Consider the following 72,089-nt stretch of genomic DNA (forward strand, 5'->3'; position numbering starts at 1 on the left):
CTGAGATTGGAAAAAATGCACCTAGTGAGTCCCTTCCCCTTTTTCCGTCCAAAGTCGTTCCCGGCGGCAATGATGTGGCAAATTTTTTGCCATGCTGGACTATGGAGAACGGCGTCGTATTAGTATTTGGCGCTAAAAATAAAAACGACGCCGTTTCATTCACGAAGGAGTTACCAAAACTTATACCCCCATATTCAAAGATTTCGTCACTTCATCTTCTTCATCACGTTTGAACTGAAAGCTCCATAGCCTGGGTTCTGGTAGTCCATCGAGGTTTTCTGTGGTGAGACAAATTGGAGAGGATCGAAACGTGCTCATTGGTCGTTCAAAATCGGGGAAAGAAGGAGCAAAGCTTCCTCGTGAATCCTGTGACACAGAGGTAGGCATGCAGTGAATAAACTATTTTTTATTTATCTTTTATAGAGTTTTGGTATCCATTGTTGTGAATTTGAGTTGGAAATTTTGTGTTGGTTGATGAAAAATTATTGAATGCTATAGTATTAGGTAGGGTTTAGGGTACTGGGTGGTGTGGGTTTGGATTTTGTCAATGCTCTGTTTTTACATAGGGAATGAGAGTGTTTTTACAATGGCAATGTGATGAAGTATCTGTTTTTAAACAATATTGGATTATGTTGTACTGTGGTTTGTTGATTATATTATCAGTAGCATACATTAGATAAATTCTTATACTTATTTTTCACTGTAGATGGAAAAATTGTTGGATATCATGTTCCACCATGGTGGGACCTTTAAGAAGAATGATGATGAAAAATTGGTTTACTCACCTGACAATAGAAGTTGTTTAGGAGATTTAGATGAGGATACCCTAGATGTTTTTTTCGTGAGAAACTATTTCAAGGAGATGGGGTATGACAAGGTAGTTGAGTGCTGGTGGCTGGTTCCCGAAAAGAGCTTGGAGGTGGGACTGAGAGCTCTAACAAGTGATGATGAACTAAGGGAGATGTGCTTCCATGCAGAGATGAATGATGGAGTAGTTGATGTGTTTTTTGAACATGGAGTTTCCACACCTGAACTGATGGAGGGGAAAAGGGATGTGATGTTACTTGATTATGAAGTAGAAGAGTTTTCACATGGTGACTTACAGAGTAACAAAGAAACACATGTGGATACCTCAAATCAAACCCTAGTTGACAAATCCACTACAAACCCAATTCCAAACCTCTCAACTGCAAACACAATTCCTTCTACTGCAACTCCCATTCCAAACCATCCTGCTGCTGAACCCCTCACTACAAATCCCAGCAATGAAGAGCCCAATCCCATGGATGAACCTGGAAATCCCAAGCCCAATTATAGACCCAACCCGAAATCTAGCAGAAAATCCAACCCAACTCCCATTGTGAAACATAATCAGAAGCCAACTCCAAAGCCCAAGAACCTTCTGAAGCCCAAGAAAAATCATTCAAATCCCAAGTCTAACTTCACTTCCAAACCCAAACCCAAATTTAACCCACCTAAAAGAATAACAAGATCTCAGGCAAAGGGGAAGAGCACTAACAAAGACAAGGGACCTCTTCATGTGGATTTAACTGTCAATGAATCAGGAAGTAGTGATGGCAGCTCTAGCAATGATGAAGAATTGGTTGCAAGAGTTTCAAAACCAAGTAAGAAAGAGGTCAAAAAGGTTCAAAAGAAGGCAAGCATGGGTAAAGGGAAGGAGAAGATAGTAAAAGATAATATAATGCAAGATGATGATGCAATAGTTGAGGATTTATCAGATGTAGAGGTGGACCTGGGTTTTGTAAGAAGTCCAGGTGAAGGAATTTGGTATGAAGCTCTCGACCCTGGTGCAGAATCTGATGGAGCCAACTCCTGGCACTCGGAGGAGATGAAAACTCCTCCTAACTCTGAGGATGAGATGGAATCCGATGGAGATTCAGATGAATTTCCCATATTCCAAGGGGGCCAGAGGTTTGGTGAGCTGCAACTTCAAGTGGGCATGAAGTTCAATACTAAACAAGAATTTAGGGAGGCTATGAGAGAGTTTACCATTCAGGAGGGAAGGGGGATTAAGTTTGTTAAGAATGATAATATCAGGTGTAGGGCAGTTCGCCAAGTAGAAGAGTGTGCATGGGTTGTGTATGCTTCAAGAGATCATGAGGACTGTTGCTGGCAGATAAAGACATTTTATGATGATCATACATGTCCAAGGGAAAATTCAAATAGGGCTGCAAATAGAGCATGGTAGGCTAGCAAGTTGGTTAAAAAAGTTAGAAAGTATCCTAATTTCAAGTAATGTGAGGCTGCAGTGTACTTTAGGTCGAAATGTGATCTAATTCTGCATAGAAACTCAATAGCTAGAGCCTTGGCCGATGCAAGGAATGTTGTCTATGGCGATGAGAAGGCACAGTATGCCTTGTTAAGGGATTATGCTGAAACACTTCTGAAAACGAATCCCGGATCCACTGTGAAGATTGGGGTGATTCCATTGCCTGATGGACAAGTCATGTTTGAGAGAATGTACGTTTGCTTGAGTGGTTGCAAGAACGGGTTCAGATCAGGGTGCCGCCCACTAATTGGACTCGATGGTGCATTTCTGAAGACACAGATTAGAGGCCAGATATTATCAGCTGTAGCCCAAGATGCAAATCATCACATATATGTGATTGCTTGGGCTATAGTGAATGTTGAAAATAAGGAGAACTGGAAGTGGTTTCTTGAGCTACTCCACGAGGATTTAGGAGACTATAAGGCAAACGGGTGGTGTTTCATATCTGACATGCAGAAGGTATTCAATTCCTAAATTTAACTTGTTGTGTTATTCAATTATGTACACATTTGTTAAATTGTTCATTTTCTGGACTTTATGATACTGGACTATATGTTACGTTGTTCAATTAGCTACACATTTGTTACGTTGTTGGTTGATTCCTGGATATTGCAACCATGGTGTGATACTGATTGATCATATTTGGACTTCATAAACTATATAAATCTGTGTTTATCATAAATTTACTGAAGTTTGCATAAATATGTGGAAGTAGTTGACCCTACTTAAATAGTCTGGATTATATAGTACTGCATGAGACTGGTTCATTCCATGAAAAATAGTTCCATGAGCCATGGATATTGCTTGCCTGTGCGAATAACTCATATTGTTGATTTAGGCTTAAGGAATTTGGTTTCTGATACATGTGTTTGTGCTAAATAGGGATTGATTTCTGCTGTAGAAGAGGTCATGCCACAGGTCCATCATCGTTTCTGTGTATGGCACCTGTGGCAAAATTTCAACAAACAGTGGAAGGATCTTGAGCTGAGGAGACTTCTCTGGGATGCTGCTAGGTCAACCACGTTTCAAGACTTTATTGATAACATGGACAAAATAAAGAGGGTCAGCGAGGAGGCATGGACATACCTGAACAAGTGGCCAAGGCATTCATGGACAAAGTCTCAATTTAGCCACAGGCCAAAGCTGGATAATATTTGCAACAATGCCTGTGAGGTGTTCAATGCACGAATCAAGGAGGCTAGGAGCAAGCCAATCATCACATTGCTTGAAGAGGTAAGAATGTTTGTTATGCGATCGATTGCAAAGAATAAAGTAAAGTTGAACAACCACGTGGGGAAACTACCTCCTGTTATTCAGAGCCGATTGGAAAAGGTTCGCAAGGAATCAAAGAATTGGGTTCCTATATGGACTGGAGATGAAGAATATGAAAAATTTGAGGTCCATGGACACCCAACTAACATGGTTGTTGATTTAGGCAAGAGACTTTGCACCTGTCAGTTCTGGATGTTAACAGGTGATATTATATGCCCTTGCACCAACTTTATTCTATTCTTTATTATGATTCGCTATATGTTATTGATTATATTGGCTGCTGTGGAGTTGATCATTTCTTGGTTTATTCACTATAGGCATTCCCTGTGTTCATGCTTGTGCTGCTCTTGCACGGGTGAACAAGAGACCTGAGGACTTCTGTCATCCCTTAGTCACCATGGACTCATACAGGAAGACATATGAACATCACATCAATCCTTTCCCAGGCCAATCCCTATGGGAAAAAGCAGCCTACAGTCAGCCCCAAGCTCCTAACATTAAACGTAAACTTGGAAAATTGACAACCAAAAGACGAAAGGATGCTGATGAGGGTACTAGTGGAAACAAGAAACCTAAGGGAGCCGTTACTCTAAAGAGACAGCTAAAGCCGTTCACATGCACATACTGTGGAATAAAGGGCCACACCAAGAGGGGATGTAAAAAAAAAAAAAGAGCCAATGAACTAGCTGCTGCGCTTGCTGCTGCAGCAGCTGCTGTGGCGGCAGCCAAGTCCAAAACTGTCCCAGCTGAGAGTACACCTGCAGCTGAAGCTACAAACACCTCTAATGTGGCACCACAAGTAGATGAAGCTCCTCCTGGTGTAGCTGTCCAGAATCATGCTCAAGTGGAGGTTACCGAGATTGACTTATCCCAACCAAATTATGGTGGAACACAAGATGAGGTACATGTATGGTATATATAGTCTTCTGACATTTTTTTAATTGCTCTTATCATCTCACTAGTTTCATAACTTTTCTCATCAGGTCCCCCCACCACCACCACGAACAACAAGGCCAGATAAATTGCCAACAAAAAGGAAGAACTCACCATCACCAGTATCTGCTTCTCTTGATCCCATGCAAGGAGCAAGCGCAACAACGTCTTCAAGGTTGGCAAACTTTTTGAATTTTGTTCCAACTCCAGGGTTTAAACCACCAAGGAAGAAAAACACTAAGTAATTGGATGTTGTGGCTGCTGAAGTCTGACTGATCACATATGGAATTTAGGCACTAGTTGTTTCCTTATTTTGGATATTTTCATTTAGGAGTAGCACATAACCACACTGTAATGGTTAACTTTTACTTTTGGTAGTTATAAACCTTTAAAATTGGAGCTCTTATTCTATTCCTTTTTGGTGCTGTATTTTGGTGTTTATCAGCTGCTACTCCATTGACAATGTTTGACAATATCTTAGTTATAATCAGAATATGATTTTATCAATTTACTTGTTCTGTTCTATTTATTCAGTTTTGTTATTATCTTTGTAAACTATTTACACAGATCACACCAATAATCCAAAGATTGTCCATTCATTCCTAAACAATACACAACTGTTACATTTTAACAATCACAACCACTACAACAACTAACAGGAAAAAAATCAACAACGCTAACATTTGTATTACATATTTCTGTATCCTTAATTCAGCCTCCAAATTGCCAATCCTCACTGCAACACTCACGCTAATTTCTTCATTGTTATATGCTGCAGCTTCTTCAAAATTGCCATTATCATCTTCTACAACGTCTGCCCATCGAAAAAATCCACACCACCGTTTTCCACTACACTATCACCAGAAAATTTAGGGATTCAGGAGTTGGACATTAAAAAACAGAAACAACATCTCTTAGACTCAAACTCACATTGTAATTCGGACATCCGAAGAAGGGTTTGTCTGAGTGGGCATCTGTTCCAGACCATCGGAGCACAGGGCGTTTCCCACACCCACAACGATCTGGAACTCGTGAGGCTCTGCTGCGACTAGGCGTTCTTGTGGTCGATCGAATAGAACTCCCGTCTCCCTCATTTGCACGTCCAACCATGGTTAAACCCAACACAGCAACGACGAACGAATCGAACAAGGGAGAAGAAGAAGAAGAAGAAAAAGATGATGAAGAACAAGAACAAGTCATACGCTGCTCCTTCAGCAGTTAGGGTTAAAAAGGGGCTCAGGGACCACATTGGGTTACAAACTTTTCATGGGCCACGTCAGGTAACCGTTACTTCCTCCAGCATGGCAAAAAAATGCCACATCATTGCCGCCGGGAACGACTTTGGACGGAAAAAGGGGAAGGAACTCACTAGATGCATTTTTTCCAATCTCAGGGACATAAATGGTGCAATTGGGAAGTCAGGGACTAAATCGGTGCATTTTATGAATCTCAGAGATTACTTTGGAGTTTAACTCAGCGATTTACCTGTTTGGGGACATGCGTGTAAACCGCTGGAGCCAGTAGCGATTTTTTTTATGGTATAATGAGGACTGAGAATCTGGCTAAGTGATACAATCTAACCCTTTCTAAATAAAGGATGATCCGGTCATGCATGGGTATATTTTGTTGCCGCCTCACACCGTTTGATCAGTTTCACTTTTATGTTTGGCCAAGAGAAGCTAAAATTTGTAGTTTATGCGTTTCATGTTCATAGTTGCTAATTACTCTTGGAAAATTAGGTGAGAAATTTTTTACCAATCCTACCCTTCATTTTCTTCTATAAAAATGATACCAGTAATTATTACGTAGTTCTTCCTACTTCTTCATAGTTATTCGTTCCAATTTTTTTTATCAAAATCATTCAGATTTGTTTCAATTACTAGCAAATTGAATATTTTAATTTTTTTTATCATTTTTAGTACTCATTTTCATATTTTAATTTTTATGTTTTTTATTGTATTTTTTTATTTATATGATAAGTATTTTTATATTATTTATGTAGTGTTCTGATTTCTCATGTTATATTTTTATTTGAGTTTTTTTTATCATTTATTATACTATTTTTTATATATATGTTTTGTATTAAATCTTTTTTATTTTGATTTGACTTTGTTCATATAATTTTTTATTTATTTTATTGTATTTCTTTTATTCATAGACAAATGTTGTTGACTTTTTGTTTTTATTTTTTATAGTGCTATAATTTTTCAAGTATTTTATTAATTTTTATGATATTTTTATTATTTTTGTTCATATAAATTCTTTTTTTTATCCTTTACTATATTGTATTTATGTTGTGTATGAAATTTTTTTATTTTTTATTTGATTTTATTCATATACATTTTATTTACTTTCTATTGTATTTTTTTTCATATGATATATGTAAGGTCCCACATCGGTTATTGTAAGGTCCCACATCAATTGGGAGGGGAACGAAGCATGTCTTATAAGGGTGTGGATACCTCTCCCTAGTATGACGCGTTTTGAGTTTTGACGAGTGAGTGTGGGGAGTTTCATTTATCATTCTTATCGTCAAAGGCAAAACGGTGAGGTCTTGTGTGCCAAAGCGGACAATATCGTGCTAGCGGACGGATAGATGTGTATGTTGTTGGTTTTATGAAATTTTTATTATTTTTTATCTGTATAATTTTTTTTATTTCTTTGATGTACTCTATAAAAAAAGATAAAATAAATAAAAAATTAATTATAAGTAACAATATAGCTATAAATAATGAAAATTTATAGTTTAAAATAATACTAAATTAAAGAATACTGACAGTGCTAGAAAAATTATAGAATATTTTTTTTATTTGAAATTATAAAATTTATAAAACTCTCTTTCATATTTTTATTTTTTATTGTATTTATTTTATTTATATAATAAATATTTTTTATATTATTTTTGTTAGTGTTCTGATTTTGCATGCATATAAAAAAAATTATTTAAATTGATGTCTCTTTTAGTAATTTTTCATCTAAGAGTGATTTTGAGTAGTATAATCCAAACAATATTTATTTTAATATAATCAATTTTGATATAAACATAAATCACGTTATATAGGCACTCACCCTCAACGTAAACCGCTAATGCCTCCAACAGTTTACGCACAAGTTCCCAAACACATAAACCGCTGCTGCCTATAGCGATTTCTGTGTTGCACCCTGACCACGTAATCCACGGCTACCTATAGCAGATTATGAAAAAATGTATTTGCATCTTCGTATTTCAAAAGTTGTATTTGCGTAAAATTGAAATCCAAACATTTTATCTACGTAAATTGCTCTAAAAAATTAATAATTTAAAAATTAAAAAAATATTTTATATTCCATGCATTACAAAAAAAGTTGAACTCGAACTATATTTATTGGGCATTCATTAGTAATTCGAATGAGACCAATTCGAATTACCTTGGGCTGCTACTTGATGGTAATTCGAATTAGTCCACTTTGAATTAGAGTTGTATTCATTTGCATGTAGTTTGATTCACCTTCATTCAAATTACTAAAACATTTCGTCCATGCATAATTCGAATTGGAAATGGATTCTCTCCAGTTTTTTTGACACTTGAGAAAATAAAGTATAATCTCTCACCATTAACTTTATAAGTGGGACAAAAATAAATATGAGAGAGAAAACAATGAAAGATGAGAGATCACAATTGGCACCATCTAATTTTTTCATTAGTATTAGATTTTATAATTCGAATGAGTAATTACATAAAAATACTTGGTAGATCTTTATAACATTTTTCATTTTGATAGATATATATAATATTAGCTTCCAATTGGTTTATATATGCATTTTGCTCTTTTTTTCAAACAAACAATAATGTTTTTAAGGTAAAATATCTAAATAAAACTGTCTTTAATATCATGTGTCTAACCTAAATTAAATTCAATTACTTATATATTTTATATAAATTATTGCAAACTACAACGATTTAGAATAATTTAATTCTGAATTAGGACGATTTGTGCATTGCTTAGCTTCCTTTGCTTGGTAAATCGTTTTTGCATACAAGGATATATATAAGCAATTTATTTATTACTTAATACCTCTTATTTATTGTTTATTTGGTGTTTGTCTATTAATAATATAATAATAATAATACTAATAATATTCTTAAATACCTCTTTTACCCGTGCTTTTATTATTAGTATTATTATTAATTACTTTATCAAAATATTTCTGTATTGTTATGTTAATATTTACACTTAATTGTTTAGTACCATTATTTGAATAAAAAAAATTTATTTGAAACTTCCTTAACTTTTTGAAATTGAGGTACCAGTGAAATCATGTCCTTTCATAAAAAATTGAAGGAATTAAATAAGATTTACGAAATTTTCAAAAGTTTATATATTCTAGTTTTAATGCGAAATAGCTATTAATCTAACATATATAATGGACTTAATTATATAGAAAAGAATAATATCATTATTAAAAGAAAATAATATGAATACAACTTTACTTTTTTTTTATTTAAAAGATATTATCTATCTACTTTAATTTATTATTTTTTTATCTTATCTTCTTTTTTCTGTTACAACTTACAAGTTCATAAAATTTAAACTTAAAAGAATTTATACAAATGATATAATAAAAGTTTAAAGTTTTATTAGCAGTAAATATTTTAATAAATAAAAATATTAAAGTGTTAAAATTTTTTCATCCACTAAGCAAAAATTAATTATATATTTTGTATAATTTAATTCAATAATATATGATCTATCTTTGAGAAAGGAAAGTAGTTCAAATAATTGACAGAAATATTAGTTAAAAAAATAAAAAAAGAATTATATTTACCCTATATAATTTTTTATCTGTATTATTTCTGGTTTTAAAATTTTTATACCGTATCCAAAATAATTTAAATATATTTTTTTTAATTTTTGCAAACTTTTCTGTAATAAGCAAAATAAATACTTTTGAATAGAATAAATATCTGATTTTTTTCCTTCAATTTTACTGTTTAATTTTATCTTCATTTTCAAATTTTAATTTAAAAAGAAACACAAAATATCCGCTTTAAATCAAATTTTCAATTAAATGAAAATAAAAGAGGATTTTCAGTTGATTCTATGAAGTAATAATTTGTGTATTTTATTTCTAGATGATTTAATAAATCAGTTATAGGATAAAATTAATTTAAATTCTAACTGCTATGCAGATTTTTAGTAAATCTTGATTAGTTCAATGTCTATTTTATGAGAGCAAAATGTGCCATATGTCACTTTTGCATTGTAATTGGAATAAAATCTTTTCCTCCAAAATTAAGGAATTCTCCTCTCCTCCTTACAACCAAAATGTGCCACATGTCACTCTCTCATTGTAATTGAAATTAAATCATTCCCTCTAAAATTAAAAAATTCTTCTCTCCTCCTTTACAACCAAAATGTATTACATGTCACTCCCTCATTACAATTGAAATCAAATATTTCCCTCTAAAATTAAAGAGTTCTCCCCTCCTCCTTCTTCGTTTCTCTATTTCTCTCATTCCTTCATCTACTCTATCTATTTTATATATCATTATCAATGACTACTATCTAATTTAATAATCAAATGTATCATATGACACTCTCTTATTAAAATTGAGAGAAAATATTTTTTTTTCAAAATTAATAAACTCCCTTCCTAAATTCTCTCATCTATCTCTCTCCATTTTTCATTTCTCTCTATCATTTTTACTCTATATATAATTTATATTTTATATTAGTAATTTGACAAATCAAAATATGTCATCCGACTTTTTTTACAATTAAAATTAATTTTTTTCTTCCAAAATTAACAAACTCTCACTTTCGCTCTTACTCTCATTCTTCTTATTTATCTTTCTCTCTTTTTTCTCTCATTTTCTATTTTTTCTATCTTTCTGTTTTACAGAAAACAAAATTAACAAAATAATATAATTCAAATAAAAAATATTATTATTATTATCATTATTATTATATACATATTTTTAGCTTTTTATTTAGTTTTAAATTTTCACCACTTACTTTCTAATCTATATTTTTATTTCTCTTCTTTCAAATATTTATTATATATAATTTAGAGAGAATACTAATGTTATAATTAAAAGTTAGAATCAAGATTCAATTGTTTTAAAAAAAATTAATTTTTAAGTTAATTTTATAACTATCAGTATAATTTTTTATGCTAATATCTAATTATTATTTGATTTTTTATCTACAGATACCTTGGTCTTCTTAGTCAAAAAATTTTGTCAACGTACGACTTTTTTTGTAAAAGTAGTTTGATTTTGTAAATCTTTTGTGCCATGCATAATTTATACTGTTAAAATAAAGTGGACCATAATTTTAAAAATTTATATTCTTGTAATATTATTACAGGTAAAAATACTAGTTTTTCTTTAAATGAGGAACTAAGAAATCAAAATAAAATTAAAATACTTCAAAAATAAATGAACTTGCTTGAAATATAAAATTTGTTGTAAAGTAAATAAAGAGAATGAAAAATAAACTTTAAATAAAAAAGACTGAATTTAAACTTGTTGAAAGAATAAATTGCATAAATAAAAATTATAAAAATGGTAGAAAAAATATAAAAGATGTGGAAGGAACCTTCAAAAAAGAACTCGTGATAGACTCAGAATGTCGCTGAGATACGAGCGTGTGTGAATTTTTTCTGAAATAGAATTCCAACCCTTTAACGCTACCGAATCTTCTTAATTTATAGCTTTTTTATTTTATTTTATTGTTTATTTTATTTTAAAACTCCTCAACTTTTTTTTTCTCACAATGCAAATTTTGTTTTATCAATAATTAAAATGTTCATGTTGATATCAGTTGTTAGAAGAAAAAATGATGAACAGATTGAAAGATATCAAGTTGGCTTAGCAAAATAGAATTATATTCAAGTTTAAATCGAATAATTTCTTGATTTTTGAATTTAAAAATTATTTTTCTATAAATAATAAATATGTTTTTTTTTATTTCTTTCAAACAAGCAATTAAATAAAAGAGAAAAAAGTAATTTAATGCTCGTATATGGTGACATAATTGGGTTTCAATGTTGTATTACTTATTTTTGGTATATGCAATTAAAATTATATTAAAAAGAAAAGTGTTACTTGTAAATCAAAATTGAGATTTGGATTTTAGACATCTTATTTTGTTTGAAATTTTTTTGAAATAAAATAAAAAAATTTTAGTTCTAAAGAAAAATTATTCCATTTTTGTTTTTCAGAATTTAATTGTTTTTGGTTTACAGAATTTCGTTTAAGCTTTGGACGAACTTTAGTATTATGGACCAAGTTCGCCTAATTGCTTGCCATACTCTATTACATCCGTTCAGATAAATACACGCTATAAATAAAAAGATAATACGTTTTATAAATAAAAATGTCATCTACCTCCATCGAATATTTATAGTAATTTTTTTTACTTTTTATGTGAATTATTGATCATTAACATATATTGTAGAATTCTTTATAAGGTATCTTTAACTATTTTTTATTCCTCTTTTTTTATTATGGTCACCCTTATTCTTCCATTATAATATATTTAAATATTTATGACACTATAAAAAATATTAATAAGTTCAATAAATATTTTATAACACACGTAGAAAGTGAAAAAAATTATTATAAATATTTAATAGAAATATCTAACAGGCACAATAGACTTAATCGCGGGGAGATATTATCATTATTGAAAGAAAATAATATAAATAAAACTTGAATTTTTTTAACTATGCACTAATGTGAAATCATTTTATACGAGTCTAAATATATATTGTTGTCTATAAATAGTTATTCAAAAGCAATGTAATAAATCTTGTTTATTCTATGAAGGATTAGCCGTATATTATTCTTTCTCTTGATCAATTTTTCTACATTGTATGCTTATAATAATAATGAGGTTAAGACTAAAAGAGTATGGGAAAAACATCTAATGTTTTTAATATTTAAGAAGCAAAATTTATTTTTGCATGTCATCAACACCGCTAACAAAAAATGAGTTAGCATAAATCACTAGTGTTAGTATGATTAAAGTATTGATTTTCTTTCCCTTTTTCTTTTTCTATTTTTATTTCTATGGCTTAAACAATGTTACAAGAAACTCAAGTATGAATAAAACTGAAAAGAAAAAAATATTTGATCTCCCATGCATTGCTCTTCTTGCATAGAAAAATTTACATGCTCACAACAATTAAAAGTTTAGATACTGGAGTAAAACATCAAGCATGTTGATATGGTTGTTTCAAAATATACATTATTTTGTTTTTTTATTTTTATATTTTTTTTGGGTGAGAACCTAATCCTTGTCTTTGATAACACATATTTGACTTTTAACAATTCGATATATCAAAATCCTAGGTTCTAGTGGGATTAATATCTCCAGATCTGATCTTAAATTAAATTAAATTAATTTTATCTTAAAACTAATTTATTAAATTATCTTTTACTTTACATAGAAATTTATTTATTAGATTTATAATTATAATGAGTTTTATTTATTCATTATTAATAATTATAATAATTAATTTTACAAGTATTTAAAGAAATTAAAAACATAACTTATGTATTTATATAAAACTTATAAATTGTGTATTTATATAAATTGTGGCCTCCTCAATTAAACTCATTGGGATACGACAGAAATTTTTGTAGTTTAAAATTCCTCGACTTTCATCACTCTGCTCAAATGAATGGACAATCTACCTCCAGAGTGGTCTGATGAATACGACACTGAATTCTCGAATCCAATAATCTCCTTCTCAACACCAGTACACTCATTTGTGTCTGGTGGGGGTATGAGGATGTCCTGTTGGTAGGACGATTGTGATTGGCCTAGATCCGAAACCATGAATCCAAGCAGCTGGCCGGCTGTACGAACTTGAGTCCCCTACCTCCAAATGTGGTTCACCCCGCCACTACTATTCATGTAGTTGGTATGATGATGTGAATTGCAGTGTGGAATATGTCTTCATGTAGTTGGTATGATGACGTAAATTGCAGTGTGGAATATGTCTGAGGAATATATGAGGCAGAAAACTGCTGAGGATGATCTTGTAGAGCTAGTGGAGGTAGAGGTGGAGGTGCATGTGGTTCACCAGGTGGATAGTCCCTATAATATTGCCTTTTTCGTTTTCTTGCAACACATGGTCAGACAAGTTTAAGTGGTTACTATATTTTGCACGGTACAAATACATGAAAATATTTAGTGGATGCTGTAAAGGCATGGGAAGCTCAGCAAGAACATGATTTCGTCGATTGGTCCATTGCATTACCCAAAAAGGGTGCTTTGTAGATCAATCAAAATTTTTAGGACTAATAAAGATTTTTCCATGTGCACTGTCCATATCTCTTTCATAATATAGGACACCTTTATAAAGGATAAGGATTAAGAGAGGCTGAGCTTAGTGTAACTAATTTTAGTTAACATTGGTTTGGTGTAACTGTATTCAGTTATGCAGCTAAACTCTGCATACCTTCTTCTCTTATAAATAGTTGTATCAATGTTGTAGAAGAGAGACACAATAATACATATATTCAATTTTTACAACTCTTCTTTTAATTCATCTTTATTCTCTTTCTCTCTGTCTTTCCTTGAGACATCAGCTACTGAAGGTAGCTTCCTTTCATGGTATCTAGAGCAGGATTTATTCTCGATCCATGGCTCAACCCAACAACAATGCACTTATTGCCGCACCAACAATCCCATTCATAGAGAAAGCGTTTCAGAATCCCATCAGCGATCAACTTGGTGAAAACAATTTCAAGACTTGGCAACTATAAGCCTTGACAGCCATTAGAGGCCAAGACCTTGAATCTCACTTGAAGAAAGACTCGATTCCAGTTTATTTTGCATCAGATGAGGATTGTGCAGCATGAATAGAATCTAAAGAATACAAGCAATGCAGACAAAAAAGATTATAATCTCGTCTCTTTTTTGCTTGCCTCTATGGACTAAGAATTCAACAATAAAATGATAGAGTCCAAATTCTGTTATGAGATTTGGCAAAAGATTAAGGATTATTTTGCTAAATCCACAAAATATAAGATAAAACAATTTAAAGCACTTCTCAAGACAATAAAAAAACAAGCTTTAAAGGCTTCATAGTGCATTTCCAAGATCAAGCATATCTATGACTCTTTTGTTGCCTTGGGTAATCCTATTACTGCTGAAGAATAAATTGACATCATTCTTGATGGTTCAATGAGGACTTCCAAATGCTACACACTACAATTTTTTTCAAACCAGAACATTTTTCTTTATCTGAGGTAGAGACTCTTATTGTTCAGCATGAAGACTATTTGGATAAGTATTGAAGACCTGAATCTCTTGTACCACAAGCACACCTATCACAACCTAATCTTGGAGGAAGGAGAGGTTGTGGTGGTCACTTTTCTAAAAGGTGCAAAGGTAATTTTTGAAATTCTCGTCCACAGTGCCAAGTTTGTGGAAAAATTGGCCATCTAGCCTGGTATTGTTATTTTAGATTTGAATAATCTTTTTCTTCTCCATCTCAGTCACAATCCACTCATTCTTTTACAAATTCACAAGCACCAAGATTAGGATCATCATCCACAGCATCTTTTTTACCATCTAGAGCCTCCACTCCACCACCACCCTCATCTTCATTTCACAATCTAACTGCATTCTTGGTTATACCTTCTTCTATTTCTAGTGATTCATGGCATTTTGACACAGGTGCTTCCCATCACCTCAAACCTGATCATCTAATCTTTTATCAAGTATATCTTATCAAGCCCCATATCGGGTTGAAATAGGTAATGGCACAGGTATGCATATCTCTCATATAGGTCACTCTTTACTTCTTGCAAAAGATTCAAATCGTATTTTCAATTTATTCCAATTAATTCATACTCCAGATTTAACAAAGAATTTTATAAGTGTTGCTAAATTTGCTAAGGATAATAAGGTTTTCTTTGAATTCCATGTCAATTCTCGCTATGTAAAGTGCGAACATACTAAGGAACCTCTCTTGCAAGGAATCTAAACCGATAGCATCTATGAATTTCTAAATGTATCTGTACCAAAAATTGTTACGCAACCTGTGAATTCTATGTTATATTCTGCTCTTTACAATTCTTACAATATATGGCGCATGAAACTTGGACATGCTACAACTAAAACAGTTCAGCAAGTTATGAAATAATGTAATATATATCTTAGCAATAAAACTGACTCCTCTTCTTTCTCTTCAATTTATCAATATTGTATGCAAGCAAAAATGCATAAACTATCATTTACAGATTCTTTAACACAATATACTAAATTTTTGCAATTAGTATATTCAGATGTTTGGGGACCTTCTCTATTAGTTTCACATCTTGGTTTTCATTATTATATAACTTTTATTGATGCTTTTTCAAGATATACATGCCTCAATTTGTTAGTCACTAAGTCTCAGGTTTTTGAGGTATTCAAAAGCTATAAAGCAACTATGGAAAACTTGACTGGTCAGATAATTAAAAATTCTCAAATTGATAATAGTAAAGAGTATCTCCCTCACTCTTTTTAAGATTCTCTTGCAGAGTCAGGTATCATTCGTAGAAAAATATGCCCTTATATATCTGAACAAAATGGTAGAGCTGAAAGAAAGCATTGCCACATGACTGAGATGGGTCTAGCAATGCTTTCGTCAGCATCCATGCCTTTACTATATTGGGATAAAACATTCCTCACTTCCACTTATGTTATAAATAGATTACCAACCACTATTTTGAATGCTAAATCACCATATGAGCTTCTTTTTTCAGCCAAACTAGATTATACTTTTCTAAAGGTGTTTGACAGTGCATGTTATCCACACCTTAGACCATACAACCAACACAAGTTTGACTATAAGACATAACAATGTGTTTTTATAGGATATGCTTTCAACCAAAAAGGTTACAAGTGTCTTGCACCTACAGGGAAGGTTTATGTCTCAAGACATGTGGTTTTTAATGAAACCAATTTTTTATACACTATCTTATTCACTTCTAAGTCATCATATTCCTTGACTAATACCCCTAATCATAATAGTATCCCCTCAATCACCAGAGAAATCACTGTTAACCCACCAACTCCAAATAACCCCTTTTCTTCATCGGTTTCTCAGACCCCTACTACTACTCATAATCAAACTACTACACCTATCTCAAATACAAAAGTCTCACTCTCCAAGCCATTGACTGGCCAAACACCTATATTACCCATAGAAATTAACCTTCCTCCTATAGTGCCATCCACAAATAGCCATTCCATGACAACTAGAGCCAAAGCTGGAATATATAAACCCAAATCATATACTGCTAGCATTAATAGAGCATAAAAAAGTGGAAGATCTTTTACCAAAATCTCCACATATTTCTCTAACTGTACTTCACTAGCCTGAGGCTATAAGGGAAGAATACAAGGCTCTAATTCGTGCCAATACATGGGATCTTGTTCCTGCTCCATCATAATAGGATGCAAGTGGGTGTTTGCAGTAAAGAACAATTCAAATGACACTATACAGAGATACAAAGTAAGATTGATTGCTAAGAACTTCCATCAACATGAAGACATTTATTTTCAAGAGGTGTTTAGCCCTGTTATTTGGCTATCTATAATCAGGCTTGTTCTATCTCTAGCTCTTTCTCAAAATTGGACAATAAGACAGTTCGATTTTAATAATACATTTCTAAATTGAGACTTGCAACAAACCATATATATGACTCAACCAATCGGTTTTAATCAACAATCACCCAATTTAGTTTGCAAACTCAACAAAAATTTATATGGTTTGAAGCAAATCCAAGAGAGTGGTTCACTAAGTTAAGTCAGACATTCTTCTCTTTTAGCTTTAACAACACAAAATTAGATACTTCTTTTTTATTAAGTATGACACAAAATCTATAATCTATCTTCAATGCTATATAGATGATATCATCATAACAGGCAATGATTCTGATGAAATCCAGAACATGATTCACTCTTTTAATAATGCTTTTACTCTCAAGGACATAGGAAAACTACACTACTTGGGTATTAAGGTGGACAACAGTGTTGAAGGACAATTGCATCTTTCTCAAACGCAATATGTCGAAAAATTATTATCAAAAGTAGGAATGAATACTGCTGCACCCATGCCAACCCCAATGATTTCCTCTCTTCAACTCCTCTCATCAGGGTCTAAAATTTTTGAAGATCCAACATTGTTTAGATCTGTTGTAGGAGCTTTGCAACATGTTCCTATAACTAGACCTGAATTATTTTTTGCTGTATGTAAAGTCTCTCAATTTATGCATAATTCTCTGCTTTCTCATTGGAAGGCCGTGAAGAGAATTTTGTGTTATCTACAGGGAACTAAACATCATGGATTAGTCATCAACAAGTGTGCAGATTATAGGATCTATGCCTTCTCTAATTTCGATTGGGCTGCTAATCTTGAAGATGGAAAATTCGTTTCTGGTTATTGTGTCATTTCAGGAATTAATTTAATCTCTTGGTCATGCAGGAAACAAGCTACTATAAGTCGGTCCTCCACTGAAGCTGAATTTTGCAACTTGGCTGCGTGCGAGCCTGAAACAGTTTGGATCCAGAATTTGCTTCAAGAACTGAATGTCAAGTTAAGAACTGCTCCAACAATATTTTGTGACAATATGAGTACTGTTTTACTCACGGCTAATCTAATCCTCCATTATAAGACCAAAAATTTCCAACTAGACATCCAAATTGTTAGAGAAAAAGTGAACAAAAAGCTACTGCATGTTGTTAACATACTAGGAACTAAGCAGCTTGCAGACATACAAACCAAACCACTCACTCCAGCAACGTTTGAGAAGTGAAAAACCAAACCCAGAGTAGTTCCTAAACCACTCTTGAGTTTGAAGAGAGGTATAAAGGATAAAGGTTAAGAGAGGCTGAGCTTAGTGTAACCAATTGTAGTTAACATTGGTTTGGTGTAACTGTGTTCAGTTATGCAGCTGAATTCTGCATATCTTCTTCTCTTATAAATAGTTGTATCAGTGCTGTAGAAGAGAGATACAATAATTCACATTCAATTTTTACTTTTTACAACTCTTCTTTCAATTCAACTTTATTCTTTTTCTCTGACTTTCCTTGAGACTTCAGCTACTGAAGATAGCTTCCATTCAACATTTGCTAAAACCATATTGTCTCCTAAATCTATCAGATGCATGCCATTCAACACATTCGAATGAAATTAGAAAAATAGTGGCGCTCTAAATCACAAATATTGACGGATGTCTATGGAATCACTTCAGGCTCAATGTGATCAACACCATATGCCTCCCAAATGGACTGGAGACAATATATAAAATGCAGAGGATTATTCACCAAAGAAACACAACATTCATTGTAAATTCATAAGAAAATCATGATTTAAATTTGTTTATAACGTACTTGCCATTCTAGCATCTCATCTAAAACCTCCTGAAGTGAGCAACAGGGTGAAATCTGCACAGTCGATTAGCATGCTCACAGTTACGCTACCTGACATGATTCTTTTGGTTAGTAAACTTCATGGCTAAACATTTTAATACAATATACAAGAGTAAGAAAAATGATGACTAAATATTACATGTTAGTAAGCGCGAAACGATGGGGACACCAAGAATCGGAGCGAGAAATGGTAGACGCTAAGCCCAGCTTAGCAACGACGTCAGTGGACCATCGATCTCTTTACAGTCAAAACGAGAAGCCTTACATAGCGCTCTGTACAGGTGCACCAAGCATGCAAAACTCCAACTAATAATCTCCTTGATCTTAGCAAAGTTGTGGAGCAACGACAGAAATTTATACTGCACGTTGTCCCAGACGTGTCTCCAAACAAGATTGTCCCAAATAACAACATGATGTGACACCTCACGTACCTCTCTATACTAAGTTGATCATTCAACTGTAGTCGCTCTTTAAGGTCTCGAAGCCACGTCAACTTGATGAAACTTCCTCTACAATCTGCCTTCCTAAGTGCAATTCCAAACTGGTGTATGCATTCAGCCTCTAATGTCTCGTAATTAGTCATGGTTACACCGGTTACCAAGAATGAGTGCCACATCTTCCAAGGTGATGACAAACTCACCAACTGGGAGATAGAAAGTATGTGTCTCTAAGAACTACCTCTCAACCAGAGCTATAACTCAAATTTATGCTACGTGATAAAAGCCAGTATCACGTAAAAAAGGCTCCACAATTAAAAGTTATATGAATTCGGTGGAAGTAGATGGTTGCAGGTCAATACTTATGAACCCTATAAAACATAGACAAATATTAACACTTCAATCAAAGTAAAATAACGAATAATAAATTAAAAAAAATATTAATTATTAACATTAAGATTACACTAAATTTGCTATTCATATTAAATTTACACAAAAATATTAATATTAACATTAGATTTAATTTAAACTTACTTACATACTAATAATAATATTAAATTTCCAACCTAATATTAATATTAACTTTACAAGTTAACGTAATTAATTACCATTAACTCATTTCATTTCATTATTGAAAATATCTTTAAAAAAATATTCTAATATATTTCTAAAACACATATTAACAAATATAATTAACAAATAAATAAATTAAACCAAAAAATACATACATACATACACAAAGTTGTCAAATTCGCAAGTCTGAAAAAACTCATGGGACTGACGTAGATTCGACTCGCGAATTAACTTGTAAACTCATACGAGTTTACCTATTATGAATTTTTTAAAATATATATAATATTTTTTCAAATCAGTCATTTAAAATTAATAATATCAATCTTAAAACACATAAAAATAAAACAGTAGTACACATTATAACAAGTACATTAGAACACAGCTTCAACTCCTTCACAATTATACTTACGCAATTTATACAACATAAAACACACAACTAAAAGTTCTAATAAACTAAAACTGAAATCTTTCAATATTTTTATTTTTCCTGGCATCAATATCATTTTCACCATGTTCATCAGAAATATCATTTCCTTTAAGTTTGACATGACCAACAGGATCATAATAATTCACATGTTCATAATTCTGTAAACTATAAAATCAAAATTATAAATTATAATACATTAAGATTGTAGTCTGTAAAATCTAAGTAACTAAATCCTAATATGTAATAGCTTAAAGCAATAAAATTTTTTAAAATAAAATTACCTGAATGCAGCGACGTCCGACGCAAGTGAGGAGAACGATGTCCAGGAAACCAGCTGTGACTAAGAATGATGGCAGAAATAGCATGAAACAAAGACAACAACAAAGAGCTAGACATCATGCAAAAGCCAGAGCATCATATTCACGATGACGCAAACCAGAGCAGAGGTAGGAGTCTGTAGGAGAAGCAGGCGAACTAGCGACGGCAGCAGCGCGATGGAGTTGCAGATAATTGAGGCACAAAGCAATGCAGACTAGAGAGAAACATAGGCAGAGACCCAGGGACAATGGTGCAAAGCATAACAGACTTAAGAGAAGTAGGTGAACAGCGGTAGCGCGGCAGAACAGTGGCAGTGTAGAACAATGAGAGAGTGAGACTTGAGAGAAACAGCGCAAAATGAGCGGGGGGCGAGTCTGAGTTTCTTTGGTGGTGCAACTGTACCCTAGAGGAAATATGTTTTTTTTTTGTCTAAACGATGCCGTTTTGGACAAAGGAGGAAAAAAATGCAAACTCGTTAACTCGGTTATGGACTCGCGAGTTTGACCGAATCCAGCCGAGTCTAGCCAAATGTATTCAAGATCAATTTACGTCTGAGTCAATTTTATTCCACTATCGAAACTCATACAAATTTATGAATTAATTCGCGAATTAGACAACAATGTACATATATACTAATATTTGTTACTAACAACAACTAGAAAATTGATAATCTATCTATTCTATCATATAAAAATCGGGTTTTTTGCACTTAATGATAAAACTGACGTGGCATGCTTCTGAGAGTGTTTTCTGATTTATTTCTTTTAACTCGTTAAATACAATTCACAACGATGGATTAATTATATGAATTAATTGATTTGATTATATTTTTAAGTATCATACAATTTAATATTATGTATATAAATTAATTAAATATAATTGTTAGAGTATAACTAAGATCAATTAGATCAATTAGCATTATTCAACATATCTGAATATTTAATATAGGATATTACGTCTTTATTATTTCGATTCTCTTATCACCTATAAATACTCTTCTATATTGTATCTTTCTACACAACTTGAATATTCACAGACCTTTTTTCTATTGTTTTCTCTTCCCTTTCTAACATGGTATCAGAGCTATGGTATCCTCTTTGAGGAGGATAAGTTGATTTTCTTTTGGTGAAATCACCGTACTTTTCATATTTTTCTTTCATGCCATTTCTTTTCCTTCTCTTTTGTCAATGCTTTAATGCTTTTCTGATCTCAGTGATTAGCTCATCCACTACTTACTTATTCTCATGGAGAAACCATATGTTTTTCATCACCTTCTGATTGTTTGTCATCTCTTCGCACTTTGTCACTTTTCAGTAGTTTTTCGGCAGTTCGCTATCTTTTCAGTATTTTTTGACAGTTGGCCACTCTTGTGGTAGTTCCATCTACATTCTCTTCCGATAATTCCATCTGCGTTCCCTTTCGACAGTTTTGTCTGCGCTTTCTTCCAACAGTTTCATCTGCGTTTTCTTCTGACAGTTCCATCTGTGCTTCCGACAGTTTCATAATGGGTTGAGGGTCTACATTGCAATAATGGGCTTCAAACTAATTGATCTTAGTGTGAAAGTTGTAGAATGATTGGAAATTGGTCACCATTCTAATTTTTTTTTACTTGGATTAAGAAACATAGACCAACTTACTTTCCAATCTCAATGCTTATTTTTCTCACACAAATCGTAATTCTTTCTAATTGATTATGGGTTCCTTCTTCTCATATCCAATACGAACTACATTCAATTCTATGTTTGGTCTCAACAGCATAACAATATCGATGACTAGATATTCTGCAGATAGTTAAGTACTCTGGGAAAAAGAATTTCCAGTAGCTAGAGTGTGGTTGTGCTTGCTTGCGGAGCTATTACCAGTAGAAAATTTTGCATTATTCAAGTGTGATCTTAATGTTCCTTTAGTTACATTTATGGATTGTAGACAACTTGCCTTTCTAGTCAAAAGAAATGTACATGTTAACAGTCTCAATGATACTTGGTCTATGTAGCCAATCCTACCTAGTTGGATAAGGCTTTGTTGTTGCTGCTAATTTACCATTGCCATTGGTAATGAAACGATGATGCTTTATTTTATATTTATTTATTACATTTATTTATTCATTATACTTGAAGTGTTTGTATATTGTGTTATGTCAAATCTACAGAAAATCATCCTCTTTATAGAAGGATCATAGAAATACGAACAACTAGAAAACATGAAATATTAGCTTAAAATAAAGGAAATATTTCTAATCATAGAACTTCCCAAAAATAAGCTAAACTAACAAGGAAAGCATATCACAAGTAATCCTATTTATCGAAAAGGTTCATGAAAGAAATTAGAGAATCTAATTAGATTTGATGCCCTTCTTGATATCCAGTCAACACTCCCCTCAAGTTGGCTTTAAGATATCTTTCACTGACAGCTTGCTTTTCATGCTATCAAAATTCTTTTTAATAATCCTTTGGTTAGAACATGAACATCTACTGATTGTTCTGTGGTAGGGATGTACGAGATGTAAATTTGTTTGTCGGTGATTTTTAACACCAGCAGCTGAATTCCATTGGCACCCGAATTGAGTAGATTACCCTTTTACAGTTTGATTTGATACTGGAAAGAACGAGTAAAATCGAACAATTGTTTAGCTACATGTTTTATTATATCTTGTCACTCATGTTACCTCTTTTACAATTGGAAGCAAATTTTATTTTAAAATTGAAAACAAATTTCATTTAGAATTGAAGTTCTAAAATCAAATGTTCATTGTATGTTGATTCCAATTTTCTTCCATATAGATTATGCATAGCATAGTTTTAGGAGAAAGTGATGTATGACTAGTCAGAGCATGGAGTTCAGTTAACAGGATAGACATTAGCCTATGGAGCTAGATCCAAAATTTCAAATAACTGGAGCAAAGAAAGGGCGGTGAATATGTTGTGAGTTCTTAGACAAGTGAAGCAATCAAACATATAAGTTGCAGTGCCTTTGTTCAGGTCAAGTATTTTTTTTTTTGAAACAAAGGAGCTCAACACACTAAAGTGGAGCAACAAGAATTAGACAACAAATGTGAGAAAACTAAAAATAAAAACACAAGGCAATCCCCGAGTCATCTCCGGCATCGCCATCAACAACAAAAGGGATCCACGTCTCTCCACTCATTGCAGCTAAACAAGGTCATGTTGATAATTTCTTCTACACCTTTGCTTTGATTCTGAAAGATCCTTCTATTCCTTTCCAACCAAAGGTTCCAGACTATCGCACAGAAGCACCTCAACCACTGTTTGCGATCCTCTTTTCTACGCAGTTCTTCTGTCCAACTAAGGAAATGTTCTTTTAATGAACCTGGAAAAGACCATTGCCGACCAAACACAGCTATCCACGCACACCTTACCTGCCAAGCAAACTCACAGCCAAGAAATAAGTGATGAACCCGTTCCACCTCTTTGTTACAAAAAATGCATCCAGTATCTTCCTGACTAAGTATCCCGAACCGACTCAGTCTTTCCTTAGTATTCACTCTCCCTATCAATACAAACCAAGAAAACAGCTCCACTCTTGGGGGGACTACACCTTTCCAGGTGGTCTTAGTGAAGTGATAACTGGTTATATCCTCTGGCAGTAATTCCTCCTGCAGTACCTGCACAAATGAGTTAGTCAAAAACACACCTTGCCTATCATATTTCCACACAACTATATCCTCTCTGTTATTTACTAGTTTCACAGGTCGCAAAGCCTCATGTAGCTAACCCAGAAGGTCCAACTCCCACTGAAAAAGCTCTCTCCTCCATTGGAAGTTTCAAATCCACTCTAACCCATCCCAAAATCCACAATCCCCTATAACCGATCCACATTGGTTTGAAACAGAGAACAGCCTGGGGAATCGATCTTTCAAAGATCCACACTGCAACCATACATCCTCCCAAAACCGAGTCCGCCTCCCATCACCAACCTCCATGGACAAACCTGTAATCATCTTATCTCTTATAAGTTGCTCTTTGATTTGGAGTTGACAAATGTCCTTCCATGGTCCTCCTCTATTAGGTATCACTTGAGTGGACAGTAGCTCATTCGGATTCAGATTATTGCAGGAGCAAACCACCCTCTTTCACAGCGGGCACTATTCCTTTGCAAACCGCCACAACCACTTGAACAAAAGTGCAGTGTTACGAAACATTGCGTCACCCACTCCCAACCCCCAAGCTTCTTTGGAGCCTGCACCACTTCCCATTTCACTAAAGCTATACCATTCCTCCCATCCTCCTTACTCCAAAAGAATCTTCTCTGCAAAGAGATCAGCTTCTCAGCCACAGCCTTTGGCATCTTATATAAGCTCAAATAATACACAGGCAAGGTATTCAACAATGCTTTTATAAGCACCAATTTTCCAGCCTTATTTAGCACCTTAGCTTTCCATAGGCTGAGTTTCTCCTCCACCTTGTCGATAATGGGCTTCAAGGTCTTGATTAATCTCGGATTCGCTCCTAAGGGGACTCCAAGGTAGTTAAAAGGTAGGGAGCCTTCCTTACAACCCAACAAGCTACACATGCGATCAACCCATTGCCCTTCACAATTGATTAGTATCAAGCTGGACTTGTCAAAATTTATGCTTAGTCCTGACATCAATTCAAAGCAACGCAGAAGCCGCTTGTAATTCTTCACAGTCTCCTCTTCTGGTGGGTAAAACAGAATAGTGTCATCCGCGAACTGAAGATGCAACAACTCTATACTGTCCTTCCCCACCACCAAAGGTGAAATGCGCCCGTTTCTAACTGCCTCTCCAACCATTCTGTGCAGAACATTTACAACCAGCACAAATAAAAAAGGAGACAGCGGGTCACCTTGTCGCAATCCCCTTTCCATCTTGAACGGCTTAGATGGTGATCCATTAATCAAAATTGACATAGATGTGGTGGTCACACACTCCATTACCCACGCCCTCCACCTACTTCCAAACCCCATCTGTTGCAACACAATATCTACAAAACTCCACTTAACCTTATCATAAGCCTTTTGAAAATCCAGCTTGATAATTGCTGCCCCCCTTTTCCTTAGTTTAAGCCAGTGAACAGTTTCACATGCAATGAGAGCCCCGTAATGTATTTTTCTTCCTTTTACAAATGCAATCTGAGTTTCCCCTACTAGCCCTGGCATCACTGATCTCATCCTCCTCACTAGCACCTTCGAGATAACCTTATACACACACCCAACCATACTAATAGGCCTAAAGTCTTTGATCTCCTTCGCACCAATGAACTTAGGTGCCAGAGCCACCCAAGTGATATTGGCATCAGCCGGTAGCCTTGACGTCTGAAAAAATCCCATCACAGCTGCCGTGAACTCAGACCCAATCTCATCCCAGCACCTCTTGGTGAAGTTCATGTTATACCCATCACACCCTGGCGCCTTGGATGACTCACAATCCCAAACTGCCTCTCTGATCTCCTCAACGGATGGCATAGCCTCCAAACTCATAGAATCAGCCTCATCTATCCTCCCCATCAGACCATCTCTGAACCCCACCAACAGAGACACTTCCTGATGATACAGCTCCTTATAGAACTCTCTAATAGCTAGTTTTATTCTAGCTTGAATCCTTACAAGCCGGCCATTAATTACCAGAGCGTCAATCCTGTTATTCCTCCTTCTTGCTGAAGCTACATTGTGAAAGTATCTCGTGTTTTTGTCCATATCCGTTGCTAGTCGAGACCTCGACATCTGCTTCCAGTGTACTTCTTTTCGCACATACCACTTCTCACAGCAAGTGACTAGCGCCTTCCTTCTTGCCTCCACCGTGCCATCATACACTCCACTACCTACCATATCATCAATTCTCTTTATTTCATTCTCAAACTTCGAAATCTTCTTGTCCATCTCACTAAAGTTGACCTTATGCCACCTACCCAACGGGACCGTCAAAACCTTTAACTTATCTGTTAACTGCATCTTCTCTAAACCTCTCCATTCCTCCTTCACCATTCTAAGGAACCCGTCATGTGTAAACCACGAATCTAAGCTACGGAATGGTCTCGGGCCTCCTCTCCTCATGTTATCCTCCACAATTACAGGACAGTGATCTAACAGACCCCTTGGCCCACCTTTTAGCCGGGTCTCTGGAAACACTTCTAGCCACTCCACACTAACTAGAGCTCCATCAATACGACTGCACGAATGGCCCCGAAACCAGTTAAACTTGCGATCAGTGAGTGACAAATCCACTAAGTGCATATCTTGTATCCAAGTCTTAAAATCCTCAGCAGACAGAGGTAGACCAGTAGATCCTTTTCGTTCCTCCACATGAACTATCTCGTTAAAGTCCCCTATGAAACAGCAGGGAATCTAACATAACCCATAAGCATAACTTAACTCCTCCCATACATGTCTCTTCTCTTCTCTACTATGCGCACCATAAACCCGGAAAAAAGCACAGCTGAAACTATTCTGTAACATAACCCCTTCAATACACAACCATCTATCCCCTTATAACAATTATTCAATTTAAACATCATCTCATCCCAAATGATCAACAGTCCCCCGGACGCACCTTCAGAGCCTACCCAATCCCACCCTGCACCGTCATTCCCCCATATTCTTGAAACGTCGAATCTCGTCACTACTTGCATTTTAGTCTCCACCAATCCTAACAAGCTTAGTCTATGTTTATTTTTTAGGTCCTTCACCATCCTTATCTTCCCATCACCCCGCAAACCCCTAACATTCCAAGAACCAAAAATCATTTAAAACTATTTTGACACACCTGTTTTTTATTTTTGGGTCTGCACCGCCTCATTTTTGCTTTCTGTTTTGCCATCTTTCTTTTCTGAGCTATTTCTTCATTCTGTTCTTGAAGAATTGCCATGATATCGTCCTCCTCATCATATAAGACAGCACCTGACTCAACCGCCAGTTCCTAGGTCTTTTTGTTCTCTAGCATCTGTTCCTCCAACTTGGAGCGCTGGGTGTCACAATCGCTGGCATTCTTTCTAGTGTCCTCCTGCCCAACATCAGCCTCTCCAAAGCCTTCTCCATCTTGTTCGCATGACCCCCGCCCCCCATCTTGATCATACACGATCCCTTCAACTGGCCCCTTTTCAACATGCATCCCATTCCCTGTTCCCGCATCAGATCTTCTGGCATGGTCACCAAACTCGGTCGCATCACCCTCCTTGGATACATGGAGAGAGCTTGCGTCACTTGTTACCACAACAATTGGTTTCGTCAAAACCTTTCCTCCTAGCCCCACCGCATCTGATGGACCACCCGTCCCACTGGCAAACGCGGATCCATCGCTAACTGAAGTAGCTCCACCAGTATGGTAGTGATCATCCCCAGCGCAACCAAAACGACCCCCTGGAACCATTGGCCGCCCGACGCCCTTATGATCTTCCCTTCTGTGGTAACCACCAACGCTGTTAATGGAGTCCACACCATCAACGCAGGTCTGCTTCCCTCCACGTGTTCTGGTGTGCCCCTTGCTGCCTCCCTTTGGGTCTACTATACCGCCCGGATTAATCAGTTCGGGTCTAGGACCAGGTCCCTCATGAGCTGTTTGGTTTAGGCCCAACGAAATGGATCCCCTTCCCATGTCCTTATAATTGCTTTTGGCCCAACCCTTATTTAGAATTCTTGCTTTTGTTTCACCTTATTTGGGCCCAGAATTAGCCCATTAGCCAAGGTACTAAAAACACATGTTTCAGTTCTCTTAGAGTCCGCCTCATCACTCAAACCATAGCAACCCATAATCATCAATTCCTTGTTTATCGCCCTTCAAATCTTGGTAGGTTACGTTCTTTTCGCAGAATTGATCGGTTATGTCTCCACTCCATTCATTCAAAATAATATCCGGAATTACTATTCTACCCCTGTCATCTTCCTCTCCCCTCATCACCGCCATTAACAAACCTTCATATCTATATTCCTCACCTGACAGAATCTGATCTGAACTCTGATTTGGTAGCTCTTGATTCAAGGGCTTATAGGTGATACCTCCGTTATCAACAGCGACCCTTGGTGCGGAATTTATAACCACAAACTAACCAGCAAGTGCACCGGGTCGTACCAAGTAATACCTCAGGTGAGTGAGGGTCGATCCCACGAGGATTGATGGACTAAGCAACAATGGTTAAATGATTTACTTAGTTAGACAAACAGAAAATGTTGTTTGAGAGTTCAAAGAGCATTAAACAGTAAATTCAAAGTTCAAAGGCAGGCAAGTAAATAAGTTGTGAAATATATATGGAAAACAGTTAAGGCTTCAGAGTTATCTATTTTTCCGAAATAACGTTTCTTACTAACTATTTTAATTATGTAGGATTTAATTTATGGCAAACTATATGTGACTAGACCCTAATTCCTTAGACCTTTCTAGTCTCCTCTAAAATTCATTAATTGCAATTCCTTAGTCAATTAATTCCAATTAGAAGCTGCATGATCAAATTCCAGTTTATATGCCACCAAAAACTCTAATTACCTAAAAATAAAATGATTATATGTCACGTATCTCGTTCAATCCAGATAATTAAAATTTAGGAGAATATGTTTTCAAGCTGTTGTTCAAGTAAAGAGCTTTTCCAAGTTATACAAGAACTCAAATAGAAAGAGGGTCATACTTCCGTTCCACCCAAATTCAAAAGATAAAGAGCGAAAACAATCCTTAAATTATAAATCCATACATGAATTAAAAGAGAAAAAGCAATAAAATTAATCCATAGAAATAGACAGAGCTCCTAACCTTAACAATGGAGGATTACTTGCTCATAGTTCAGAGTAGAAAACTAGGATTACGGAATGTAAATTTGTATAGAATTGGAAGTCTGGAATTGAATAATGTTGAGGTGGTATCTCCCTATTTATATCTAATCCTAATTAATTTAAAATCTATCTTTAAAACTAAAATAATATCTTTTCCTATTTTTAAACTTCGAATTTAAATTAGAATTAATTATAGCAATCAGCAAATCTTCAATTGATGAATGGGGACCACTTGGCTTCACTAGGATCCACGCCTAACTTGGGCTTTAGTGCGCCTAACTTGAAGTGGGCAGGACCAATCTCGCGTATTGTTGTCGTGTCTTGCGCCTAACTTGAGAAATCTCAAGTTAGGCGCAGCCTTGGCAGCGAGTTCAGAGAAGAAGTATGGATTATTATATATCGTTGGAAAGCTCTGGAAGTTAGCTTTCCAACGCCACTGAAATCACGTCCATTAAACCTCTATAGCTCGAGTTATTCAGGTTTGAGTGCAGAGATGTCAGGGTTGACAACATCATTCGCCTTCATCTCTTCTTCTGCAGAAACTCCATCAAATCCAGCTGAATGCTACCTAAAATAAATAGAATTATACAAGACTCAAAGTAGCATCCATAGTGGCTAAAAAATAATTAATTATTGATTAAACTCAACAATTTAAATGCAAATTCACTAGGAAAAGATAGGAAAGATGCTCACGCATCACAACACCAAACTTGAATTGTTGCTTGTCCTCAAGCAACCAAAACTAATATAAGCTTAGGATGTGAATTTACATGAGAATGAGAGTTCTATTAAGCTCATGTCTCTTCTTATAGTGGGGTTTACAACTGCAATCCTGAATAGTTTTGGCATCTCACTTTATCCTTTGAAGTTCAGAATGATTGGCATCCATAGGAACTCAGAATTCAGATAGTGTTATTGATTCTCCTAGTTCAGTATGTTGATTCTTGAACACAACTACTTTATGAGTCTTGGTCGTGACCCTAAGCATTTTGTTTTCCAGTATTACCACCGGATACATAAATGCCACAGACACATAACTGGGTGAACCTTTTCAGATTGTGACTCAGCTTTGCTAGAGTCTCCAGTTAGAGGTGCCCAGAGTTCTTAAGCACACTCTTTTTGCTTTGGATCACGACTTTAACCGCTCAGTCTCAAGCTTTTCACTTGACACCTTCATGCCACAAGCACATGGTTAGGGACAGCTTGATTTAGCCACTTAGGCCAGGATTTTATTCCTTTGGGCCCTCCTCTCCATTAATGCTCAAAGCCTTGGATCCTTTTTACCCTTTGCTTTTTAGTTTAAAGGGATTATTGACTTTTTTTGCTTGCTTTTTTTTTCTTTTTTTTCCTTATTTTATATATTTTTTTCGCAAGCTTCGTATTTTTCTTTGCTTTTTCTTGCTTCAAGAATCAATTTTATGATTTTTCAGATTATCAATAACATTTCTCTTTTTTTTCATCATTCTTTCAAAAGCCAACAATTTTAATATTCATAAACTTCACTATAAAAAATATGCACTGTTCAAGCATTCATTCAGAAAACAAAAAGTATTGCCACCACATCTAAGTAAATAAGACTACTCTTAAAATTAACTCAATTTCTCATGCAATACATCACTTCTGTATTTTTTTTTTGAATTCAAGCTCAGTGAGTAATACGTGAGACATCTTTTAAAACAATTAACAGAAAACTAAACTAGACCTAGGATTCTAACTAATAAAGGATCATGCAACAAACAAAGCAAAAATAGCAGAAAACCGAAACATAATATAGAAAAAGAGGGGAGGAATAAAAAATGAAAGGAACTCAACCACCTTAGTTATCCTAGCGGTCGTTTTATTCTTCAGGTTGTGTTCCTCCGTGAAGATTATTCGCCTCCCTTTGGTGCCATTAAAAATAAACAGAAAACTCATAAGCGAAGCATCAACACCAAACTTAAAGGTTTGCTTGTCCTCAAGCAAAGAAAATCTGAAAACATGGAGGGACATAAAAAGTGCACGGAGGAAAAACAAAAATTAATACAAAAAAGGAAAATGATAAAAGAATAAAAAAAGTTAAAATAAAGAATATATATATATATATATATATATATATATATATATATAATGTATTTTTTTTTGAATTTTTATATTGTTTTTTTTTTGTTTTTTTTTTATATATATTTTAATTTAATTATCCGGTTCCTGTTCTAAAATAGCTGCATGATCAGAAAATTAGTAAGAACTCAATCAAAATCAAATAAGGAAGAAAACTACTACTACGAAAAAAATAACTAAGGATACGAAATTATCAGGTTGCCTCCCGACAAGTGCTTCTTTAATGTCACTAGCTTGATGCTTGATTATTGAAGTTTCTTCCTCTTCTTCCAGTTGGTTAAAAGAAATGTCTCCAAGGGGGGAGAGGTAAAAATTAGTGCCCCTTGATATAAAGTCCTCCTACAAAGCTTCCTTTTATTGTGATTAGCTTGATTCACCTTGCTTGTTGGGGTAGAGGTTGGATTACTTTTTGCTGATCTTTTCTTCTTCATAGATATTTTCTTCTGTTTCTTGGTCACAATCCCCTTTTCAGTGCTTTCCTTGGTTGCCTCTACTTCTTTGATTTCAGAATTTGGGTGCTGTGTGATGGTTAGAGTGTACCCTTCATCAAGAACTTCTTGAATTGGTGGTTCAATCAACTCACCCTCTATGCCACTCTCTGCTTCATTGGAGTGTAAATTCCCATAATTGTTTTCATCCCTTACAACCTCCTTTGTTGGTGCATCTTCTTCCTTTGTTTTTGCATCTTCCTCTTCTTCTATGTGTGAGGGTGGAAAATTCTCTAATTCACTGGAGTATATTCCTTCGATTGATTTTCTCACTTTCTTCCATAGGATCTTGCATTATATCTCTTGAAAAGGAATTTGCTTGCTCCTCTTCCTGTGACTTGATAATCGACTGCACATGTTTCTCTACATTTTTGACACTCGTCTTTATATCATGTAAGAATTCTTTCATGAGAAGCTCAAGATCTGATGGTATTTGAGATTAATAAGGAGGAGGTGATGGTTCTTGATAAGAATAAGAAAGATGTGATGATTCTTGATAAGAGTAAAAAGAGGATGGTTCTTGGTAAGAATAGGTAGATGGTGGCTCTTGATATGGGTAGAAAAATGATGGTTCTTTGTATGTATATGGAGATGGTGGTTCTTGATATGAATAGGGAGGTGGTGGCTCTTGATAGTTGGAACATGGAGCACTGAAGTGTCTTTGGTTTTGACTTTGCCAACCAAAATTTGGGTAGTTCCCCCATTCATAATGATATGAATCACTACTCGGGTGTGAATAGTAATCTATATGATCTCTCTCTATTATTTTTCCTTAGCACAAAACACCAAAAAGAATTAAACGCATCATGTAGTAAACAGGAAAGTAAAGAAGAAAGAACATAATTCTAAAAAATAAAACTAACTAGGAAACACCAAACTTAATTTCAGAAATTAAGAAAAAAATATTAATGCTATTTATTTATTTATTTAAAATATTCTTTTTTTTAAATTAAAAACAAAAATAAAATAAAACTAATAAAATATAAAAAGAAAAAAGAGAAAAAAATAATGAAAAGAACAGAATGAAAATAAAAGAAATTAAAAATAAAAAGGAAAGTAAAAAAAACGGACTAAGGCTCTAAAAAAAATTTTCAAAAGTTAAAAGAAGTAAAAAAAAAAATTAAAACGGTACAGGGGTGGAAAACGAAAACGAGAAAAAAATAAAAGAAAAAAAATTGAAAAATAAAAATTAATGATACTAAAATAAAACTAACTAAAAGAAAAAAAATATTTATAAAGGAAAAAAAATTAATATTAATTATTTTTTTTTTGTTTTTTTTTTTCGAAAATAATAAAATGAAATTTAAATAAAATTAAAACTAAAACGTCTAATCTAAACAATCAAACAACTAATAGTTGTTAATTACAGTTAATCTCTAGCAACGGCGCCAAAACTTGGTGCGGAATTTATAACCACAAACTAACCGGCAAGTGTATCGGGTCGTACCAAGTAATACCTCAGGTGAGTGAGGGTCGATCCCACGAGGATTGATGGACTAAGCAACAATGGTTAAATGATTTACTTAGTTAAACAAACAGAAAATATTGTTTGAGAGTTCAAAGAGCATTAAACAGTAAATTCAAAGTTCAAAGGCAGGCAAGTAAATAAGTTGTGAAATATATATGGGAAACAGTTAAGACTTCAGAGTTATCTATTTTTTCGGATTAACGTTTCTTACTAACTATTTTAATTATGTAGGATTTAATTTATGGCAAACTATATATGACTAGACCCTAATTTCTTAGACCTTTCTAGTCTCCTCTAAAATTCATTAACTGCCAATTTCTTGGTCAATTAATTCCAATTAGAAGCTGCATGATCAAATTCCAGTTTATATGCCACCAAAAACTCTAATTACCTAAAAATAAAAGGATTATATATCACGTATCCCATTCAATCCAGATAATTAAAATTTAGGAGAATATGTTTTCAAGTTGTTGTTCAAGTAAAGAGCTTTTCCAAGTTATACAAGAACTCAAATAGAAAGAGGGTCATACTTCCGTTCCACCCAAATTCAAAAGATAAAGAGCGAAAACAATCCTTAAATTATAAATCCATACATGAATTAAAAGAGAAAAAGCAATAAAATTAATCCATAGAAATAGACAGAGCTCCTAACCTTAACAATGGAGGATTACTTGCTCATGGTTCAGAGTAGAAAACTAGGACTACGGAATGTAAATTTGTATAGAATTGGAAGTCTGGAATTGAATAATGTTGAGGTGGTATCTCCCTATTTATATCTAATCCTAATTAATTTAAAATATATCTTTAAAACTAAAATAATATCTTTTCCTATTTTTAAACTTCGAATTTAAATTAGAATTAATTATAGCAATAGCAAATCTTCAATTGATGGATGGGGACCACTTGGCTTCACTAGGATCCACGCCTAACTTGGGCTTTAGTGCGCCTAACTTGAAGTGGGCAGGACCAATCTTGCGTATTGTTGTTGTGTCTTGCGCCTAACTTGAGAAATCTCAAGTTAGGCGCAGCCTTGGCAGCAATTTCGGAGAAGAAGTATGGATTATTATATATCGTTGGAAAGTTCTGGAAGTTAGCTTTCCAACGCCACTGAAATCACGTCCATTAGACCTCTGTAGCTCGAGTTATTCAGGTTTGAGTACAGAGAGGTTAGGGTTGACAGCATCATTCGCCTTCATCTCTTCTTCTGCAGAAACTCCATCAAATACAGCTGAATGCTACCTAAAATAAATAGAATTACACAGGACTCAAAGTAGCATCCATAGTGGCTAAAAGATAATTAATTATTGATTAAACTCAACAATTTAAATGCAAATTCACTAGGAAAAGATAGGAAAGATGCTCACGCATCAACCCCCTTACGCTGGACGTCACACGTCTCCTGTGCAATTTCCTTTACCAAAACATCAAATTCACCAGCTCCAACCGTGATATGAATCCACTCGTGAATTACGTTCATGAGAGACGTATCAACCAATACATGACCTGCACTGAATGAACTGCATAATTCTGTGTCTTCTGAACATCCAATTACTTTACCCCTCTGACCTCCTATCATATTGAAAGTAGCTTCTGACCATGCGTGCAAGGGAACTCCAACACATTGGAGCCACACTCTTCGAGTGTTACACCCCTGTGACTCCTCCCACCTCCATACCCTGTGAAAGACTTGTAACAGGCCATTCAAATGGAAGTTGTATGTCTCCTCAGCATGCAGAACACTATCAAAAGTCAAGAGAGCTTTATGCGCTCCCATATCCCGAATCTGCACAACAGAAGGAAAACTCCTCGCCATCATTTTCGACAAAGAGGTGAAATCCATAGGTTTTGTCGTAGTTCCAATGAGACTTCTCTGCAACCATTCCATATTATCTTCCGCCACCGCAACTTCCACCTTCTTCCTTTCTTTATTTCCAAGCCTGTTCATTACTATGTCATCCGTTCGTAATTCTCGTTCAGCCAATAAAGGACCATCATTGCCTACCTCTCGATATGTTTGAAGAGAATTTTGATTCCTCGTGCCATCTCGTCCTTGTTCCCTATTTACGTCCATGGTTTCCGATACTCTTCGATACTTGGCCTCTCCCACAAAGAAGATCTTGCCTCTCAGTCTCAGTCGATTCATCTCCGCTATGGCTTTCAAGGCCCCTCCTTTAGTGGTATATCGTATGAAAGCAAAAATGTAGAACTCACCATTTTTGAATTTTCTAGATAAGTATATATCGTTGATGCGTCCAGTCCAGTTGAACAATTGAAAAAGTTCTCTCTTCGAGACGTCATCAGGAAGATTGTTCACAAAAATGGAGAAAGACTCATGTTCTAGCCGTCGATACTCTTCTCTGTTCCAAACTCTTGGATCTTTGCCACCCCGCCCTATGTTTCTCTCCCCCGCTCTCTCTCGCACTCTTTCTCTCTCTCATCTCTCTCAAGTATATCTTATTTTATCTAGCATTAACAAATACACCATAGAATGAATTAGCTACATAGCTAGAAGAATATTAGAAAATTAGCATTTCTAGTAAAAGAAAATAACTCTTGTTTTCTTCAATAACTATAATAGTTGACTAAGGGGCATTATCCTTATCCATGTTAAAATTTGATGGTATATTTACAAAATTGGACAATGCATAAGCAATGAAAGTGAAATAAAAATTAGTATTGATGAACATAGTAAAAAAAATCATTCTATGAGGTACAAAGATTAAATTCTATAGAAAAAGGTTCTAGGATTGTATATACAATGTGAAAGGAGTGTTAACAGTATATACAAGTATGTTGAGTCTTATTTATGCAATATTTCACCATTAAGTTTTTCTACAGTGAATCAACTTATAGGAAAGTAACCAACACAAAAGTTAACAGTATCTAGCTCAATTTTGTTAAAAGTTTCTTTGGGTATAGTCGTATAGACAATTAATTTGGAAGAGGGTTTTCAAAAGAACTGGTATTAAAACAAGTTTTATTTGCAGTAAAGAGAAGAACAGGAAGCACTGTTCAAATCAATACATGGAGGCCTTTCTACAAACATGATTTATCTGAAGTTTTGAGAACTTTTTTTTTCCTTTTTAGGGGCTCCTTCCACTCAAAATAGAACAAAGAAGGGAAAAGATATTGGTTCAAAAAACGTTTGAACCTGATATTATTTTTTCCTAAAAAAATGTAAAATGTATACATGCTGTGAATGATTAAGAAACGTAGGAGGAGATGGAAACGGGTGAACACTTGTTAATCCAATATAAATTAAGGTTCATTCTTTCAACTGTGTTTCTGGCATTATAAGAAAAAGTGGACGCTGATTGGGAAGTGAGATTTGTCAGTGATTCCCGGGATTGAAGATAGCTGAAAGTCTGAAAGAAAGAATAAATATGATGGATTCGAAGAATGGAGACAGCTGGCTGTTTCCGTACAAGACTGTACCGTCTGATAGTTGTAGAGGTGCCGATTGAAATTGTGAAGTTAATGAAAATTGGTGCTCTCTTGAAACTGTTGATAATCCTAAGTATCTTGTAAGGATGGGATTAAATGCAGAATCATCTAAGAGCTATGTAAGCAGTATGAAATTTATGGTGGCTTGAAATAGGTTTGGTAGCAGTGAATATTGAAGAAACACTTAAATAGGTTCGGAAACACTTAAATTGGTTCAACAAATTTTAGATCGTATAGTTTAGTATTTAGCAAATTTTTATTCTTTAAAAATTCACGATTTTTTTGGATTTTTGTTAGTTTCAATCAAACTTTTAATAGGCATGTTAGACAAATAAATCCTAATAAATTTTATCATAAAATAATACTTTACTAAAAGAATATATCATTATAAGATAAATTATTATTCTTTCAAAATGATGGAAGAATTATTTTATCTTATAAGAATAATTGTCGATGATATCTATCGAATAAAAAATTGTGAGGAGGCAAAGTGTCCAATTTGAATATCTTTTTGGGATTAATTTAATTTTTTTTTTTTGTGAATATAACGACTGCATTAGTTTTTTCATGGTTTTGCTTCACTTTTATTTTTTTGGTAATCTTTTATTTTTTTTTAATTTTTATAGAAGCTTATTTGTAGGATATTTTTCTATTTTAAAATAAAAAATTATTTTTTCAAAAAAATTAATTAAATTTTAATTTCTAGAATACATTTTTTGGTATTTAGGTTGAGTTAACCTTGCTAATTTTGTAATATTCATTGCATCCCGGTGAACTTTGTCTCTCTTCATAAACTGGGTATGAAGAAAAATTGAAAAATTGAAAAATTGAATATTGGATAATATCGTTGGCGGTAATAGAAACCATTATCATCGTCTCAAGGAGAACATAGAAATAATATACACAATAGTACACAAGAACGGTGTAGTAGGAATACTATTTTCCAATGCCTTAATTTAAAAGAAACCTATTTTCGTTTAACAATGGTTGCCATTGTCACCGACAATGTTAAAGAAGCCATGCTTATCACTCTCCAAATTTTCTTCTCATCCAAATTAAATCAAACTAAGTTTTTTTAAAATTAAGAGTTTTAATCATGGTATATATATTTTTTTAAAATAGAAGCACAAAAACAATTTAAAAGTATATATTTTTTTCAAATTAAAAGTACAGAATGAATTTCTATTTATTTTTTTTCCTCCAATTTCACTTTCTAAATTTAATTTCATTTTTCGTCTAAAAACAAACACAAAAATATTCCCTTTAAAATTAAATTATCAGTTATATTAAAAGTTATATTAAAGTAAATAGATGTCCACTATTTTTTAAAAAATCAATTTTATTTTTAAGATAAAACTAATTTAAATTCTCAACTATTTTTATGTTGGATCGGACAGATAACAGACTGGCTTTTAAAAAACAAAAATCAAAACCCGTTTGCAACTCAGCACCCCCTTTCCCAAACACCCCCATAATAATAATAATAATAATAATAATAATAATAATAATAATAATAAAATTGTTTATCAACAAATTAAAGGAAAAATCACAGAAATGAGTAATGTATCTTAAATGCAATAAATAGCGACAGGTAAAATCCAAGCTCTGAAAAGGAATACGATACGAAAAGTAGATTTTTATAATGTAGTATTTGGAGTTATTTGAAGCACAAAAAATCAGTCGTGAACTCAACACCAAACCAAAACACTAGCCCTAGGTTCCTTGCCGCCGCTTCTTCCTCTTCCCCTGTCCGGAAGCCAGGTAGCTCGGCACGTCGCCCCCATCCTCGTGGCGTCTCTGTTCGTGGCTTGGAGCAGCTCGCCGTCGGATCGCCGCTTGCCGTCCGTGTCTCCGTCGAAGGTTAGTGGCCCTGCTTTCACTTCTTCGCCTCCGCTTCTTCCTTTTAATTTTGCTCTGGTTACTGATGGCTCTGTTTAGTGTTCACTGATGGCTGAATGCTTGGTTCTTCTTCTTCCTTTTAATTTTTGAAATTTTTGTTCAAATGTTCTTGTAATGTTTGTTGCTGTGTTGTAATTGCTGGGTTGTTGAATGATTAACTTCTTAATCAGCTCTTTAACAGAGGTGTTTTCGCCACTCGCTGGTGATTTCCCCACTTCTCTCACCTTTTACTTACTGATTCTGTTCTTCAAAGGCCAAATTTTGACATATATCCCCTTTTAAAATAAATTTTCAAGTAAACTAAAATAAAAGTAGATTTTGTAGTTGACTTTATAAGACAGTAATTTGTACATCTTATTTCTATGTGAAGTAAAAGATAATTTAATAAATCAGTTTTAAGATAAAATTAATATAAATTCTAACCAAAAGATTTTATCTTTTTAGTTTAATTTACTATGATTATCTTATCATATCTTTATTTTTTGTTGCATGTTCGAACAATTTAAAGATAAGAAAACTTTTATATATATACACACCATAAGCTAAGAAAATCTATAATTTACGACTGTTGATCATCTTCCTTTTCTTCTGTCTCCTTCTTTAACAATACAAGTGGTGCATAGTTATTTCTACATCTTTTTCTTAACTATGGAATATATGAAAAATGAAGAAGACAGTGTAAATGATTTGCCACCACTTCCTAGGTCATACGAAGAATTTTGTAAAAGCATTCCATTAGAACAAGATGATACTTTTTATGATGTTGATGTGTCTCATGAACTCATTTCTGTAAGCGAAGAATTATTTGAAGATAATCAATATCCATTACTAGACGACAGTGACTTTCTTATTCCACAGTCTATTACTGAATTTTTTCAGTTACATCCACTGTATGCAAAAGTTTTTCTACCTGATGATATGTTTCAACAACTATTTTCTAAAAGAATTTCATCAAAAGAGTTTAGTGATGTTCCTAATGACCCATCAACGACCAGTGTTACTCCAAATAACAAGGTTTATAAGTTACATAATTTATTTTATTATTTTTCACATGTCTGATCTATTTATTTTAAATCTCGGGAATTTCTTTCTTAAAATGCAATTTTTGTTTTATTAATAATTGAAATGTTCATGTTGACAACAGTTGCTAGAAGAAGAGGTGATGAACAAGTTGGAAGATATCAGGTTGGCCTAGTGGAACAGTATTCAGGTTTGAATTTCGTAACTCTTGGCTTGTTTTTTAGTTTAAAAATTGTTTTTCTATTAGTGATAAATACTGTTTTTTCACGCAAAAATTAGGACAAAACACCCAAATAAACCAAAGCCATTCCAAAATTACGTGAATCACCCAAAGCCAAATACGTTACGTCTAAACAATCCCTTTCGATTTTTTACATGTATACTTACTAATTCAAATTAGGCTGATTCGAAATCGAATATAGCTGTATCGAGTTACATTTTGGTATGGCTTTGGTTTATTTGGGTCTTTTTCTCAAAAATTTAAAAAAAAAAAGAAGTAAATTAATGTGCTAATATGCTTACTTTATTTAATCCCCCTATAGTCCTATGTTGCCATAGTTTTAAGTGTGGTTAATTTTTGTATTTATATCTTAATACCCATCTTTTTACAATCGTAACAAGTTTGATTAAATTACAGTGTAAAATGTTTTTTTATAGAAACAATAATAAAAGTTTCAAACTAATACAATCTTTTTGGGAAAAGCAGGAGCCTAAATGCTTGTATATATTTATTATATGGTGATGTAATTGGGTGTTGTATATGTAATATTAGAGAGCCAAAAAAAAGGTTACAATTTGTCTTATTTAATATTTATTATTTGTCATAATATTTAATGAATGTTAAATAAAATAAATTGATTACTTTTTACTAATTTTTTAAGTTACCACTTACCAATATTTCGGATATTTGTATTACTTGTTTTTGGTATATGCAATTAAATAAAGTTATATTAAAAGAAATAAAGTACAGTGTTACTTGTAAATGGGAATTGAGATTTGAATTTTAGACGCTCTATTGTGTTCATTTATTTTTTCAGTGCATTCATTCATTTCTTAGTTTCTTAAAATTTAATGTTTTTGACAGGTTACATGAGGAAGAGGAGAACATAGAAGTAATGCAAAATTTGGAATCGATTCTTAGAAAACTCATGTCATTGCAAAAATACTTTTTTTTTTAAATAGTATTTTTTATTTTTTTCTATTATAGCTTTTTAATAGCTTTTTTATGTTATTATTAATAGCTTTTCTACCCAATAGTTTTGCTAATAATAAATGGAATACAATTGTATTTTTTGTTAAATGAATATGTTATTTGTTTCCTACTCTATGTGTTGTTCTTTTTTTCTTACTTTTTTTCAAGGGCAAAATGTATATATAAACTAATTGGATATTAATATTATACATATCTACTAAAATGAAAACTATTATAAGGATTTATCAAGTATTTTTATATAATTTGAATGAGATTCATTTGATAAAATATATTTTTTTAAATTTTTAAATTATTAATTTTTTAAATAAATTTATTTAAATTATATTACATAAAAATAATTTTTTATATAAAATAATTAAAAAATAGTTTAAAATTTGTTAGGAGTACTATAAAAATTTATAATGTTTTGGTGACTTAGGTAAATATATGCATGTAATCAAATTTTAAATAAAATATTTTACATAGTCAATAATAATTTAAAAATATATATTTTTATCTATTTACTTAAGTCAAACATTATAAAATTTTTATAGTATTCTTAGCATCTTTTAAGTCATTTTTTTAAATTATTTTGTATGGAATAAAATATTTTTTAATTTTTAAATTATTATTAATCATGTAGAGTATTTTATTTAAAATTTGAATACATGCATGAATATTTGTATTTAAATTTAATCCTTTTTTAAAATTTTTAAAATTTTTAAATTATTATTAACTATATAGAGTATTTTATTTAAAAATCACTTGGACATTACAAAATTTTATATTACTCCTAATATTTTTTAAGTCATTTTTTTAAATTGGTTTGTATGGAATAAAATATTTTTTGTAATATAATTTAAATAATTTATTAAAAAAAGACAATTTACGTAAATAAAATGTTTGAATTCCAATTTTACGTAAATACAACTTTTAAAATACGAATATGCAAATGCATTTTTTTATATGCCGCGGTTTACAAAAGAACATAATCCGCCATAAGTAGCTGCGGATTATGTGGTTAGGGTGCAACATAGAAACCGTAGTTAGGGTGCAACATAGACGGCTCATCCTTAAACGCTCCTTGCTAAGTATGGAGTGCTGCACACCTTGTGAATTCGTAAATCTGAACTCTTCATTTATTATATTTTATTTGAATGGTCTGAATTTAAAAAGGTAACCTGTTAATCAGGTTAATCATTTTTTGATAAGTTTTAGATTTTTTTTGTAAGTCTCAGGTATTGGGCTGAAGTTCAAAATAAAAAAATAGTATATAAATATTAAAAACAACATGTCTGTAAAAAAAATTATTGGACTTTAGAATTAAAATAAATAATACATAAAAAATAAGTTGAAAATTCATGTACTAAATCTAGAAAAAAAAGGATATATTAGAATCTTAAAAAAAATAATATTAAATATATATTATGTATATAATATTAAAATTTAAATAAATTTTATTTTGTGTGAAATAAAATTATAATATTAAATATAAACACAATGCTAAAAAATTTTGTGTTATATATATATATATATATATATATATATATATATATATATATATATATATATATATATATAATATTAAAATTTAAATAAATTTTATTTTATGTGAAATAAAATTATAATATTAAATATAAACACAATGATAAAAAATTTTGTGTTATATATATATATAAAATTTTATTTTGTGAGAAACAAAATTAAAACATTAAATATGAACAGAATGATAAAAGATTTTGTATTATACTAATTTAATTAAAAAAATATATATATACAATGTAAAAAGCAAACAAACATATAATAATTTTATTTTGTGCGAAACAAAAATTTATATAAGTTTTTATTAACAATTTTTTTATTGAAATATATCATTTTACTATATTTATAATATATTATTTGGGATAATTATATTATTTTAGTTAATATATATTATTTAAAAAAATATTTAAAATTTATTATTTTGTATTAAGAATATTATTAAAAATATATTATTAGTTTTTCTTAAAATAATACTTTTTTTCTTTGGTTCAAATACTATGACAATAATTTTTTTTTACTTAACTGCGTCTACTCAATAAATATTATATTCATTTATTTCTATATTGTATGTAAAATAAATAATTAATATTTAAAAAAGTTAATAAAAAAAGTATTTTTTTTTACCAACTCTTAGGTGAATATAGAGACTATATCATTTGAACTATAACTCGTTGGCAAAGAAAGAAATACTCTTAATTATATATTAAATAAAATAATTATTTATTAGTCTCATTCTTATACAAATAAAAATTTTTCTTAGTTTTATATATGTAATATTTTATACCAATTAGCTTTAAAATTTAATTATTTTTTGAATAAATTAATAAAAATAATACAAATAATTGTTTAAATATAATTGTATTTTAATTTTTCATTCTATTACGTACACGTTGAGGATAATTTGAAATAAAAAATAATGGACTTGTTGTAACTGTCATGTATTTTGTGCTTTGATTGCGTTGTCATCGAGAATTATGGCGCCTTCATGAAGACCGGGTTCTTCTACAGAATCAGTTTTATTTTACGTTTGGAGTTAGCCAACCAGCAGCGGCGACTCTTCCTTTTCTATTGCAGCAATTTTTCGGGCTTTGAAGGTCCATTTATGGTAGATGTGGAATGGGGTGGGTTCAAGAGCGTCAAAATCTGTGGCTAGACAGAACAATAGTGGAAGCACCTGTTAGCAAACAAAACAGTGAAAATGTTTGAAGACATCACATCAACAATAACAGAATAACGGAGGAAGTCGATCAATTTTTTTGAGTACTTTTCTGGTGTAAAGATAGTCCTGTGTTAAAAGAGCGGATTAGTTTTTTTTGTTAGTGCCGGTTTTTTTGTTCAGCCCATGACAAAAAAAATAACAATAATAAATAAATTTAATTTACCTAATTACTTTTGATAGCAGGTTAACTTTTAAAGAGTGCTGCACTCCCTACTTTACCTAGAGTGCACTAGCTTTCGCCAACATAGACACTGCTATAGGCAGCAGCGGTTTCTGGAGAATGTGCATAAATCGCTGGTGCCAGCAGCGGTTTATGTGTTTGGAGACATGCGTGTAAACCGCTGGAGGCAGTAGCGGTTTCTTTATGATATAATGAGGACTGAAAATCTGGCTAAGTGATACAATCTAACCGTTTCTAAATGAAGGATGATCCGTTTGATCCTCTTAAAAGTTTTACTTTTATGTTTGGCGAGGAGAAGCTAAAATTTGTAGTTTCTGCATTTCATGTTCATGGTTGCTAATTACTCTTGAAAATCTAGGTGAGAAATTTATTTATTTTTTACCAACCCTATCCTTCATTTTCTTCTATAAAAATGATACCCGTAATTATTACCTTCATAATAGTTCTTCCTACTTCTTCATTGTTCTTCGTTCCAATTTTTTTATCAAAATTATTTAGATTTGTTTCAATCACTAACAAATTGGATATTTCAAATTTTTTTTTTTATCATTTTTAGCACTCATTTTTATATTTTAATTTTTATGTTTTTTATTGTATGTTTTTTATTTATATAATAAATATTTTTATATTATTTATGTAGTGTTCTGATTTCTCATGTTATATTTTTATATGAATTTTTTTATCTTTTATTATACTATTTTTTATTTGTATGTTTTGTATGAAATCTTCTTTTATTTTTGTTTGGCTTTGTTCATATAATTTTTTATTTATTTTATTGTATTTCTTTTATTCATATGACAAATGTTGTTGACTTTTTTTAATTTTTTATAGTGCTCTAATTTTTCAAGTATTTTATTAATTTTTATGATATTTTTATTATTTTTTGTTCATATAAATTTTTTTTTATCCTTTACTACATTGTATTTGTATGAAATTTTATTTTTTTATTTGATTTTATTCATATGAATTTTATTTACTTTTTATTGTATTTTTTTTTCATATGATATATGTAAGGTCCCACATCGGTTATTGTAAGGTCCCATATCAGTTGGAAAGGGGAAACGAAACATGCCTTATAAGGGTGTGGATACCTCTCCCTAGCATGATGCGTTTTGACGAGTGAGTGTGGGGAGTTTTGGCTATCATCCCTGTTGTCAAAGGCAAAACCGTGAGGCCTTGTGTGCCAAAGCTAACAATATCGTGCTAGCGGGTAGTCTGGGCTGTTACAGATGGTATCAGAGCCAGAGCCCGGATCGATGTGCCAGCGAGGGCGCTAGGCTCCCTTAGGAGGTGGATTATAAGGTCCCACATCGATTGGGAAGGGAACGAAGGGGGGTGGATTACAATATATGTTGTTGGTTTTATGAAATTTTTATTATTTCTTATCTGTATGATTTTTTTATTTTTTTGATGTACTCTATAAAAAAAGATAAAATAAATAAAAAATTAATTATAAGTAACAATATAGTCATAAATAATAAAAATTTATAGTTCAAAATAATACTAAATTAAAGAGTACTGACAGTGTTAGAAAAATTATAGAATATTTTCTTTTTGTTTGAAATTATAAAATTTATAATACTCTCTTTCATATTTTTATTTTTATTATATTTATTTTATTTATATGATAAATATTTTTTATATTATTTTTGTTAGTGTTCTGCATATAAAAAAATTATTTAAATTGATGTCTCTTTTAGTAATTTTTCATCTAAAAGTGATTTTGAGTAGTATAATCCAAACAATATTTATTTTACTATAATCAATTTTGATATAAACATAAATCACGTTATATAGGTACTCACCCTCAATGTAAACAGCTACTGTCTCCAGCAGTTTACGCACAAGTCGCCAAACACATAAACCGCTGCTGCCTATAGCGATTTCTGTGTTGCACCTGACCACGTAATAGCGATTTCTGTGTTGCACCCTGACCACGTAATCCGCGACTGGGTATAGCAGATTATGTTCTTCTGTAAATCGCTGCTGCCAGTAGCGGTTTCTATAGAAATATGAAAAAATTGTATTTGCGTCTTCGTATTTCAAAAGTTGTATTTGCCTAAAATTGGAATCCAAACATTTTATTTACATAAATTGTCCTAAAAAATTAATAATTTAAAAATAAAAAATATTTTATATTCTATGCATTACAAAAAAAAGCTGAACTAGAACTATATTTATAGGGCATTCATTGGTAATTCGAACGAGACCAACTGCTACTTGGTGGTAATTCGAATTAGTCCACTTCGAATTAGAGCTGTATTCATTTGCATGTAGTTTGATTTACCTTCATTCGAATTACTAAAACATTTTGTCCATGCATAATTCGAACTGGAAATAGATTCTCTCTAGTTTTTTTAACACTTGAGAAAATGAAGTATAATCTTTCACCATTAAATTTATAAGTGGGAGCAAAAATAAATATGAGAGAGAAAATAATAAAAGATGAGAGATCACAATTGACACCATCTAATTTTTTTTTTCACTAGAGAGAATTCACTCCCATTCGAATTCCCCTACTTCGAATTAGTATTGGATTTTATAATTTGAATGAGTCTCGTTCGAATTACATAAAAATACTTGGTAGATCTTTATAACGTTTTTCGTTTTGATAGATATATATAATATTAACTTCCAATTGGTTTATATATGCATTTTGTTTTTTTTTTTCAAACAAAAATAATGTTTTTAGGGTAAAACACCTAAATAAAACTGTCTTTAATATCATGTGTCTAACCTAAATTAAATTCAATTACTTATATATTTTATATAAATTATTGCAAACCACAACGATTTAGGATAATTTAATTCTAAATTAGGACGATTTGTGCATTGCTTAGCTTCCTTTGCTTGGTAAATCGTTTTTGCATACAAGGATATATATAAGCAATTTATTTATTACTTAATACCTCTTATTTATTGTTTATTTGGTGTTTGTCTATTAATAATATAATAATAATAATACTAATAATATTCTTAAATACCTCTTTTACCCGTGCTTTTATTATTAGTATTATTATTAATTACTTTATCAAAATATTTTTGTATTGTTATGTTAATATTTATACTTAATTGCTTAGTACCATTATTTGAATAAAAAAATTTATTTGAAACTTCCTTAACTTTTTGAAATTAAGGTACTAGTGAATCATGTCTTTTCATAAAAAATGGAAGGAATTAAATAAAATTTACGAAATTTTCAAAAGTTTATATATTCTAGTTTTAATGCGAAATAGTTATTAATCTAACATGTATAATGGACTTAGCTATATAGAAAAGAATAGTATCATTATTAAAAGAAAATAATATGAATACAACTTTATTTTTTTTTTATTTAAAAGATATTATCTATTTACTTTAATTTATTATTTTCTTATCTTATCTTCTTTTTTCTGTTACAACTTATCATAAAATTTGAACTTAAAAGAATTTATACAAATGATATAATAAAAGTTTAAAGTTTTATTAGCAGTAAATATTTTAATAAATGAAAATATTAAAGTGTTAAAGTTTTTTCATCCACTAAGCAAAAATTAATTATATATCTTGTACCATTTAATTCAATAATATATGATCTATCTTTGAAAAAGAAAAATAGTTCAAGTAATTGATAGAAATATTAGTTAAAAAAATAAAAAAAAGAATTATATTTACCCTATATAATTTTTTATCTGTATTATTTCTGGATTTAAAGTTTTTATACCGTTATCCAAAATAATTTAAATATTTTTTTTTCAATTTTTGCAAACTTTCCTATAATAAACAAAATAAATACTTTTGAATAGAATAAATATCTGATTTTTTCCCTTCAATTTTATTGTCTAATTTTATCTTTATTTTCAAATTTTAATTTAAAAAGAAACACAAAATATCCGCTTTACAATCAAATTTTCAATTAAACGAAAATAAAAGAAGATTTTCAGTTGACTCTACGAAATAATAATTTGTACATCTTATTTCTAGTTGAAGTAAAAGATGATTTAATAAATTAGTTATAGGATAAAATTAATTTAAATTCTAACTGCTATGTAGATTTTTAGTAAATCTTGATTAGTTCAATGTCTATTTTATGGGAGCAAAATCTACTTCTTTTTTGTGATTATCAATTCTTTTTATTAGGGGTGTAATTGGCTCGGTTCGGTTTGGTTTTGGACCGAAAACCAATCGAACCGACCTGATCGGTTCTACAATGATACCAACCATTTGGTTGGTTGCTGTTTGAACAACCGAACCGAACCAACAACGGTTTGGTTCGGTTAGTTTTTTGGTTTTTTTACACCTAATAATCAGAATTTAAAATATCATAAAATGAAGTTTAAAACCTTCAATAAACTAGAATAACAAGAGTATATCACATCCAAATCCAATACAAATTCAACTTAATTAAACATAAAACAAATACAATTAAAAATGTCTAGCAAAATAACAAAAATAAACACACTTAAAACCGAAACAGTCACTTTAAAACAAATAAAAATCAAACAGCCACCATGCTTAATCTGAATCCACATCAGACTCATTCTCATCTTCTCCGGTTGGTGCAATTTCTACAAAAATAAAACAAGAAAATCAATATAGATTATAAACATAATATAGATTATAAATTATAAACATAAACCATGAAAGGAACTACAAAATTTTTTTTTTTGCATACCTAATTCAAGTTTCTCAAACTCTTCAATAAGCTCCTCATTGCTTGTTGGCTACATACATATAAATAGAACAATGAAAAATTAGCATTTTTAACTCATGAACAGCACCAACAGTTTTGTTTCCAGCAACAATACCACAACAACTTATAAGCAGCTTATGAAAAATTAGCATTTTTATATATATGCAGCCATATATATGCAGAACAAAACCACATCAGCTCATAAGCAGAACCATAAGTAATTCATTTTTAAAGCCAATCAACAGAATTTAAATGACCATAAACAATCAGAGACAGCTACACATATATATTCAAAAAGACACAAAGATTAATTAGAAGCAAATACTTATTAACCGTGACAAATCACATTACTAAATTTAGGTTTACAAAATCAGATATAGAAAAATAATTATTTCTGATAAAATCCCAAAATTATATCATAAAACAATTTGTTTTTTTTTTTTTTACATATTTTGAACATTGACACAGTTGAATTGGTGGAGCAAGTTGTTCACACTATTCCTATCAAAATTTAAGCTCTAATAGTTATCTTCTTTCACTTTTTGCTCAATCCACCAAACAAGCATCATTGGATTTAAAAACAACATGATCTAACAATGGATTGTATTCTTCCAAAAAGCATTGGATAACAACTTCAACACCTTGCACAAAAACCTTTGTTTCTCAACATACAATCAGAAACTCACATAACAGTACAACTAGCTAGTTTATTTGCATCATTTAATACTCACTAACTACTATACATTATTTTGAGATAATTCAACACAAATCTACTAAGACATAAGCAGCTGATACACAGCTCATAAACAAAATCATAGCAGCTCATAAACAGCTCATAAACAGAACCATAAGTAATTTATTTTTAAAGCCAATCAACAGAATTTAAATGACCACAAACAATCAGAGACAACTACACATATATATTCAAAAAGACACTAAAAACAATTATTCAGGTTAAATCAAGTAAAAATATCACTAAAAATCCCACTAAATCAAGTACAAATATCACTAAAAATATTGCAGACTAGGATTTTGTTGACAATATATACATTAATTACTATAAAAAAATTATAACCAAGCACAAAATCTAACCTCCAAAGAAGACATTGTTCAGTTGCTTTTTGCAGGAGAGGGACTGGTTGCTCAGCCACTGGAGTCTTGCTCGGCGACTGGATTGCTGCTCGGCTTTGGCTTTGTTGCGACGGCGACCCTGCGACGGCGATGAATGAACGACTTTGAGTGACGATTGGCGACTTCCTTGACGGTGGACAGCACTCTCTGGCTCCCTCAGGCTCTCCTTCTCTCAAGCATGGAGGTCGGAGGTGGAACCGTGGAAGAATGCGAGAGAGAAGTGTTTTGTGGGTGACTGGGTTTAGCGTTCGTGTAAAAGGAGAAGAAGAAAGCTAGGGTTGTGGCTGAGTGGCCCTTTTATACCTAGGTTAAAGGGCAACTTAGTAAAAACACACACTACTGAACCCTCACTCTTCGGTTCGATCCGGTTTGGTTCGGTTTCAGCAAAGGCAACCGAAAATCGAACCAAACTAATCGGTTTAGTTCGAAAAAAACCAAAAAAATCAATTTTTTCGATTTTTCAATCGGTTGTTGTAAAATTCGGTTCGGTTCTGCGATAATTTTCGGTTCGGTTCGGTAACTTACACCCTACTTTTTATGCACCAAAGTCTTCCATTTTTGTCATGATAAAGAAGCAAGGATTTTATATATATATAATTTTACAACCAAAATGTGTCACATGTCACTTTCTCATTGCAATTGGAATCAAATCTTTCCCTTTAAAATTAAGGAATTCTCCTCTCCTCCTTACAACCAAAATGTGCCACATGTCACTCTCTCATTGTAATTGAAATTAAATCATTCCCTCCAAAATTAAGGAATTCTCCTCTCCTCCTTTATAACCAAAATGTGCTACATGTCACTCCCTCATTACAATTGAAATCAAATTTTTCCCTCTAAAATTAAAGAGTTCTCCCCTCCTCCCTCTTTCTTTCTCTATTTCTCTCATTCCTTCAACCACTCTATCTATTTTATATATCATTATCAATGACTAATTATTAATTTGACAATCAAAATGTGCAACATGACATTTTTTAATTGCATTAAAATTAAAATTAAAATATTAAAATTGAAATTAAAATATACCTATATTATGTATCATGTATTACTATCTAATTTAATAATCAAATGTATCACATGACACTCTCTTATTAAAATTGAGAGAAAATATTTTTTTTTTCAAAATTAATAAACTCCCTTACTAAATTCTCCCATCTATCTCTCTCCATTTTTCATTTTTCTCTACTATTTTTACTCTATATATAATTTATATTTTATATTAGTAATTTGACAAATCAAAATATGTCATCCGATTTTTTTATAATTAAAATTAAATTTTTTTCTTCCAAAATTAACAAACTCTCACTCTCGCTCTTACTCTCATTCTTCATCTTTATCTTTCTCTCTTTTTTCTCTCATTTTCAATTTTTTCTATCTTTCTGTTCTACAGAAAACAAAATTAACAAAATAATATAATTCAAATAAAAATTATTATTATTATTATTATTATTATTATTATTATTATTATTATTATTATTATTATTATTATTATTATTATTATATACATTTTTTAGTTTTTTATTTAGTTTTAAATTTTCACCACTTATCTTTCCAATCTATATTTTATTTCTCTTCTTTCAAATATTTATTACATATAATTTGGAGAGAATAGTAATGTTATAATTAAAAGTTAGAATCTAGATTTAATTGTTTTAAAAAAAATTAATTTTTAAGTTAATTTTATAACTATCAGTATATTTTTTATGCTAATATCTAATTATTATTTGATTTTTTATCTACAGATACCTTGGTGTTCTTAGTCAAAAATTTTCGTCAATGTATGACTTCTTTTGTAAAAATAGTTTGATTTTGTAAATCTTTTGTGCCATACATAATTTATACTGTTAGAATAAAGTGGACCATAATTTTAAAAAAATTATATTCCCGTAATATTATTACGGGTAAAATACTAGTTTTTCTTTAAATGAGGAACTAATAAATCAAAATAAAATTGAAATACTTCAAAAATAAATGAACTTGTTTGAAACATAAAATTTGTTGTAAAGTAAATAAAGAGAATGAAAAATAAACTTTAAATAAAAAAAAGACTGAATTTAAACTTGTCGAAAGAATAAATTGCATAAATAAAAATTATAAAAATGGTAGAAAAAAAAATATAAAAGACATGGAAGGAACTCTTTAGAAAAGAACTCGTGACAGACTCAGAATGTCGCTGAGATATGAGCGTGTGTGAGTTTTTTCTGAAATAGAACCTTTAACGCTACTGAATCTTCTTAATTTATAGCTTTTTTATTTTATTTTATTGTTTATTTTATTTTTATTTTATTTTGAAACTCCTCAACTTTTTTTCTCACAATGCAAATTTTGTTTTATCAATAATTAAAATGTTCATGTTGATATCAATTGTTAGAAGAAAAAATGATGAACAAATTGAAAGATATCAAGTTGGCTTAGCAGAACAAAATTATATTCAAGTTTGAATCGAATAATTTCTTGTTTTTTGAATTTAAAAATTATTTTTCTATAAATGATAAATATGTTTTTTTTATTTCTTTCAAACAAACAATTAAATAAAAAAGAAAGAAGTAACTTAATGCTTGTATATGGTGACATAACTGGGTTTGAATGTTGTATTACTTATGTTTGGTACATGCAATTAAAATGATATTAAAAAGAAAAGTGTTATTTGTAAATCAAAATTGAGATTTGGATTTTAGACATCTTATTTTGTTTGAAATTTTTGTGAAATAAAATAAAAAAATTTTAGTTCTAAAGAAAAATTATTCCATCTTTGTTTTTCAGAATTTAATTGTTTTTGGTTTATAGAATTTTGTTTAAGCTTTGGACGAACATTAGTATTATGGACCAAGTTTGTCTAACCTCTTGGCATACTCTATTACATCCGTCCAGTTAAATACACGCTATAAATAAAAAGATAATACGTTTTATAAACAAAAAATGTCATCTACCTCCATCGAATATTTATGGGAGCTGCTATAGTGCTGAAAGAAAGATTCTTCAGCAGGTGCGGATGCTGCATGTCCCAAAACCTTCTCTGAACTGGTAAACAAAACCAGAGTTGCTGAAGAATGTCTGAAAAAGGCGGCATTAGATAAGAGTGACCACAGAAGCTCTATTAGGAAAGATCACGAGAGAAATTTTGCGCCTAGAGGTCAAGATTTCAAGCGAGGCGGCAATATTCCATAGCAACATCAAGGCCAAAATAGCTCCCGGAGGTTCAATAATAACAATAACCAGGGAAGAGGACGCGGAAAACAAGCTCAGTTACCGCTGGATGACTTGACTTGCAGGAGGTGTGGAAGGTACCACCCAAACACTTCGTGTAGGGACGGTTGGAATGTTTGTTATTACTGTGGAAGAGTCAGATATATGTCTTGGAATTGTCCAGAAAAGAAAAGTCAGGATGCTAGGAGAGCTCCGCAGGCGGGGCAAGTGTATACTATGATGGTGGATGGTGCTGAGAGCACAGATGCTCCGGTTAGAGGTAATGATGAACTAGTAATTAAAATTTTGACTACTTTACATGATAATGACCTGTAACACTTATCATAATCCATCATCGAGCGGTGAGAATTGTGACTTCTAAGGGAATGATCAAAAGATGGTTTTTTTATTACTGAGACAAAACGGTATTTGGTTGACTTCGAGGGAGTGACTAGGTTCTTGAAGAATAATAGCTAGAGTTATGTAGTAAAAGAAGATTGGAAGAGTAAACATACAACTTGAGTCATAGATTAGGGATCGAGAGCGTTGAGAGTGGTGTGACGACACTATTAGAATCGATGGAACTAAGAAGCTTGGAGGATTATGAAATAGAGGATGAGATCCGTTCAATCAAGTATTCCCGGTATAAAATACCAATTGGACCGGAGAGCGCGTTAATGAATCCTTCCGAGACGACCTAACCTTCTTTTGTAGCTTACAATAGAATCCTACCCCGAACTTCTTCTTAAATAAGGAATGGATCAACTCCTAATCCTATCCCTGACTTGCATGAATCTTGCTCCTTCCAAATGAATCCGATTTTATCTTGTCATAATAATGTAAACTCATAAATCTTAGGAACTTGTCGCGAGTGGAATTGCCGTTTTTTTTTGTAAAATTGATAATCCGTTGACATCGGCTAAAGTTTATTTAAATTGGTGCGCTATATCTTTTTCTTAACCAGCTTGAATCTCCATTCTCTCTGAGAATGCACCTTAACTTCTTCTTGTATATCTCGTTAATCTCTAGAACTTATTGTACCCACCATATAGAGCATCCCTTTATTTTACAACGAACACCGTTCTAGTAATTCAATTACCTCTGGGTTTATTATCTTTTCAAGCTTGAGTTAGCATCACGTATAATGCCTAACCATAACAATTAAGAAATATCGGTCCCTTAATATTCTTCCATACCTTAGAAAATATTACTGTCTAGGTGATGGAGAGCGGAAACGGTTTTGAACTTCCTCGAGAGAAACTAGTTACACATTATTAAATATTACTTTGACAGTTGGTGCGCAATTAAGACTAAAGAATTAAAACTGGGATTTATTGCTCTGTTTATAATGTAAATATAGAATAAAAATTGGAATGGGAGAACACACCTGAGAACTTGAACTTGAGAAGAGAAATGATCGATGCGCCTATCTCAGGTTACTAAACTTGAATTTTGGGGGCAAAATTCCTAATTAGGTGGGTAGGATATAAACCCCGCTAAATTAGCAAATAATTACTCAATAAATTAAGTTTTAATAAAGGAAATTGGAAATGAAAATTTAATAATAAAATAGGATAGAGCTAATTAAAACAAGAATTTTGACACCAATTTTAAAAGATTTGGCCCAAGATTGGGTCGAACAGGCCGAACCGGTCAAACCGGACCCGAACCGGGCCTGTGAGCCCAACTCAAATCACCAAATTAATGAACTCAGCTCCTCCTCCTTCCCATTTCACATGCAAACGCTGAGGTTCAGCAAGAAAGAGGGGAGAGAACACCTCCATGAACATAAGCCCTTGATTTCATTCAAACTCACGTAACTTTTGATCTGGAGCTCCGATCGCCACACCGTTTGTGACCACGCATCCGCAGTGATGAGCTTTACAAAGTCCGGTACCTTTCGAGGTGAGAAAATCAAAATCCCAGCTCCTATTCTCCCTTCTTCAATTCGGGAATATTAAGGTTTTTGGGTGTTAAGATTTTGAATAAATTGATGTTATAGGATCAAATTGAGTTGAGGAATGAGTGGGCTTTGGTTCGATTGAGGCACATACAAGGTAAGAACAACCTAAACCCTAGCCATGTCTTGAATTTATTATGTGAAATCTGAAATTGAAGTGTACATGTGTATTATGTGTGAATTAAGTAGATATATATGCATTGGAGTTGAATTGTGGGCATTTGAAAGCTTGGTGGTGATTGGAGCTAAGATTGTTAGTGGTTTCTCAAAGCTTGAGGGGCTGTGTTGTAGCTAGTGTAGCTGCCTTGGACTAAATAAAGTGATCGGCCGAGGTATAGTTTAGGTTTCGTGCGTTTAATATATAAGGTTTTGTGAAAACTTAGGCTAGAGCATTATAAGATAAGTTGAAATGGCTAAATGCATTAAATGATTAGTTTGATGTTGATGGATAAGTGGATGTTGAGTTTGTGTTGAGGTATATGGTTGGCTTATGATGTTTCTTGAGATTTGGTTATTATTGAATATGTACATATACATATGCTAGTATGATGATGATGAATGAAGGGTTTATGATTATGGCAAGGTAATGATATGGTTGAGATAGTGAATGGTGTTTATGTTGGATTGGTTGGTATTGTCATGATGAATAATGTTGTGAAAATAATTGAAGAAATTCATGATGATGATAATATGTGTATGTATAGTAATATGTTGGTTTGTGCCTAAAACTTGTAGAATTGGGTGGAATATGATGTTATTGAGCTAAGGTTGCAAGAATTATTGTGCTATGGTTAAGGACTAGTTATATTGATGGATATGAATGTATTGAAGTGAATGGGAATGAATTTTGGAAAGAAAATGAGGTTTGAAGTTCTTTTTTTGAAAAACTTGGTTTTCAGTCAAACTTCGGCGGTTCATAACTGGAGTTTTAAATTTTGGATGGAAGTGGAAATTTTCCAACTCAAAGATGGTTTTGAAAGCTTTTGAACGATATAAATTTTGTTAAAAATAGAATTTTGTAGCAAAAGTTATGAACGTCGGAAGTTTAGGTATGAGTTAGGTGATTATGCAGAAGAATACAGGGCATTATGCAGCTTTCTGGACGAGTTATAATTTTTTGATCAATGTACGTCCACGGGTACGCGTGGCCCACGCGCACCCGTGGCGTGGAACTTCAAACAGCGCATGCACGAGTAACCCATGCGTGTGCGTGATGAGCCAACATGCATGACCACGTATACGAATGAATTGATTTTCTAAGAAGAAGAAGGTGTATATATGAATGAATTACAATGCTAAGGCTTGAATGATTGATTTTCTACATTATGAAATGTGTGAGGTAAGTAACAGAATAATGTAAGAGATTGAGGATTGATGATGTTAATCAATCAAGAATAATATAATGTATGCTCAATAAGTTAAGTGAGATTGAGAATGAAAATGATAAATTGTAAGAAACGATTGAATAACTTGAGCTCGGGGCGCAGTCCCCATGTCAGCTGGGATTTTTCCCATGGTTATTATTAAGCTTGGGGTATTGTTTTCCCCATGTCAGCTTGGGGTGTTGTCTCTTCTCCCCATGTCAGATTGGGATTCGTCCCATGGATATTATTGAGCTTGGGGGCGTTCTCTTCCCCATGTCAGCTTGGGGATTCTCCCCATGGTGTATTTTTGAGCTTGAGAACATGTCGGGATGGCTACGTAACCGACAGTTGATATCAACAGCCATAGGACATGCATGCATCATGTGCATTTGTTTGTTTTATCTACTATGCATTACTTGGGATTGCCTAACTAAATATTTATCATGCTACTTGCTATATTTGCTACTTGCACTATCTGTTTCCTACTTGTGCGTGAATTTGTTTGGTTGCTTGTCTCTGCTAAATCATGGATGATGGAGGATCGGAGGAAGGGCGGATTGGTTAGGTGTTAATGTTAGGTTTTAAAGTAAGTAAGTTTTGGATTCTTAGATTACCTACCCCTTTTTATGGCTTCTGCTTAGAAATTAAGTTTTATAATTATATGACGGAGTTCTAGGATTGCCTCTGGCATTCCCAGGACCTTATTTATTAAACGCGTGGCACCTTTACCATGCGGAGAACCTCCGGTTCTCACCTCATACTGTGTTGTTGTTTTCAAATGCAGGTCGAGAGGCCCCTCACTAGGCGTCTGGATTCCTGAAGTGGAGTAGTCCCTGGGACATTTTGGGTCCTCTGTTTGTATATATATGATTCATGTACTTAGCTTGCTCTCCAAGAAACTTATTTATTTTGTTCCTCCTAGAGGCTACAGGAGAGTTAGGGACTTGATTTTGTATTTTGGGTATTTGGAAAATTTATGTATATATATGTAAATATTCTCCGACCAGTCTTGACTTCGCAGGCTGAGTCAGGAGCTAGTTTCACTGTATTATTGGCACTCTTGTGACTCTTTTGCTTATTCCTATCCTTAACTTTTAAGTTTCTTAGTACGCAAGTAATTCTATTCCTTGAGCGTTGCGCTTTTTATTTTGCGATTTTGTTTTACCTGTTTTCAAGGCTCCTAGTATATAACCTCGTTCCACTATTATATGTAAATATTTTCTAATTAGAGGTCCATAACACCACACTATCTTTGTTCTATGACTTAAGCGTAAAACTCTGTGTAGTAGGGTGTTACAGTTAACAAGTAAATTAAGAAATATTAATAACTTAATTAATTGGAAAGTAAATATAATGTAATATAGTAATTTTTTTTTGTTTTCATATTCAGGCTTCAGTTTGGTGAAAAAATTAGATGGGCCTAGGGGAATTTTAAGCTAATTGGCAAGAGATGGACTGCCGCGTCAGATACAAAGGATCCAAAGGCTTCATGTTTATAAAACCAAAAAAAAAAAAAGAGAACCTAACCCGCGTCAGCACCCCTCTACCCCCGTCATTTGTGAACTCACCCCCCCTTCTGATGCAAAGCAAATTGATACCATACCAAAATCCTAGCCTTAGCTTCCCTCTGCATATAAAAATTCAAACAATAATTTTTTTTAGGTATTATCTTTAGCGGAAAAGGCTTAATTTTTTATTAGCCCTTAATTTTGGAATTCATTATCCATAATTTAAAAAAAATTTACTGTGTATACCATTATAATTAATTCGGTGTAAAATCTGTTGCATACATACAAACAAATCAGTTTTTATATATCATGATTCAAAAAAAAAATGTTTCTTCTTTATGTATACAAAAAAATAATTACATATTACCGTAAAAAAATTATATTTATATTTATGCAACATTAATTTTATGTAACATTATTTTATTTATAACAAAAAATATTCGGTGACACATTTTTATTTCTCAAATTTTATGCAACATTAATTTTATGCAACATTATTTTACTTCCATGTATATTAGGCAACATTAATTACTAATAGTTTTAAATTTCAAAATTTAAATTATTCTTTTATTTAGTATTATTCTAAAATAATAATTTTTATTTTATATATATACATACATATATATATATATATATATATATATATAATATGATTTTTAATATACACAAAATTTAGTAGAGGCCGAACGTGTACACCTTTTGTTATGAAGATCTGATCTTATCCACCGATGGGTCTTGTTCTAAGCCCACTATCCTATCCTAATAGGTCCCATCTTGTGTCGGGTTAAGGCTCCACCTCATGTTGGGTTAGTGGAACCCAATTTTTTCTTGTAGTCTAGGGCTTTGCTTGGCATTGGACTTTAGTTAAGCCTATATCCATTTCATAATAGGATCTTTTATGTAGCCCAACTCTTTGAATTTGGATAGATCCGGAGGACAGGACCTTGGCCTTCTTGCATAGACTTGCTTTGATGATGGGTAGGCTTGTCGAAGAGTTGTATCAACGCTGGACTAGACTTCAGCCCTTGGCTTTGCCCCGCTTTCTGCCTCTGAAAACGTATTCACATCTACTCCCAACGCCCAAGCCACATAAAAAACATATTAAAATCCCGGGCCAAAACCTCTGCTCGGTTGTAGGTAGACTGGGTGGATTGGGATCGAATAGCAAGTACCCGGAACTGGCCATCATAGTCTATAAGAATAAGACCTCTGGCCCCCACAGGTCCCAGATTTTGAATTATGAGAGGCAGAGCCATCAAACTTTAGCTTGACTCTACCCTGGACCCTAAGTGGAATTTCTTACTTTAGTGCTGCTATGGAAAGATTATGGGATATTTCGTTTATCGTGAGAGCTTTCAATTCATATATAGAGTAGTAGCTCATGTCGCCCAATATATCATGGGCGGGCCCCGAATTGGCGCAGCCACCATAAGACCCATGGGAGGCCTACGCCCAGGTCAACAGGATCCTTTATAAAAAAAGTGATCCTAAGCGCACCCATTTTCCAAATAATTAATGCTATCTGTAGACAGTTTCACCCTGAGATCGATGCCATGCTGACGCCCTGGTTCCACAGAATCTTTGGCGTCATGCATGAGATCGTAGACAGGGTGAACCCGAGCTAGTAGTATTAGAATACAATTCCGTCCGGGATAGATATTGAAAGTTATAAGTTTCTCTTTAGTTACAAGCCTGTCCGGAAGATAGTTTAGGTACCCTTGAGATTCCTCCATCTAGCTCTGCATGCCCTCAAGAGGGGCAGAGGGTAAGATAGGCAGAAGATTCATCTTTCTATTGACTTACACGTCCGTACTGTGATTGAGAATGCCTGGGAAGTCAGGAAGAAAGTAGTCAGATTTGTTTGCAAGGGGTAATAGAAAATGATTCGCTCGCATTTATATTTATTCATTTCCTTTATAAGGGAATGATGTTAGCGAGGCCTGCACCTCTGATATGACTGGTTGCTTTTTGGTTAGTGTCTCCCAGCGGATGCGCGCCCTAAAGCTATAGGCTTTCGCGCTAGCGCGCCCCTCTCTCGTTAGCCGTTGCTTGTTTGGTCGAGCGTCTTCAAACCTCTCCTGCTTATTGATTAGGGTGAGTCACTTCGTCCCTTTCTTTAAGAATCCCACACCTTGCAAATTCCTTTCCAAAGAGGCGAATCACCACTTTTGGCCACGGGTTGAGGAACACCAACCTCTTCTCTCATGTATTTACTATGTAACACCTTAACCCATAGCGCATTAGGAAGAGTCAATATTCCCCACCCGAGCTTCATAAGAAAAGCTTCATTATTCTTACTCATCCTCCGTATGCCTAAACCCCCATTAACCTTTGGTTGGCAAACCCGCTCCCACTTAACAAGATTCGTTCACGTCAGGGTTCGGGGTAGGCGTGTATTTTCATCGAGATGGGGTGGGTGGCCCCATGGTAGCCTCACCGTTAGGAAAGCCGGGTGTGGCGGCAAGAAGGTCATAGCTCAACGAAGAAGTAGCTCCTTGGGTCACGAACTCCTGATAGCAGCAGAAAACACATTCTAGTTTTTGGATTTTTTCCCCTGACACACATACCACTGTCTTGTACACTAAGTCAAACTAGCTCTAGAGTACGGGCCGGGCCCTCCATCCTACCTCCCTGCCCTTTGAAGTAGAGAGGGAGAAATGGCTTGTTGTTGGCAGGCTTTTTGGCTTTCTGATTTCCATTTCCGCTACTCTTACCTCGTTCATCATTGTGATGCTCCTTATCCTTAGATAATTTCCCTTTCTCTTTGTTCTTTGAAGAAGATTGTGGGTTGTCAAACTTCCTCCAATCCCCCGAAATTGGATAGGGGATTGGCCTCTTTCGTTCTCCTTTTCGCTTTATTTGATTTCCATTCTCAGAACTATACTCTGAACTCTTAGTCAGACTGTATAATCTAATAGGAAGAGGCATACTAGACCTAACTGCTAGCTGTGAGAATAGCCGAAGCTGATAACCCGATACCGGACATTACGCATTAGACTGATTGGACCACTTAATGGGACCCCTTTGGCTTGGCTATTCTGGGCCTTCTTCTATTCGTACCTGCTTCCGTTTCTCCCCCCGCCATTAAATTCAATTCTTTCAGGTCCAGGCCTCAGGCACAGACCAGACACTTAACTGATACGAAAAACTAAATAAAGCACAAAAGTCACTAAACAGCTTTGCTTTCATGGAAGGCAATTGCGTTAGAGAATCCTAATCCGGGGATTTGTTCCAGTAATGGCATAAACATCCCAGAAAGATCTGATATGAAATCTGATCTGGATCTAACCAGTAACCCTGCATTCAAGCTGAATAAAGTCTGTCTAACTCCAACCATGCTTTTACACACGCACCGTGTACGAAAAGGTTCCTCTCATTAACTAGAAATCTCATAAGAGAAGAAAAAAAGAAAAAGCTTCTGGTTTACTGTCTTTCTTCCATTCAAGTCAGCAAGTGGATCAAGAAACCACCGCCCAAGGGTGCTCATAGAGCCGGTCCCCGTTTGCCTAAGATCCTATTATGAGATTGGAAGAAAGTAGAATAACATTCTAGGACCAACGGTCATACGGTTGAATTACGCATCATGGCGCGTCAGCCTTAACGCCCTAACTAACTAGAAATATCTTATGAGAAGAAAGAGCTTTCTTTCTATATTGGTAAAATTTATTTATGCCCGCAGAATTTGTAGGGTTATCGCCCGATAATGTTAAATTGATTCAAAATAAGGTGAAGACTGGTAAGTATACTCTGTCTCCATTTCCACTTAAAAGTATTTTCTAGTAAAGAAAAAGCACCTAAGAATACATATTTTATTCATATTAATATAGATAAATCAACAGTTTATGGATGTTTATATCCTATTCTGGAAGATAATATTGTTATTACTGCGCTTGGGCACTTGCTTAATAGAGGTGATTTTGGAATTGTGTCCAGTGCAGTACTCTAACTCTCTTATAGTTTACTACATTACATGAAACGTAGTTCATGATTTCCCCTTCGCTCTCTTTAGCATTTTGGTTTAACACCACGCAGGCAGCTGGTACCCTCCCAGCTTCTTCATCAGGTAACTTGCCAATTCAACACATTGTCATTTTCTTACCCCTTAGATAAGGATTCAATGAATCTTCCTTACCGGGAAGTCTTTGACTAAGTAGCAGCCTAGAATAGATTCTTACCCGGTAATGAAATTACAAATCTTTGCTAACCTTTCTATTGCTATTGTCTTACCATCCCGTCAGCCTAAGAAGGTAGCAAGACGGCTAGCTTGAAGCTAGGGGGTCGGGTAAAAGCTCTGGTCTAGTAGGGACTTACTACGGGGGGATTCACCCTGAAGTCTGTGACTAATGCCTTAGAATCGACTATTTTATCAGCTCAATAGGATCCTATAACAGATCTTTAGGCTCTTTCTTCCTGTCCTGCTGTGATTGAGACGAAAGCCATTTAAGAAGTCTTGGATGCTTCGTTCCATATACCTTTAGCATAGATTATTTAGCTATTAGCTATACTCAGCACCTTCTATTATTATATATGTGTATTTTATGCTCATCAATGGGAAATTACCGAAAAAGTAATATGATATGCTTAAACGTCCATTTTGGTGAACATCAGATTGAGAACCCGAACTCATTCCCCAAAAAAGAATTAATGGGGATATCAGGAAAAGAGATCCAAACAGCCTCTAAATCGAAAGAAAAAGAGGGGAGCCATAAGCTACTTAGCTCGTCCGGAAAGAGGAGCGAGACAAATCCAATCCTTGGATAAAACGAGGACACCTGTGCGGAATCAGTATTTGGAGCAGGTCAGCCTCGAATCAAATCTTTACGAAGGGTCAAATCACCTGGACTCACAGTCTAGGGTTACATCTGCATTCGGCTGGATAAGCGAGAACTGATATATAGCAAGAGGGCAAGGCAGGAAATTCCTCCCAACAAAAGACTTAAATGAAAGATTTGTACAGCAGGTCCCTTTTCCGGTTGTGGAGCCTATTTCTTCAAGACTAATGTAGACGGGTATCAACTAAATAGCTAGACTTTGTTTGTTTTCCTGGCTGTTTATAATGCCAGAATTAGTCATTAGTCAAGGACTGAGGAAGTTTAGTTTAGGTCCTCCTTCTGTGTCTTATCCTTCCTTGCGGATTCCCAGTTTCTGAAGGAATAGCGGGCCCCTGTCTCCAGCTCCGGGAGTTATCGGTCAGCTTCAATGTAGGAAATGCTAAAAGCTACTCCCTGCGGAATCCCGACTTGGAATACTACCTTTCGAAAACAGGGGGAATTGCTTTTCTTTTGAGGAAAGGGATGAATAGGTGGCCTGTCAAATTTCAAAGATGCTGTACTATAATAAGCTATATGGGCTCCAAGAGTTGAGAGCCACGAAGCGCCCATGACAACATCAGAACCGGATAAGGGCATAACAAAGACACCGAGGAATAAATGATGTCCCTGTATGCAAATGTCCAAGTTATGAATGAGACCTTCAATAGGTAACCTTTGTCCACTGCCAACCATTGCTTTTAAGTTGGGAACCGGTTCAATTGGCTACTTCAGATAGTGAGCAATTCGAGGCTGAATGAAGTTGTCAGAACTGCCACCATCGAGAAGAATGCGCACGGTGGTGCCTGCAATCGACCCAGAAAAGTAGATAGTACATTTGCCAGAAGTGCCATGATAAGCTTGTAATGACAAATGATGCAAAGTTGGAGAATCATAGCTAAAGTTAAGTTCCTCACAAGGCTATACTCGAAAAGTAAGTAGAAGGCTTAGGCAAGAATAGGAATTTTTCATCAACGCTAGCGCCCCTAGTTCTATCGTAATCATACATAAACAAGTCAAAAGCCAAAAGCGCCTATAGCAAGATATTAGGTAGGAGTCTTGTAGCGGTAGATAGGGGTGGAATGTCTATCTGCATATCACCTGGATGGGGTTCCCATTCGCCTATCGTCTTCTTGTTTAAGATGTAATGGTTTTGTTTGAGACTCGGATGAAAGGTTCTCGCAAAGGCTTTAGCCTATTGACAGCCAGGAGCCACAACGGTCTCATTCCAATCTGCCATCTTTCGTAAGGTGAAGGAAGCAAGAGCCTGTGAGACCGCAGGAAGAGCTCCGATCAACGTCTAATCACCGTGTCCGCTTGGGCCGGATCTGGGTATGATTGGTCCCTCAAAGCATGGCATAGAAAGCAGGGCAGGGTGTGTCATGGGTTGTAGGGAAGAGGTGACACGTGTACATGAAAGCATGCGAGAGCGTAGGGATGGAGCAGGCCTTTCTAAGGTGGGACGGTTAGCTTTCAACTCAATTCTGTTGCAGCGGCATTAGGGCTTGCAGAGAAAATAGAAATATTTTTATCATTCAATATCCCAGAAGGCCTTTGAAGTAAAATTCCCAGTTGTTTTTGCGCTGCGAGACCAATGAGGAATTCTGTAAATGCATGACCCCTCTTTATCACCGCCACCCTTCAATGTTATGGGTTTGCGACAGTAGCACCAATATCCGCTATTTTCTCATTGTCTACTACAACTTAGGATGTGTGCCGTAGAGTGTGGTACTGGTGTCACCAGTCCGGAGAGATTTCTTTTTTATTTGATTTCGTCAACTCGGAACTCATAGCTGCTAGCTACTCCTTAACTACTAAAACTAGAACTATTTCACTCAGGCTACTCTTTTCTTATCGGGCAAGTTGCCACCCCTTTGTTCAATACCCGAACTCTTTCTCGATTCAATAGAAGCCCAAAGAGGTGAATAGGGTCCAAAATAATGATAGATATGTAAAAAGCGGGTCCGATTACGCCTATTCCTAATCCTAAATGGAACAGAACGACGCAGGGATCTATTATGTGTAAACATAGTATCTATTTAGATACGCTCGAATGACCCCTTTCTCATAATGAGAATGTATATAACCCTATTCCGGTCTGGTCCGGTATGGAATGAACTTAGAATCATGGAATCGACTCGATCATCAGATTCTAGATTCTAAGTTCATAACCCTAGCCCATTCCCATTTTGGGCGGAACAGATCTACTAATTCTTTGATTCCAGTTAGTAAGATAGGAGGGGTCGGATCTTGAACTAAGAAATAGATTCTAGAAGCTAAAAAAGGGTATCCTGAGCAATTTCAATAATCGGGTTCATTGATATTCCTGGTATAGTAGATGCTATCACACATACAATTATACTCAATTCGATGGAATTGTTTGATCTTAAAGGGGACCCTCTATAATTTCGCACGTGAGGAGTTATTTCTTGGTTTTGTCCAGTCATTAATAACTTGATTATTTTTAGATAATAGTAGATAGAAACAACGCTCGTAAGGAGTCCTATTGAAACCAAGAAATATAGGCCTGCCTGCCATCCACACCAGAATAAATGAAGTTTCCCGAAAAAACCTGCTAGTGGAGGAAGACCTCCTAAGGATAAGAGACATAGGGCTAAAGAGAGAGCCAAAAAAGGATCTTTCGTGTATAATCCTGCATAATCTCGAATGTTATCAGTTCCGGTACGTAGACCAAATAACACAATGCAAGCAAAAGTTAAACTCGGTCGGTTGGCCTACCTAACAGATGATAAGATTCTCGATCGATTTGATCAAATTTTGAAAAGTATTTCTCATTATTAATAACAGTGGAGCTTTCGATCAAGATGTTCTCGCCTCCCCCGTTTGGGCTCTCGCTCGAATCGGAACCTTTATGCGTTGGTAGGCTTTCGACTCAATCGAATTACCTATCAGGCGCCAATAAAAGACTGGTATCAACTAAATAGCTATTTCGTTCTTAAGGAATAGGCTAAGGGGCGCCCGATTGAATGAGCCTAGCAGTGGCGCTCGGGTGTTGGTTGTTCGGTTTATTTTATTTTAACTTTGCTTCAGCATGCGTTAACAGCTGCTTGGGGTACGATGACAAAGAGAAGTTCGGCTTGGCTTTCCAGGCTTAAAGAGCCTTGTTACTATGTACTACCTTCTCGCTTCTCCTTCACTTTAAAGCCTCTATCTTTCATTTTAAAGAATGATGAGTCGAATTTAGCACTGGTTGACCGAAATAAATGGCTAAGGAAGCGAGTCGGGGGTTCACTCTTGGAAGTGTTGACAGGAGTTTGAGTAGAACGCCTTGCTGTAGCCCTCTATCCATTGTACCTCTACCTTGTATTCTCTTCCCCCTTTCCTTTGACCAACGGGTCCTCCTCCTACACGTACGTTTTCACGTCACCTTTTTCCGAGGATTCACAAAGGACCTTTTCTCAAAACTACGTATTCTATTTACTTTCCAAAATGGGTCCTTTTTTGTGTCCGAAACCCCGCCCATTTAGATTCATTTCAGGATTCGTCGGTGATCAACTCGTCACAACAGGTAAAACTTTTCGTACCTGGCTCAGCGGATGTATCTATCAATGCATTCAGAGGGGCTGCCCCTGCGTATTGTGACTGAGCAACGTCGCTGTTGGGTGCTATAGGTGGAGGACGACAGATCCTACTCCGTCTGATATGGTTTGAAGCAATCTCCTCGGGCATGGTTTGGTAGATTCAGTGAGGTGATTATTGATTTTAGTCTTCGTAGATGTGGAGTTGACCACTCTGTTTTCTATCGCCATTCTACAGCTGGTCAAAGATTTTTTTGTATGTGGATGACATTGTAATCTCAAGTTACTCGTTAGAGTAGGGGTCGCGAGAGAGCATTCTCCCATTTCCACACCTTATCTTGCTTTAGCTTTGCCTTAGAGAATGAATTCCCTGGAGCCCCTCGGCCAGGGAACTTCCAAAAAGGCCAGCACAAACTTGAATGAAGCCAGTCGGCGTAGCGCCTTATGCCTCTACGGATCTCGATTAGCCTCTTCTATGGAAGAAGGTTTTTCCTTCATTCCCCTTCTCTTCCTTTCCCAGGTTACTGGATTGGAATTTAGAATAGCGGTTCCAGAGGAGCGTAGCCGATTAAGGAAAGCAGTCTACTCATATAGTTAAGAAGTAACTCTTCAAGCATGGTAAGCAGGCACGTATGGAATGAAGGTAGGTCAATCACTCTTACTTTAACCCCCGTGCCCAGCATTGATCCCGGAGTCAGCAATCAAAGAGTAAGTATATGTAGGGAATAGGAGTAGGAGCGAGTAAGAGACGGGGGAATACGAGAGGATAGGGCCGTGGATGAGCAGAAGAAGGCGATTAAGATTGTTAGCCAGAACCATCGCAATATGGATGGCAGGGATCGCTCCTTTATGCTTTAGCCGATAGGGAGCGAGGAGGTAAAGCATTCAGGAGCTGTTACAGAATAAGGTCTGACAGAATTAGCTGTAAAAACGGATTCTCCGCATGCCATGTCTGTGCTTTACTGCCTGACTTGACTCTAAAAAGCTCTTTCTTTGCAAGTGGCAAGCAGACTATAGCTATGGTTCTATGGTTAATGACTTAATGTTGGAAAGAAGGGTATTCAGGTTTGTTTGGCATGAAGTACACATGGTTTATTCCTTTATTCAGTAAGCATGGTATAAGAAGAGTATCCACCACTTATTTTTATGCAAATCACTCTATGAATGTAGAAGAATCAGTGGTGGTTGTCTAATAGATAGAGCTTGGATAATACGAAACTTTTCAACAAAGCTCGCATGTTGATTAGATTCCTAAATGAGTCATCCATACCCTTTTGACATGACAAAACGACTTGTCTTTTAGACGGTTTAGGATAATAGGTTTCCTGCCCCGAAACTTGGTATAGCCCACTGCATTTGTCTTTCAAAAACCCGTTCTTGCTGTTCTTTCATCAGCAAATGTGGCAAACTACTGGTGGTCTTTTCTTCAACTAGAAGATCTCTGCTCAAGTCTTTAGAAAGCAAACGAGCGACCTGTGCGTAGATTTGAATGACAGGGTTTGATAGTTTTCTCATTAATTCGGGATCCTTACCTCAGCGGTGCCGAAGTTTGGTTACGCCTCGAGCTCGGGGGTCTATCCCGCATCCCAAAAAAAGGGTTCCCAGAAATGGAATTTCGCACCATGCTAAATCTGCTCTTGAGCGGATTAAAGCGAGGTTAGTTAAGGTTTGGCATATCTGGGCTTCCGCTGTCGCATATGTGCTGAGATGTGGCAAAGAAGGAATTTCAATTTCAAGAGGTGCGTCGAGAAGTTCCATACCTTCTTGATAGAGTCCATTGCCTTGCTTGTACTTACTTAAGTCACAATATTGGCTTGGTGTTCAGTGTAACAAAAATACAGGATTTCATTCAAATCATCCCTGCTCCTCGAAGCCTTTCTTCGACGTCAGAGAGTTTGATCGAGAAACCAAGTTAGGCATCGACCCGCTTTTAGGTTAGGACGAGCCTTGAAAAAGCCTATTTTTGATTAGTTTCTCTGGTATAGGATAATGAAAAACTTTATAATTGTGGCTTGTCTATTAGTGGAAATGGGCCGATGAGCTTTAGCCCCTGGGCGGGATCAAACAATTCTCTTCTCGAAGCCAAGCCGTCCATTAACGAAAAAAGGCTTGCGGGCTACGGATGGGAAGGTTCGAAGAGATACCGCATCTACCTTCTCGGGACGGGATAAGGGCTGGGGCGTTCACTAAGTACTAAAGCTGCTGGAGCGGCAGGCATACCGAAAAAAAGAATAAGTCATCGATGAAAATCCTTTTTTTTTATTCCGGTACACCATCAGACTGTCCAACATAAACTCCTTTACCTTGCGATCTCGTAAGCCTATGAATGCCTGGCTTCCTGCTATGCTATGAAAGTCGTTAGGTCAAGGGAAAAAAAGCAACAGGCTAACAATTCACTGACCTATCTAGCTTCAATCGAGATAGCATTTCACTAGGCAATCCAGTTGCCACTTCACTAGCAGCCACAAAGGGCGAAGGAAAGATTCTTTGATCCTAATTTCGTTTTGCTTGCCCCCTATCGCTAGGGCGTCGAGCCTGATCGGCTCGACTCTTTTCCCTGCCCTCCGGCCTCTTACTTCGTTTCGTTCTTCTTCTGTATTGTAGCTGGAATGAAGACACCCGATCGGCCCGACTTTCCCAAATGCCCACCACCGGTCCTTCACCTTTCCGGGTCTGGATTTTGCGCGTCGTTTCAGTCATCGTGCATTTTTTTACATGGGAGTACATCCAATGGGAAGCTTACACACACATAGACCAGCCACACAACTAAACACAACATAGAAATAGAAAACAGCAGAGTCCTCTAGTTGCCCCCATTTCCTCCATGGAGGATTGCTGCTGCGACAACTAGTTCTTGCCGCTCGAGGAGCAGAGCCCTCTTCCGGTCGTCCAAAGCCCGAATCCGGTCTCGGGTGTCTTAGAGGGATGAGGATATGAAATAGCTCAGGGAAAGGATACTATAAGTGACTTCCTGGGACTCGGGAGGGAAGAATGACCGCGACTGACGACTGAGAATGTTCTGAGTACCGAAAAAGCTCTACTGAGAACCTTTCTGCCCCATAATTGACCCCGCCCTAAACTATTGAAGAAGCGAAAGCAGTTGCCGCTTCTGAGTGAATATTGTACATTCATTTGACTCAATTCATTCGTTGTATCGTAGTAAAGGAAAGAAGAAAAGAATTCACTCAAGTGAAAGGAGCCCGCATTCCCTCTCTCCTTTCCCACACCCCTAATAATAAGAAAGGGGGTGGCCTTGTCCTCTTCCTCAGGTAGGAGAGACTACACCTTTCAAAAGGATAAACTTAGAAAACAAAGAGAATCAGAAAGGCCATCATTAATGCGAACAAGGCAATAGCCTCGATTAGAGCAAAGCCCAGGATTGCATATCCGAATAACTGTTTTTCCAGTCGGTTCCCGCAACCAAGCCTTTTTTTTATTTCTTTCTGAAGGGCTTGCGGTTCATTACATCAAAGGCTTTAAGTGAACTATTGAAGCTGTCGAGAGAGTACCAAATGCTGATGAAGGTTACCGACTTTCGGTGGACGCGGAGCCAACGAGTCTTTAAGTAAGTGGGCGAACAGCGTAACGAGTCTAAGGTTACAGAAGCGTTCGCCAACTTTGATAGGTAAACGCATTGCAAGCAAATAGAGCAGAGAGCTTACCATCTGTTTCTATTAGATTAGAGTCGCGAGCTTGTTGTAGTCGGTCCGTGAAGGGAGAACTTGCTGCTTACTTGCTATATCCCCGCGTTTTTGCACGGCTCGTTCTTCGAGCCCTACTTCAAGGTTCAAGGGCTCCCCGTTCGTTCTACCGTCCAAAAAAAGGCCGTATGGAGTATAGCCAAGTGGTAAGGCATCGGTTTTTGGTACCGACATGCAAAGGTTCGAATCCTTTTACTCCAGATTATGAACACCCGATCGGATCTGTCAAGAACGAGCTGACGACTACAGGGGAAGCGGCTGATTGCTGTCCCTGAGCCCAGCCCGGGAGGAATGCATGGTTCTCTGGCGCTTCATGGGCTTGCTTTCTTAATGCGTTCGCAGTCCCCCTCCCTCTTATCTAAACCTCCCCCGCTCCCCATACGAATTTGAACTACGATCCCTTGGAGCAAAACGAACGCTGTGGATACACTTTTGAATGCTGTCACCGAAAGTGTCAAAAAACTTACGGTAACACATGATTTTCCCTGCCGGAAAACTAGACATATTCAAAAAGAGTAGAGCAGGTCATTCATTGGGGATCCGGCGGATCTATGTTAAATGATATTTTTTTGGATATTACGGAGTATGGCTTTGCCAGTCATTACTTTCACGAGGCATAAAATATCCCATATTCTATTGGGGGCCGGGGGTTGGCGGATAAAGAAAGATGGACAGTAAGGATTGCGTAATATCAATTTTTCGGCCTCGCTTAGGTTCCTCTCGATTCTCCCCGGATTTGAGCCTTTGACCTGCCCGACATGCTGTTGACTTGGAGATGAATTCTTCGGCCTATAACATATATCAAATAAATCTCAAATGATTAATTTAATATATAAAAATGACAACTGCTATAATATGATTAAAAAAATATTTATAATTTTATTCTCCACCTTTTTATATTATTAATATATTAAATAATTATTTTAATATTATTGTTTATAGCCGTCCAAATATAACCCTTCGCATTTATTTTTTCTTGTATAGGATTAGAAACAACTTTTTTCCTCATTTATTTTTTTAAATCTCATTTGACTATTTGAATTTTAGGATAGTATATTCATCTATCATTTTTTTTAGCGTTTTGACTATTTGCATTTCGTATACCCATATAAATTTCAATGTGCCCAATCCTTCGTTTTTCTCCACACCATTGCATTACTCATAGTCCAACTAAATATGATCTCATTCTTCTTATAAGATCATCATTTTGACCATACCACTACATTTACATGTCCACTTTCAAAGGGCCATCTAGGTAATTAATTACTTTAGACCAGCCAACAGAACCAAACTAAAAAATTTAACTGGTCCTACCAATTTAATGTAAAATATTATTAATTACACCCATTATATTATCGTTAACTGCATTCATTATCATCTCTAAATGGTTTGCTAAGCACCTACAACTGGCACAGGGTCAAGTGCGGGGCCCACGAAGACTTTTGTTGGCATCATCATCCAGTATTTCGATAACGACAATACTTCTCTTTCGACACGCATTCTAACTACACTCAACACACGTATCATCAGCGGGTGCGGACAGATCTTGCCTTCAGCACAATAGAATTTTTCAATATTTATAGTTTTTTTTTTACTTTTTATGTGTATTATTGACCATTGACATATATTATAGAATTTTTCACAACGTATCTTTAACCATTTTTTATTCATCTTTTTTCATTATGGTCACCCTTATTTTTCCATTACAATATATTTAAATATTTATGACTATAAAAAATATTAATGAGTTCAATAAACATTTTATAACACACGTAGAAAGTAAAAAAATTTATTATAAATATTCAACAGAGACAGATAGCATTTTTATTTACAAAAAACATTATCTTTTTATTTATAACGTGTGTTTAATTGGACGAATGTGATAGAGTTTGCCGAGAAATTACGCGAACTATCTAAAATGCTGAGATTCGCCCTAAAACTTGGACGAACTTCTCGTAAATTAAAAAAAAAAAAAACAGATTCTGAAAAATAAAGATGGAATAATTTTTTTTGGAATTAAAACTTTTTTATTTCCTTCAGAAAAAATTCTTTGTGTGTTGATTCATTTTTTCAGTGCATTTCTTACAATTTAACATTCTTCTTGTCAAGTTATACAAGGAGAAGAGAAAAATAAAGTAAAAATTAGAATCGAATCTTAAGAAAACTGATCATTATTGCAAAAACACTTTTTTGTTTAATAGCTTTTTTATTTTTTTAATTATTATTATAGCTTTTTAATAGCTTTTTTCTGTTATTATTAATAGCT

At 34.2% G+C, this 72,089-nt stretch overlaps 1 long non-coding RNA gene across 1 annotated transcript; it reads left to right on the forward strand.

The window, feature by feature from the left end:
* The first annotated feature begins 38,509 nt into the window (after positions 1 to 38,509).
* Positions 38,510 to 41,142, forward strand: LOC112779984 (uncharacterized). Its single transcript, XR_003190950.2, has 3 exons — positions 38,510 to 38,761; positions 39,945 to 40,010; positions 40,905 to 41,142. It is a non-coding gene; the product is annotated as an uncharacterized lncRNA (long non-coding RNA).
* The last annotated feature ends 30,947 nt before the right edge of the window (positions 41,143 to 72,089 follow it).

The sequence above is a fragment of the Arachis hypogaea genome, chromosome 19, assembly GCF_003086295.3.
Source record: "Arachis hypogaea cultivar Tifrunner chromosome 19, arahy.Tifrunner.gnm2.J5K5, whole genome shotgun sequence".
Lineage (NCBI taxonomy): Eukaryota > Viridiplantae > Streptophyta > Magnoliopsida > Fabales > Fabaceae > Arachis > Arachis hypogaea.